Raw genomic sequence first — 68781 nt, forward strand, 5'->3', positions numbered from 1 at the left:
TATGGGAATAGATTTTGTCAATGTGCTCTCCCTACGCTACCATAATGGAAGGGAGTGCGGCCAAATCAAGCTGTCTGCAGTTCTCATTTTTCAGTTGGTTCTGTGGAAAGTTGCAAATCACCCTCTGATCCACAATACCCAACTGGAATTTAAATTTCAGAACTGGATCTGGTTGGAATCAAAGAGAATTAATTCCATAATAATTAGGTGGGTGTTGGTATTGCTTCTCAGTAAGCCACACTGGGGCTTGGCACAGAGCCAGGAGGCCTGGGGATGATGCATCTCTAGGGGAGGCAATATTTTCCAGTGGATGGGCCTTTCATTCCCAAGCTCTGCCTCACCTCTAGTGGGTCAACCACAGGGCTTCCATGAACTCAGGAAAGTGCTCTGTGCTCTAAAAAGGGCTGGAATCCAAGATTTCCCCTTTGGCTAAAACTGAAACAATAACAGGAACTTCCCCACCCACCTCTGTCTGCCTCAGGTAGTTGAGGTTTTAGAAATGAGTTGAATGTTTTTCAGTCTTTGGAAGATCCTGATCTCACTCTTATCCAGCCCCCTCCAAAACAAACACACCTGGGTGTGCTGCCGGTCCTCAGAGGCACAGCCCTGGATGTCGGCTTTGGCTGGTCTCTGACTGCCTGAGGGAAGATTTGGATGCCTCTGCCCTCAAATAGCACAGACTTCCAGCAGCAGGCTCCCCTAAGAGCCCTTCGCTAGGCAGAAGGGGATGGAGGCAAAGAATTCTCATAGGAGCTGAATCCTCAGCACCTGGAACAGAGCCTGGCAAGTGGAGGGAATTCAAGAGGCTCACATGTTTGTGGAATAAATGAGCACGTGTCACACGACCCAGTCTGCGGGCCAGGTGTCACTATCCTCTCTCCCAGCCTTGTACTTCAGCCTGGACTTCAGGACGCCTTCCTTTCTGAGATTTTTCAGTTCAATCCCACCAATATTTTTTGGACTGGGAGGTTATAAAGGTAAAGAAGACATGACCTACTAACTATTAAATACCGAGTAGTTAAAATGAGTGTAGACCTGAGTTCAAATCCAGACTTCTCCATTTATCTTTTTGATATTAGGGAAGTCACTTAGCCTCTCTGAGTCTCAGCTCCTCATCATAAATGGGTAATAGCATCCTCTCTCAAAAGACTGTGATGAAAATTAAACAACACATAGTACTTAGCACAAATTTCAGCACCTAGTAAGCACTCAGTACATAATATTAATAATAATAACCACTATCATTTATTGAATTCATGCCAGGCACTACTCTAGGTGTTGGGGATAGAAGAATAAATAGGAAAAGGACAATTCTACAATATATGTAAACCTTACAACATACATGTAAACCTTAAAGAGGACAATTCAAGCAGTGACACATATTATGAAAATACAATATAATGATATGCTAGATGACTGGATGTGGGGGGGGCAGTGTACTTTAGCTGTGGTGTCAAGGAATGCTCCCCCCTCCAAGAGGTGATATTTGAACTGAGGCTGGGAAAACAAGGAGGAGCCAACCAGTGAAAAGTCAAAGTGTTCTAGACAGAGAGGGAAGAGCTAATCCAAAGATATGGAGGCGGGAATGAGCTCAGCACGATCCAGGGGTGGCACGACCAAGCCAGCATGGCTGGAGCGAATCAAGGAGGACAGCAATGGCAGGAAATGTGGCTGGAGAGACAGGTAGGGTCTAGGTCATGTAGGACCATGCAGGTCATAAGGATGAGTTTAGCTTTTATTATAAGAGTGACGGGAAGCCCCTGGAGTTTAAGCCAGGGAATGACATTTTTAGGCAATCACTCTGGCTGCCCTATGGTGAGGGAAAGAGTGAAGGGACATTGGTCAGGAGGCTATTGTAGTGATTCAGGCACAGATGATGGTGTCTTGGACTAGAGTGATAGTGTGAACAGGGAGAAAAGAGCAGATGTGGGTATATTTTTGAATTAGAGCAAATGGAGGTGGGGAAGTGCATACAGAAAAAGAGGACATATAAGAATGATCCTAGGATTTTGGCCTGAGTGGATTTTCTGAGATGAAGGAGAGGAATGGGTTTTGTTTTGGGGGGGAAACATCAAAAGAGAACTCTTTATACAAGGCAGGCTGGAACATGGCAGTGATATGACCAAGTGCAGAGAAAGACTAGCAAGAGGGTGGCTAACTCTGAAGCTTGGGGGGACTTGGGAGGTTTAGGTGGAGGATGAGATTGGAACTGATCCTTGTAGGATTGGAGATGGGAGGGCTTCTCCCTCTCTTCCAGAACAAAGGAGTGGTTTGAGCATAACTCTACATATGAGCAGGTGCAATAGCTCATTTTCAAATTACATATTTGTTTCTGACAGCTAAGAAAACTGAGACTCAGGTCTCTAAATAACCTGCCCAAGGTCACACAGTTAGAAAGTGATCCTCACTCCAAAGCAGAGGTGCTGCATGGTGGAATTGAGCAGTACAGAGTGAAAGACAGACCAGGGCTGTAAGACATGAGACTGGAAAGATGAGGGTGGGGCAGACTGTGAAGGGAATGGAGGTCCAGGATGAAGAGAGTGGGCCTTACTTTGCAGTTGTGGGTGAAGAGCACCATTGCAGGCGGTGCAATGGGCAAATAGCATGACCAGCACTGTGATTCTGGAAAGTGCTTGGCTAGATGGTTGGATGGGCTGGAGTGGATAACACCTCACAACACTAATTTATTCATTCATTTATTTAAAAAATACAGTGTCAGGCACTGTACTAGGTACTGGGATTATATAATGACAAGCAAAGCAGATACAGTCCTTGCCCACATGGAAGAGCTTAACATTTAATCAAATAAGCACACGAACAAGTGCAGAAACTGAACCACCGAGTGGCATGTACGTGGTGCTGAGGTCACTTAGAAACCAGGATTTGATCTACTATGGGGATCAATCTAGACTTCCCTGCTGTGAACTGGGCATCCATTGACCCTGGTTCTAGGCCATCCTCTGCCATTAACCCACCGTGAACTAGGGCAAGTCACTGCCCCCCAATTTCCCCACATATGAAGAGTTACTAGATAATCTAATTTTCCTCCGGCGCTAACGTTCGGGATTTTCATCTTTAAAAACCACAGATCTGTATCTCACCCCAAGGCTACCAAGTTGTACCCAGCGTCTTGACGTCAGAAAGCAGTAATTCTGCCATCGTCTCCATCCTTTCCAGGAGGCCTTTGTAGGTTCCCCGTTGTCATGGCAACCGCCTAGGCCCTCACCGGGCGGAAATTCGAAGTGACAACAACAGTTACGCCACTATCATGCGTCCCATTTGCCAGGTTATAATATGGCCGCCGCAGCAACACCCGACCTAGGCTTCTCACTAAATATCCCGGCCTGACCAGCCCTGGGGCTTACTCCAGGTCAGGAAAGGGAGAAACAGGAGCGCCAGTACGGCCACCAAGATTTCCGGAAGGCTCCACCAGGTCTTTAGCACCTCTGGTCTGTCTGGTAGGCACCCGCCCGCTGCTCTGTACCGTCACTTCCGTCGTCCTACTGCGCCCAAGATTGAGAGCATGGCTGTCCAATCAGGTGCGGGCCCGCCCCCAGGCCCTGGCGAGGGCCGGGTCTGAGTGGGAGGCCCCGCCCCTCGCAGGCGTGTGACGTCAGAGCCGCCATGGCCAGCTATCCGTACGGGCAGGTGAGTGTGTGAGGGGCCCGCGAGTCCAGCTAGGGCCCGTTCCAAGCCCAGGCCCGGCGCCCCCCGACTCTTCTTTCCCTCGCCTTTCTCCGTGTCCTTCCCACGCTGGGTTCGCTTCAGCGAGACCTCGCATGGGAGAGAACGCAAAAGGGACCATCGGTCGCGCCCGGCTTACGTCACGCAGGACCGCGCGTCCGGGAGGTCGTGTCGCGCCCCCTCTGACGTCGCGCAGGCGAGGCTTTGGGGACCTAGGACCCCACAGGTCCGTGCTGGTCCCGGCCTGGGCTCCACACCCTCTCAAGGCTCCCGCGGGTTCCCTGGCCGGTATCATCTGCTGACAGGATGTGGAGAGCTCAGGTTCCATCAGTATCATTTTGGGCAATACAGGCTTCCCGACCCACCGCCCACCTACTGCGTCAGAGTAATCAGGAGAATCTGTGGTTGTAGCAGGCGCCACAAGTAAGCTGGTTTGACCACTGACTTAATCCAGCAGCTCTATTTCACATAGAGGAAAAAAATGAAACCCTAAGAAGACATAGAATTTATCTGAAGTCACCAGGCAGTTAGGCAGCAGCAAAGCCGAGGTCAGAACCGGGGTTTTCTGCAGATGCCTTTCCCCCACTGGCCGGCCTGTCTTGATTTAGCCAGGAACACCACAGCAATGTGATGCTGTGGCCAGAATACTTTATCAGGTGACAGAATAGTAGGATGGTCAAGTGCAGTTTGGAGTCAGAGGTAGGTTCACATCTTGCCTCCATCACCTAAATAGTTTTGATCCCTTGAGCAAGATGTTTTGCTTTTCTGAGTCAAAAGTTTCCTCCTCTAAAATGGGGCCTAATGGAGTTTACCTCAGAGCTATTATGAAGAGTGATGAGGTGATGCTTGTTAAGTATTTGGTGCATAATAAGGTGTAACACACAGTTGCCTTTTAGTGTTTTGATTTTTACTAGACTCCTAGAAGGTTAGTGCTGAGTGGACCCTCAAAATAACCCGCTCATATTGCAGAGGAGAAAACTGAAGCCCAGAGAGGGGTCACGAGTTGCCCAAGATCACACAGTGATTTAGGAGTTAAAGCCCATGTAGAAAAATTGGAAAACAAGATCAAATGGGATATTACAAAATGCTTGACTGAGTATAGTTACATGCCAAAGATGAGGTAAGATGGCGTATAGCCTTGTACAGTTTACACGGTATTTGGACCTTTTTATCCCTATCATGAAGGCCCTGTAGGCATACAGGGATTATTACAGCCAGTTTACAGCTGAGGAACAAACCCAAAGAGGTTAAGTGGCTTGCCAAAGGTCACACATAGCAAGTGAGGGTGAGGCCATGAGTAGGACTCCTTTTGTTGCATACTTAGCAGAGATAGGAAGAAGAGAGGCCAGGGTGGGCTGGGATTAGAAGGATGCATAATGTAACAGTGTTTCCCAAATTCCATTTGCTGAGTCTTGTAAGATATTAAAAGGTATTATTAATAGAGGACGAGTCTGTGGTTAATTACATTTGGGAAATACTCTTAAATACAGCTGAGTAAGTATTTTCACAGGGCATTTCAGAATTCTTAATTTGCTATTGGACATTGTAAATCTTCCAGGAAGAAATAGAACGTGCAGTATTTCTTAAATTTACTTAACTATGGAACTTCTGTCCCCCTCTTTTTTTTTTTTTTTTTTTAATGCCTGTTCATTTTTTGTGACACTGGTATTTCTGAGGAACACAGTAACCCAGTTTAGGAAAATATTGCCATAGTTTATTGTTTCTCAGTGATTGGTCTTCTGCCTTAGAATCACCTGAGGGCATGTTAAAAAAGCACACTTTTGGGTACTACTCAGACCTGTTCTGTGCCCAGGAATCTACATTTTAATAAGCTTTGGGGATAATTTGTATGCATCCTAGAAACAGTGACAGGTTAGACAACGAGGCTAGAATCCTAACTATTACTTAACACATTAACTGCCATGTGAGTTGTATTTAACTTGAGCTAATTTTGAGCCTGGGATCTCGTGAAGCAAAACCCTGCAGTTGGTTTGTGAAAATCTTACTTGTTGATGTTCTTATTGTTACAGTTAATATTGACAATTCTGAAAACGTGGATTGTGTTGCCTATAACTCATGCACAGAAAACAATAAAAAATAACAAACTAGAAAGGATCATTTTGTTTTAATAAAACACCATGGTCCCAAGGAAAAAAAAATTTTTTTCTAGTGTGGCATTCAATGTGTTAATAGTTGTATGCCCTTGGACAAACCATCTAAGGGCTCTGAGCCTCAGTTTCCTCACCTGTAAAAAAGAAAAAGTAATACCTGTAAGGGCTGAAAGGAGAATGAAATGCAGGAAGCCCTGCAGGGAGCTTGGCACATTGTTAGTACATAGCACATGCCGGTGCTTAAGGGCAGCTCTGGCTGCTGTGATTGCTCTTACTATGCTGTGCTGCCTGGGCTATGCTAGGAGTGAAATACTGAAAAGTAGTGCAGAGAGAAAGTGTCTGGAATAGAAGAAGAAATGGTGCTGTTTTCCCCCACCATACCCTTGTCCACCTCCTAGTCCCAGGTGTTCTAAAAAGGAAATGGGTTGTTTTAAAGCATCTCAGTCAGAGCTGCATCCCCTCCCCTCACTACGTAGCCCTGGAGGATTCCAGCCTATTGTTAAGAGTCAAAATTCCTGTAATTTCCCACTGCCTCCAGCCCAGGGTACTCAAGCATGGACTGGGTGTTGGAATAGTAAAACTCAAGCACCCTTTGGTCCTATGAGGGAACCCTCTTGATGGATTTCAGTATTTAAGAGCTTGGTCTGTGAGGCCAGAGAGATTTGGCTTCAGATCCCTGCTCTGCCACTTCCTTGAAGGAGTTTGTTGCAAATATGAGTCTCAGTTTCCCCTTTAGAATGGGGTCATAACAGTACCTACCTCAGAGTTACTGCAAAGATTAAATGAGATAATCCACATAAAGTGTTTGGCATGTAGTAAATAATCCAAGTGGAAGAGTAATGCAGATATGTAAATGAAAGAATCAGTGTGCTAAGTATTAAATGGGAGTAAGTGTAAGGTATTAGCACAGCACAGGAGAGATACCTAACTCGGTCTAAGGGTGCATGAAGACTTCTTAAAGGAGGTGATGTTTAAGCCAAAAGCTGAATCACCAGTAGGAGTTAACTGGGTAAAGAAAGGAATGGTGTTGCAGTAGAGGAAATAGCTGCACAAAGACCAGGAAGCAAGTAGGGACAGCTCAGTATTTTGGAGGAATACTGATCCTATTTAGGATCAGTCTAGTTGTAGTGATGAGGGAAAAAGGGATAGGAAATGAAACCAGGAAGTTAGGCAAGGGCCAGATCCCAAAGGGCCTTGTATGCCTTTTTGGGGAGTGTGACTTCATCCTAAGACTAGCGAGGGAACCAGTGAAGAGTTTTGTCCCATCTGTGCTTTGGAGCGATTACTGTGGGCACTGTGAGAATGGATTGAGGCAGGGAGATTAGTTTCAAAGCTATTGAACTAATCTAGGCTAAAGAGAACAGTGACCTGGCGAAGGTGGATTTGAGAAGCATTTGGGAGATAGAGTTGAGAAAATTTGGTGCCTAACTGAAGTGACGGAGGGGAAGAAAGAGGAGGTGCCCAGGAGGGCACTAAGGCTTTAGGTTTGGGTGACTGGGCGGAAGGGGTTCCATTCACTGAGAAGGGAAGGCAGCGGGAGGAATGGGTTTGGAAGGCATGTCCAGAGGCTGTTGGCTATGTGGGTCTGTAGCTCAGGAGAGATGAAACTGGAGAGAAAAGTTTTGGAGGGTCAGCACAGAGGTAGTGATTGAAGTCTTGGGACAGTTTTTGGCTCACTGTTTATTGGTTGCCTGTTTCTGTCCTTTAAATGTTTTAGGAGGCTCTGCTGGTGAATGCTTGAACCATTCCTTCTGTCATCTTGTGATTGTTTAACCCCTTCGCCTGGGCTGCCACCTCCTCAGCAGGCATTTGAGGGGTAGCTCTGGGGTTTGTCTTTGCAATGCAACCCCCTCACTTCCTCTTCCGGGCTCAGCTTGGAACAGTCTTTGATACCTCTGAGCCTCACAAGGGTTTTAGGGGTAGAAGAATGAGCCCTCAGAACTGAAAGAAAATACAGAACTTTCTGAGTGGGTTATTTGAGAGGAAGTAAGCTCCTCACCCTTTGTGGGAATGCAAATAGAGATTCCATTATTGACTCAGAGGTTGGATTGAAGAATCTTTGGGGTTTCTTCCAATACGTGGCTCTCGAACTAAGTCTAGGTGCTGGGGTGAAAAAAAGAAAAAGATTCTTCTGAGACTCTTATTTCTGGCCTTGAAGGCTCTGAAAAATCACCTCCTTCTCCCTCGGCCCCCGTCTACTGTAGAAATTCGTCATATGTGACAGGAACATTAAGCACAATCCCTGGCACAGACACAAGCTAGGCACTCACTTACTGAGTGAACAAACAGAAGGAGGCAGTGCAGAGTCATACAGACCCTGTTTGGATCCCAGCTTACCTATTCTAGCTGTGTGATCCCAGGCACATTATTAAACTCTCTGCACCTTCATTTTCTTATCTGTAAAATGGGATAATAGCACTAACCTCAAAAGGACTGAGGATCAGTGAGAGCCGACTGAACTGGAAGCACCTTGCAGAGCCTCAATAAATGTTAATTACCCCTCTCCCTAGGTATCAAATGTAGCTTGTTTGCAATCAGCCAGAGACCTAGAGATAATTTTCTGTGCTGCTTTGGAAGCCATGGTTACTGTACACTTCCTGTCTTTTTCCCCCCTCTCTTCACAATCTTGTTTTTATCGGTATTAAATACTCCTGGGAAAACTCTCAAAAGGGTTGGCAGCATAGAGTTAGTATAAAATAACAGGGAACTGGGGATTCTGGTTTCATTTCTGGTCAGACCCTTGCTAACAGCTCAGTGACCCTGGGAACATCTCATCGTCTTCCCCAAACTTCCTCTGCAGCCTGGATTGCGCCTCAGTTAGTAGCACCACCTCCTTCGTCTTATGCAAACTAGAAACCTGAGTCATTCTAAACACTCCCTCTCCTCACTCCCCCTCCATCTCTCTCCTAATCTAATTAGTCACCAAGTCATGTCTAGTCTATCTCTGAAATAGCTTCAGAATCCATTCCGTTTTCTCCATCCCAAAGTCTGCTGTCTGGTTCATGCCCTGCCTGCCCAGCACCTGGGCTGCTGCCTCCCCCGCTAGCTCATCCTTCACGCTGCTGCTGCCAATTACTTCTCTAAACAAGGCTCTGATCACGTTTCTCCCCTGTTGGAAACCCTTCTATGGCGCTCTGTTTTCTCTAGCATAAAGCCCAAACTCTTTAGAGTGGTGTTCACTTGTTCAAATATTTATAGAGGCTTGCAGGTGCCTGGCACTGTGCTGGGCCCTAGGGTGCCATGATGAATGAGGCCCAGCAGATGCACCTGGGGAGTGTACTGTTGGTGGGGGAAGATACCAGACAGACAGAAACTACTCTGAGACACCAGTGACTCACCAGTAACTGAAATGCCGCAGGAGAGGTGCTTGGTCCAGGATTGTGTAAAAGGCCTGCCTTTGCGTAGCCCATCCCCTGACCACACCACGCTTGCTCACGTAAGCCTTTGTCTTTCTTCTCCCTCTGTCTGGAGTGTCCTTCCCTGTCTTCCTTTTGGGGAATCCTGTGCATCCTTCAAAGAGTAACTCCAGTATCACTGCTGCTTCCTCCAGGAAGCATCCTTGACCCACTTCATGCATTGTTCATTTGATTATGCATTTATTCATTCAGCAAACAACAAATTCCTCTGTCCATGCTTCTTCATAGCGTGTAAGTAGTTTTTCTGATGGCACTGATCATATTGTTTCATAATTACCTATGGGCTCCTCAAGGGCAAGGCCTCATCTAGTTCTGTGTCCCTGGACCCAGCACAGAGCCCAGCACAATATCATCATTCTGCAAGTGCTTGCTGAATGAAGTCACTGAACAGCACCGAACCTCAGTCTCTTCATCTGAAAAATAGACCTACTAAACACCTTCCTTTTTTCCTATTAGGCAAGATTCTGCCAGTTGTGTTTGTGTATGTGAAAATGCATTGGGCTTTAACGCAGAAGGGCTTTAATGCAGGGCAGAAAGGAGAGGTTTAGTTGTTGCCAGACTGCCCAGTACCCGGAATGTGATAGGAAGGGCAGAAGACCTGCGGGGCATTACCTGCTTTGTTGGCCTGGGGACATTTCCCAGGTGGAAGCACTTTGCCTCAGGTACCCCTCCTAGGTACAGTTTATGGCTTTGCTCACAGGGCTTATAGTGGAACAGCTACTTCCTGGCCTGGTGTCCAGCCTGTTCTTTGGGTGTGCCCAGAATCTGCATAGTCCCCACGTCCTTTCCACCCCACACTGGAATCCTGTGCCCTGTTGCTTAAGGAAAGAGCACTGTAGCAGGAGGCAGTGGGAGTCATTGGGTGCAGGGGTGGAGTTGGGAAGTGGTCCAGGCCCACCTCTGCCTCCAGCTCGCAGTATGACTTGGACAAGTCCCTTCTCCTCTCCTGGCCCTAGTTTCCCCATCTGTAAAATGAGCGGGTTAGATTAAGTGACTGGCCTTCTGGGCACCTCTCCTATCACACCACTACAGCCCCATTGGGAATCTTGTTCGTTCTTTAAGTCCCAGCTCAAATGCCACTTTCTCGTGGAAACCCTCCCTGATTTTACCCTCTTTCCTTTACAGCCATCATGGCACACAGCTTATGTGTCCATTTTAAATACCTGTTTCCTTGTGCTGTTTTGTTAGATGTTACGGAGAGTGTCTCCATGCTTCTGTTAGCTGTGAGCGCCTTCAGATTGTTCCACTCTCCTTTTTACGCCCGCCCCCCAGAGTTTAGCTGGCCCAGGACTTTGCCGACAGTAATATAATAATAGCAATAGCAGCTATGTTTCATGTATGATTTATCGATTGTTTGCTTTATGCCAGGCACTGTTGTAAAAACAAGTTGTCTTATGTTAGTGGTTTTCAGGCTGTCTTTTGAGTCACCGTGAGGGTTCTTTAGAGCCCCCCAGAATGTGTCAAGGGAGGGGGCCGCTCATGATTAGGTCTGTGGAACCCCCACCTTGCTTCAACCAGAGCAACTTTCTTTTATGAATTTTGTTTATTTTTTTAAATCAAAAGATTTTATAGCTAAAATTGAAACTAACAGAATTTTACAAGATTATTTCTCGTAATCTGCAGAACAGTCTAGTGAGGATGAGATGATTACATTTTAGTCGTGAGGAAGCAGGCTCAGATTGAGCCACTGGCCCCGTCATGAACTCAGCTGGTGAGAGCAGAGTTTTGAATCGAAATCTGTCTGTGACTTTAGCTCCTATAATAGCTATGGCAGCTTCTAGGCAGGAAGAGCTCCCACAGTGCTGAGTAGGGGAGGTAGCAGGGTCTGCTCTTGCCCTCCCGCAAAAGGCCTCTCTTCCTTGGACATGCAGGCCCCTTTTAGACGATCAGTTTGGTCTTAGCATTGAGGGTGATGGTCCCAGAAGCCATCAAACACAATAAAAAGAGAAAGCCCAGACTCAGTGGCTAGGCCACTGCTGTGCCTCCAGGTTGAGCTAGGACATGTCTACATGGGACCTTCCTCATAGCTGGGCCCAGCTGCTCTCTGTGCCCTTGAGCTCTGCTTGTTGCAGATGTGTTAGGGCTGTGCTCTGCCAGACCCTGTGCTGGCCATTTAGGGAGATGGAGCAGAACGCTCTTAGCCTCAGGGATCCCTGGCTGGTGGTGTGGGGAGGTAGATAAGAAAGGGATGCTCCCATGTTAGCTCTAGTGTGCAAATGCCCTGGACTTAGAGGAGACGTGGGTTCTGGTCCCAGCCCCTCCACACGGTCTGTGTGTGACTTTTGTGGACTTCGGTTTTGTCCTCTGTGGGAGGCTGCTATTAATAGTTAATGTGTATTGAGTGCTTACTCTGTGCCAGGCCCTGAGTCAAAATGCTTCACATTTCATTCACATACCAACCTGAGAGGGAGGCACTATTATTATTCTCATCTTACAGCAGAAGATACTGAGGCTTAGAGAGGGTAAGTCGTTAGTCCAGTTAAGTTGGAAGAACCTGAATTTGAACTGGTCTTTTTAACCATTGTACAATATTGCCTTAAGAATAGGGTCTCCTCTCCCTGCCTCATGAGTCATGAGTGAGGACAGGGAAATGTTTTTGCTTCGTGAGCTGCAGTAGGGCATGGAAGACATGCTGTGGATGAATCCATCCTGTGGATACATCATTTGTGACTGATGAGGGTTGGAGATGTTGGGTGGAGACCACATATGTGCTGTGAATTCTGCAGATAGAGATGGGGGTACCTCAGGGTGGGCATTTGGAATTCTATTTGATTCACTTGCCTATTCATTCATCCAATAAATATGTATATACTGAGCATCCATCCTGCACTGGGAGCTGGGGATAAAGTGGCAAACCAGACATGATCCCAGCCCTTGTGGAGCCCCGTGGTGTACAGAAAAGGGGAGTCAGGAGGGCAGGATTCCAGCCCTGATTCTGTAGGCCTTGATTTTGAGTAACTCGTAGCTCCTCTAGAAGCTTCAGTTTGCCCATCTGAGCAATGGGACCGTAATTCCAATCCTACCATAGGATGAGTTGAAAGAATGGCAGTGGAAGTGCTTTATAGCTGTAAAGTGCCATGCTGTGGCTAGTTTCTGGCCTCGTCATTCTGATTGATATCTTGCTCTTCTTGCAGGGCTGCCCAGGAGCTTCAGGACAAGCCCCAGGAGCCCCTCCGGGTAGCTACTACCCTGGACCCCCCCATGGCGGAGGGCAGTATGGCAGTGGGCTACCCCCCGGTGGTGGTTATGGCGGTCCTGCCCCTGGAGGGCCTTATGGACCACCAGCCGGTGGAGGGCCCTATGGACACCCCGGTCCTGGAGGACCATATGGCGGTGCGGCCCCAGGGGGCCCCTATGGTCAACCACCTCCAAATTCCTACGGTGCCCAGCAGCCCGGGCCTTATGGACAGGGTAAGTAGGGATTCTCAGATTCCATGTGCCTCTTCTACAGCCCATCCTTGTCCTTCCTATGGGTGAGCAGGCACCCTGGTCTCTAGCTCCTTAACGTCTTGCTTCCAGCTTCAGCTTGCATCTGCAGAGTGAGAAGTCTGTCAGGTAGCTTGGCTGTGGTAACGACAACTCCAAAATCTCCTTGGCTTACAGCAGCAAGCGTTTATTTCCATTGCTTGCTCAAGCTTATTTACTCTTGCTTACATGTCAGTAGCTATGGGCTGGCTGCTGAGTTTCTGTTCCACTTGTCTTCTCATTCTAGAATCTAGGCAGAAGGAGCAGCCCATATTTGGGGTATGTTATATTTGTGGCAGAGAAAAAGCAGGAGAGCTAGCAGGAATGCACAATGTCTCTTAAAGTTTGTACTCTGAAGTTCTGTATGCCTCGTGCATTCACATTCTTTTGGCCAGGGCACGTCCCCTGGACAAACCTGACATCAGTAGGATGGAAAGGGGTGCTCCTCTTATGGTGCTCTGCAAGCCACCAGGCCGTGGGAGAGGATGCACAGTGCTCTCAGAGGGAAGGGAAATTAGCGAATAATTGGAAGTAATAATGTAGTCTACCATGGGGAGAAACCCAGTTTAAATACCCCTTACTCTGTAAAATGTCTCAGACTACACATGTTCCCAGGCTCTCTGCTAAGAACTTTATTTTGCTCTTATCTTGTTGAATCATCACAACCCTGGGAAATAGGTTCAGTTTAGAAATTGGGATATCAGTACTCAGGAAATTATACATGTTGCCTAAAGTCACGCAAGCTAGTAAGTATCAGAGCCAGGATTTGAATCCAGGTCTGCTTTGACTGCAAAGCCTGAGTTCTTCTGTACAAGCCACACAGACCACACGTTACAGAAACTCTCCTGCTGGGGGAGGACACTGCTGTTTAGGAAGGTAGGTGGAACCTGCCTGGATTTCCCATCCAAAGAGGTCAGACTAGTCCCTCAGTCAGGCAGTCCTTTTTCCCCCGAGCCTCACTGGGCTTTGGGACTGGGCAGTGTGGTTTCTGTCCTCCACAACTGCTTGTGGCTGTCTCTGATACTTTCTAGTGTGAAGGAGCCCCTTTGTGGCCAGTGAACTCAGCAACCATCTTAGGATGGTTGATGCTACTTCTCTGTTTGCATCAACCACCCATTCCCAGCTCGCTTTTTCCAGAGAATTGTTGATATACTGGAGGGGTACAGGCCCTTCCCTGTTCTTTAGAAACATAAAATCAAACAGAGAAGTGACTGAAGCACTATATGAAAAGCCCAAAGAGGTCATGGAGTAGAAATCCACTGCAGGTACTCGTGAGTCTATACGAGTGGCCCTCTTGCATCAGAGTGAGATGTCAGCTTGCTGGAAGGCAGGTGGTGGGTGAATTTGTGAGGCTTTGTGTGTAGGGAAAACCGATGGCCAGGGAGGCGCCAAGGCCAGCCCATCCCAGCATTTTTGCCAGTTGGCCTTGAGACCTGGGCCTGACTCCTGTGGTTCACACCTTTCCTCCAGGTGGCGTCCCCCCCAACGTGGATCCCGAGGCCTACTCCTGGTTCCAGTCAGTGGACTCCGACCACAGTGGCTACATCTCCATCAAGGAGCTGAAGCAGGCTCTGGTCAACTCCAACTGGTCCTCGTTCAATGACGAGACATGCCTCATGATGATAAGTGAGTTCCTTCCCTGTGGGCCTGAGCTGGGGCAGAGCCACCTGTTGGTTGACAGGAGGTGGGGGAGCAGCCATTCTGAGGAGAAATCCTTTGGCTAGGGAGCATTTCCGGGAGGAAGCTGGGTGCAAGGTGAGATCCCTTAGACTGAGAGCTCTTTCCTTTAGATCTTTCTCAAGTTCTAGACCCTGCTGTGTTACAGGCTAACTCAGTTTCCCATTCTGCAGAATGGGACTCCCTCCCTGGTAGGAAACAGCAGGGAGGGGTCAGCTGCGAAGCCTGCAGAGAAAATGCAGTTCTGGCTGAAGGCGGCCAGGGCAGGAGGCTGGGGCAACACTGATGCAGGTGTCTTGGGTACGGGCTTCTGGGCCTCAGGCCTGTGGTTCTGTAGAATCTCCTACTGCAGCCTGGAGAGGAGGGCTGCCTCAGTGGTGCCCAGGACCCTTGGCCCTCAGTTTGAAGCCTTCCTCCTCTCCTTTCCCTCCTCCCCCTCAGACATGTTTGATAAGACTAAATCAGGCCGCATCGATGTCTATGGTTTCTCGGCCCTGTGGAAATTCATCCAGCAGTGGAAGAACCTCTTCCAGCAGTATGACCGGGACCGCTCGGGCTCCATTAGCTACACGGAGCTGCAGCAAGGTGAGGGTCATGGCAGGGGCTCATGGGCAGGGTAGTGCCAGACTCTTCTCTTTACTTCCTAACACAGAAAAAGGGGTTTTCCTCTCACCACCACAGGTCCACCTGCACTGCCAAATGCTGTCCTTCCTGCAGGCCTACTCCCCCACCCCTTCTGTGACCTTCATGATCCTGGGTCCAGAATCAGGGCTGGACTCCCTGATGACAGGACTCCTGGCAGTGCTGGGTGAGACAGCCCCAGCCGGCAAGGACCCTTATGGGTGGACACTCAGCACCTTTGGGCACTTTGAGACCAGTGTGTGTGGCTTGGGTGGCTCTTTCCCCTCTAGTTTCTAGCATGTAGAATGGAAAGAGCCCCATACAAGGGCTCAGAAAGATGAGTTCTCTTGCCACCTCTGCTGGAAGGCAGTTTCATTCCCAGCTCTGGGACCTCAAGGACTAAAAGTTGCAGCTATGGAAGATGACCTGAGGCCACAGCCCCAGGTCTGGTTCCAGTCTGACTCTGTGGGGCTGGAGCCTGCAGCCTGGGCTCAGGTTGGGCAGTGAAAGGACAGGTGGCTAATGAGGTTGTAAGAACCTGGGGGGAAGTTTGCTACCCAGTGGGGGAGAGGACTCCTTACCCAGAGAGTCCAGTCCCTTGCCTTGTCTGTGGATTTCAGACTAAGGAAGGTCTGCGGATGCGGTGAGTGCACCACACCTGCCCCCTGGCAGAAGGGAGAGTTGACCTGTACTGATCACCTTCTCTTCTGCTGGCTTCTGTCATGGATATTGGTCAGGGTGATACTTACAACAACAAAGCTGATTTTTATTGAATGCTCACTATGTCTTAGGCACTGTAATAAGTGTTTTTCATCGGTTTATATAGTTCATTCTTCCCATGTACCAGCTACTGTTTATTAATCCACACCCTTTGATGAAGAATCCCTTATTATCTACCTTTTATAGATGCAAAAACTGAGGTTTAGTGTAGTGAACCTGCCCAAGGGCCCACATAGCCGATGGAGAGCTGAGATTTTAGCCTGGGCTGGTAAGTTATGCAGAGAAGGAAGGAAGCGTCCCAGTGGGGGACGGGAGCAGCATGTAAGCTGTGACGTTGGAACTGCCCAGCAGCTTTGTCTGGGGAAGTGATGGTGACTTTATTAAAATAACCTTTACTGAGTGCTTTATGTACCAGGCACTGTGCTAAGTGCTTTACATGATCACCTCCTTTAATCCTTACTAGAACCTGCAAGTTAAGTATCATCCACATTTTAGAGGTGCTAAGACAGAGGGCTAGTGAGGCTCGGTGACTTGCCCAGGGTCTGACTCCAGAGCAGGTCCTCATAACCTCTGTGCTGTGCTGCCTCTGATGCCTGCTCTAGGCAAGGTGGTCCTAGGGGGCTCAGACTTCCTTTTGAAATGCAGATGAGTCAGAGATGATCACGAGTAGACTGTTGTCATCTCTGGCATCCCATGAGCCCTAGTTGAACAGATAGTAATGGAGATTTGGAAAAAGAAGGTTGGAGGCCTTCCAGCTATGAGGAGCATCCAGACAGAGCCCCTGTTGTGCTTCTGACATCTTGGAGAGACCCTTGGGACTTGTCTGACTTCTTTATGCTCCTGGGCACATCCCCTCGAAGTCCCCCGAACTGCTGTGCTCTGGTATTGCTGGCCAATGGAGGTGCTCATGGCAGGTTTCTGTGTGTCTGCTCTGTATGCCCCTCCTCTCCAGCTCTGTCCCAAATGGGCTACAACCTGAGCCCCCAGTTCACCCAGCTCCTGGTTTCCCGCTACTGCCCGCGCTCTGCCAATCCTGCCATGCAGCTCGACCGCTTCATCCAGGTGTGCACCCAGCTGCAGGTGCTGACAGAGGCCTTCCGGGAGAAGGACACAGCTGTGCAGGGCAACATTCGCCTCAGCTTTGAGGACTTCGTCACCATGACAGCTTCCCGGATGCTATGACCCAGCCCATCTGCAGAGAGTGGAGTGCACAAGGGACCTTTCATGGCTCCTCACAGTGGGAGGAGCATGTGGACCTCTCTTCTTTTCCTCCCCCTTCTAAAAAAAGATTCTCCGTTGCTTGATGCAGCACTGTTCCCAAAGAGGGTTGGTAATCCTGTATCAAAGCCACCAGATAGTGAGGGGCCTGACCTGGGAGAGGACTGGAAGTTCAGTGGCACAGCCTTGCACCAGGAGCAGGAGATATCAGTCCTTGTAATGGAGTTAGTGTCTGGTCAGCTGGGCTCCCGCCTCTAGTTTCCCCTCTCTGTCCTGACACCAGTGGTGAGAGTTCATTGGCCTATTACCATTGGCACCTGTGTTCCCTCACCCAGGCTGTCCTGTCAGGTGAGCCCATTTTCTCCAAAGTGGAGTCTGACCAAGCATGAGAGATTTGCCCATGGGACCAGTGGCCTGGATTCTGCCACACCCACAAGTCCTTGCGTGTTAACTTCTAGTTGCCTGGGGTCTCTCCCTGCTTGGGGACCTCAGACAGTCTGCTCCCTGGGCATCTGGGGCCAGGCTACTGCCCTTTGCAGCTCGGACCCCTCACTTGCCTGCCTTGCTCTGCTCTGCTTCAGTCCCCAGGGGACAGTTGTCACCTCCCCCTGCCAATGCTTTTTTTTTTTTTTTTAATTGTGGTTTTTTTCATTTGGGGCCAAAAGTCCATTGAAATTGTAAGCTTCAATAAAAGGATAAAACTCTGGAGGTCCATGTTTTCCTCCATGACTTCCCAGCTACAGCTTTATCCATTCATTCACTCATTTATTTTTTCATTCAGTGAATGTTAAATACATACTGTATACCAGCCTATGCAGAGAGCAGCAGCTCGGGGGGGGGGATGTGGCCTATATCGGGTTTCTCTCATTTGCCAGGGTGAGGCTGAAGTGTAGGGCAGCTGGTGTGAGTCCTGCTGGTTCAGTTCAGTGTGGCCTGGAGTCAGCTCAGTGAGCTGACTGTTCCATAGCAGTCTTAGGGCTGGCATTCTGGGCTGGAAGCAGCCACCCCAAACTTTTCACAGCATGGCCTTTTTATTGTCTCAGGACCTAGTTTTATCTTCCAGACAAACCCCATTTATCAAGTCATAACTTTTCCCCCATTTTTATTAAGCACAGACATCTGTACTTGCCAGTCGGATCTTTAGATCAGCATGATATCCAGTCTACACTGAGTGTCTATAATGAGCTGACAAAATTTCAATCAAAAGCCAAAGACACCAGACATTCTGGTTTTCCAGGGAGCTTTATCATGGGTAATGTGTGATTATCCTTTGGCTTTTTGAGATGAAGATAAGAGCTCTGCAGCCCTAAGCAGGACTCTCCTCCCTGCAGTGGGTGGTTGAGGAAGTAGCTATGACTGTTTTGCAGGTCAGTGAGGCCCAGCAGGCGTGTTGGGCTCAGCCAGTTCAGCCCCATTCTCCTCTGGGCTGCTGTAGTGCTAGAATCCCAGAGTCTGATGGAGTCCAGTTCCCAGGGGCCAGCCCCCATCCAGAGCTAGAATCCACTGCATGGCCCACCTGTGAGTCTGGCCTCTGCTTGCCAGCCTCCAGTGACAAAGAATGCAGCCTGTTTCCTCCTTGGCTCATAGAAACTTCTGATGTGAATTCTAAATCCTGCCATCTTGGAAACACTGCCCATTGGCTCTGGTTTTCTCTCTTGGGCCACCCAGGACTTACATCACCCTTACTGCTTGCCAGCGCTCTAAGGCCTGCCACCACATTCCCCAAGTCCTCCCCTCCCTAGGCAGATAGCCCTGGGCTCTTCAGCAACCCCTCACTGAGCGTCACTCCCCTTGGCATCCCAGTCACCTCCCCTGAAGTGGAAGTTGAAGGCCTACCGTGGTGCTGGGTCCAGCCAGCAGGAAGTAGAGTAGAACTGCAGCCATTAGAAGTGCAGGTCGTTCTTTGTTCCTATTGAGCCAAGTGTCTGCTGAAACCCAGTGGTGCCAGTCAGAGCCGCTCACCCTTGTGTTCAGCTGGGGCTGAGGGGCCCAAGACCTGGGTTGACCTGGTGGGCACGGTTGGTTCTGAGCTTGGGGGCCAGCCCTCAACACCTCATTCTGCACACTGCACCTCCAAGGCCTGTCTATGACTGTGCCAGCAACTTTGGATCTACAGCCAGGGGGAGTGTGGAATGGGCAGGACAGCCCATCCCTCCTGGCAGCAGCCACACCATCCACAGAGAGCTGGGCTGGTGAGTCATCCAGAGAGCGGGTGACACACTGAGACCACACCTTCCACCTGCTCTGGGCAAAGCAGGGTGCCCGAGAGGAGCGGTGCTGAAGCACTCCTGGGCTGGGCCCTGGCGGCACCGTGGCTCTGCCCCCCTTCTTGACGGGTGAGGTCAGAGGGGCCTGCAGCTCCATTAATCAAGTTAAGCAGGACTGGTGGTGCGCACAGCTGTCTCCGTTCCTCTCAGCAGAGTAGCACTTCAGCCTGCGCTCCACATCCTGCTCTGGCAACGAGGATCAGGGCCTTTGGCAGCCCCATAGTCATCTCGGTGGCAGATGGAGCACGTCTGGCCAAGTCTGTGGCTTTTTCTTTTTATCCTCTGAATTCATAGAAAATAGATGCAAGCCCTGATTTCCAAGAAGGTGAAGATAATAGTAAATCAGTCTGTCAACCTGCTGTCAGCCCACCCTACCCCCCACCTCCCACCTTCCACAGGCCACTGGGCCGGTGAGCAGACAGATGTGTCAAGGATCGAGTTCCTGGGCATCCCGTGATTGGCAATGCCTGAGGAGGCAGCACAGTGCGTGCTCTGAGGCCTGGCTATGAGTCCATCTGGGACCCGGTGGGGTGGGGGTGCGGGTGGAAGGTCAGCAAATAATAGCATTCCAGTGCCTTCTTGTCTTCTCCCCTCCCCCCAGCTTCCCCACCTTCCTCTGCTCCTAACCTAAGCAGCACAGACTTTGTGCAATGACAAGGAAAGGGAACATTCAGTGCCAGGCTTTTAATTACAATTGCTTTGGGCTGCTGGCCTCTGTGCCAAATGGCCATGGAGAGTGTTTTATCACACCACAAAGCCAACAAGGTCCAGTCTATGGTGTGTGCACTCGGCACCTGGCGAGGGTGGGGCTGTGCTGGTGGCTCTCTGGAGAAGGGCTGGGCCCGAATTAGTTCACACAAGCATCTGAGCAGCTGGCCAAGTGCAGCCCTGGGCTTTAGGGAGCCACTGGACCAGATGGAAATGCCTGTTGGGATTTTTAGAGGGGACCCCGAGGAAGGCCTGTAATGGGGTAGGAGAGGGGTCTCTGGGAGGAAGGCCAAGTTCCAGAAGGATGATGGGGATGGATGATACCATGGGGTATGGCCAAGTGAGAGAAGTACAATAATCATGTTCACAACACTTCACAGTTTACAGAGAACTTTCCACTTTCTTGAGCATGCTTAATCCTCACATCAACCCTGCTTAGGGGACACGAGCTCAGAGAGGGGAAGTGACTTGCCCAGAGTCACACAGGCAGAAAACCAGCACTGGAGCCCCAGCCTCTCACCGCAGTCTTTCCTGGAGGGGTATGAGTGGATCCCCCAGGAGCCAGAGAGCAGCCCAAGCAGGGAATAGGTTGCACCCCCAGAGCTGGAGCCTCCAAGGCAGCCCTCACTCAGGGCAGCACCGTGGTGACGCTGGTGAGTACCACGTGCTCAGAGACTTTGGAGACGGAGCACCGGCTCTGCAAGGACAGGGACTTGTGGCAGGCAGAGGCTCTCGGGGCCTTCAGAGAGCCGCAGGGACCCAGGCCAGGCAGGCAGCAGGAGAAGCCAGCCTTAAACTGCTCCCGGAATTTGCCTTGGTTGGGAGACAAAAGACACAGCCATAAGGAGACAAATGCAGCAGGAAAGGGCCTTGAGCCCAGGGCCACCCACGCAGCTCCAGCCGAGCTGCCTGAGAGAGGGCAGAGAGGGAGGGTAGAGCTGGGATGGAGAGCCCCGAGGCAACCTCTGCCAGGGAGAGTGAGGACAGAGGTTCCCGAGGAGAAATGCAATTGTCATCTGATTCCTTGACTGCACTCTGGCTCAGAGCCTGGCTCAAAACGTGGTGTCTGGCTCAGGGGCCTCAGGTCACCTCTGCCCTCCTTGGTGTATTATGTGGAGAGGGATCAGGGTCCGCTGGCTGTTGCTAGGCTTTTCCCATCTCTGCCCCATGATGATGAAAATGACAGCAGCCACCACCCTTGCATATGGCAGTCATGCTGTGCCAGGCACTGTGCCGGGTGCCTCAGCCTCTGTCCCCTAGAGCATTCCCAGCACCCTGACAGGTTCAAGTCTTTTATCTTCACTTCACAGATGAGACCACATAGAGTTACAGTAGCTTGCCCAAGGCCACCCAGCCAGGAGCCAAACCTGGTTCTAATTCCAAAGCCCTTTTAAAGGAGAGGACCGAGTGGGGAAGGAGGGACCACTACACCACCTGTTCAGCCCACGTATCCCAGGGAAACAGATTTTGTCTGGAACTGAAACCTCCTTGATTGTGTGTCATCAGCCTGCCAGCCTCTCCTTGGCCAGCACAGGCAAGCACACAGTAGGTCCTCAGTAAACGTAGGCCAGACAAGCGCACGTGCATCAGGGCATCTACTGCCCTCCCCTCCCCTCTCTCTGAGCTGGAAACCAGCAGGCAGCCTTTGCTGAGTAATTCTTGAGTCTCAGTGAGGGTTATACTGTTGACCCCAATCCCTTCTTTAGCTTTTTAACAATTTCTCAAAGATTAGTTGTGTCCAGGCTTGAACAGTGATCTGGACCAGTCCTTTAGAAGCCTAGCCCGAAAGTCAGAGCCTGGTGAGTCACGCTCCTGCTGAGCTGCGCCGCGCTGGGGGGCGGGGTGTGTGTTGGGGGAGTGCTGGGCCATTACCACCCTGAGACTGGGAGGGCGCAGGAAGGGATGGGACCTGTGGCACAGCCGAGAGAGGAGGCCCGGAGTGGCAGTGGGGGGCTAGGGGACCAGGACTTACAGAGGGGAGAGTGGGAGGGCTGGTGCTGGAGGCAGGTGGTTCCAGGGACAGCCCCCAAGATTCTGGCCACTCTGCCAGTGTGTGTCTGGCTGGGCAGGGGCAGCCCTTTCCCAGGCCTGGGCTCTCTCTGCCGGTGACCCTCCCTCACCTGGGTTGTGCAATCATCCCCTCAGGCAGGGGCTCCTGGGCCCTCTTCCCACAGGCCTGGCTCCTTCTGGGGAAGATGGACTCCGCCTGTGCCAGCCAGAGAGGGGCTGATCAGAGGTCCCGCTGTGCCTGCACCAGAGTGCGAGTAGAGACAGCTGGCCTAGCCCCTGCCCTTCCACTCACTCACTGGTCTGCAGAATCTGCCAAACTGGATCCTGGGTGCCGGCCACTGCTGGGAGCGTGGCCTGTCTCCCACTTGTACCAGGGCTCCTCTGAGCAAACGCTCCCAGAGCAGAGTCACAATGCCAGGAGACAGCAGGTACACCTCACCCCCCCCCATCTTTTATTTGGGCCCTGGGTTGGGGAGGGGGAGACCCATCCTGGGGACTGTTGGCCACCCTCAGTCACTGCCTCGCCAGCCCACTCACCACTGAGGAAGTTGTAGATGATGGGGTTGGCGGCGCTGTTGGCATACACCAGCCAGTGGGAGAAGGTGAAGCAGGCATAGACGGCTTCCCGGTCGCTGGCTTGGCGGAACATCCCGAACACCCTAGGACCAGGTGGACAGCAGTCAGAATGGGGTAGGTGTGTGTGTGTGTGTGTGTGTGTGTGTGTGTGTGTGTGTGTGTGTGTGTGTGTGTGTGTGTGTGTATGTGTGTGTTGGGAGGGTGCTGCTCATAGAACCCAAGCTGGAAAGCGCAAGAGCTCCCACTGCACACATCTGTCCACCACGTAGCCCTTTCCTGGGCCTCTGGGTCTGAGATCACCAGTTTTGGGGTCTTGAGCACAGAGCGTGTGACCACAGCAGGCCTAGGGACAGGCACCAGGGTATATCTGCTCAGTCACTGGCTATCTGATCCCCTGGGGCTCCCCAGCCACTTCTCATCCATCCTTGCAGCAACATGAGTCACAGACATCCTCCATTTTTCAGTTGGGGAAACTGAGGCTCAGAGAAGTAAAGTGACATGCCCCAAATCACACAGCCAGGAACTAGCTGAGCACAAACTCCAAGTGAGACTGTCCCCTGTCCAATAGGCCATGTTCCTTCCCTGGCACCCCGTGACACTCATTTGCTGTGTCCCAGTGTCTCTCCACCTAGAGTCCCTGCAGACACCTGCATGGCTCTTTCTCCCACTTCCTTCAAGTCTCTGCTCAAATGTCATTTCCTCGGAGTGGGCTTTTGTTAAAAAAATCATTATATCTAAAACAAAACTCCAAACCCTAGCAGCCTCTGTCACTGTCACTCTCCACCCTCTTTCCCTGTTTTATTTTTCTTCATACCAATTATTACTGCCTGACATCGTCACGTACACCGATTTTTCTGTTGACTTCCCTTCTCTGCCACTAGATTGTAGCCTCCATGAGGCAGGGACTTGTCTGTCTTGTGCACTTGTTCACTGCATTTCCAGCCCCCTAAAATCTGATGAATGTGTGAATTTCCATTGATTTTATGAATGAAGAGGTTGAGGCTCAGAGAAGAGAAACGACCTGCCCCAAGGTCACACAGTGAAGGTGTGAAGGTCACACAGTAAAAGTGTGATAGAGCCAGGTCTTTCCCCAAAGCAAGGAGAGCCCCTTCCTCTGACCCCTAAACTTCTCCCCACCCCCGACCCCTCCCCAGCGCTCTCACCTCTTGAGGACGTTGAGGACACTGATGGGCAGGTAGCACAGGGCGAAGACCAGCAGCACCACCATCAGCATCTTGGCCGTCTTCCTCCGTGCTCGCATCTGCTTCACCTCGGCCAGGAAGGCGCGGGCCCGGGGCTGGGGCTCTGCGCTCGGGTCTTGCCCCTGGTCCTCCAGCTCTGAGGGCCGCTTCCAGTTCCGCACCAGCGCCGAGGTGGTGCCGGGGATCTGTCCAGCACACACGACAGCGGTGGGTGTTGCCCTTGGGAGGGTTGCTCTCTTTGGCTGACCCACTCTGGGCTGGACACCGGGGCAGGGTGGAGCTGGGCACAGGGAACAGACCCTTGCAATAGCAAGGGACCTAATATTTATGATAAAGACTAACACTCCGGACTCCAGAGTGAACAATGCACTTTCATTTTCCATGAGCTCATGGTGAAACCTCCTACAACATGCCTTTGGAAAGGAATGTTGGCCCTTAGTTATAGATGAGGCAACTGAGACTCAGAGAGGTGGGGGACTCTTGATAAGGCCCCAGGCCACAACCCAGGGTCTCAACATCCTCACAGCTGCCCATCCATCCCTTTTAAATCTCCAGGTAGGGTTGGGGATGGGGGTGAGTTGGGCCTCCCTGGCTCATACCACACTGGGGGAGGCCTGGGCAAGGAGGGGTGGGCAGGTGGGCAACATGGAATGGCCTGGGCCTCAGAGCACAGGTCCCTGCCTGGGTCAGTGCCCATAAGCCTGGGGTGGTTCTGGGCTCCTGGAGCAGCTGCAGACATCCTCAAAGCCTCTCCCACCACTGGACCCCCACATCACCCCAAAACAGAGGGGTATGGGGCTAGAATTCAGGAAACTCGGGGTCCAGGGCCAGCTCAGACATTCACCAGCCAACTCTCTTTCCTTTCTAAGCCTCGGTTTCCTGTCTGGATAGTGCCCGTGCCCCTCTTGTCGGGGGTCTGTGAGGAGCAGATGGCAAGTATTGGTGGACTGCAAGGCTGGCCGGCCAGGAAGGGCCCCGCTGGACTGGGCATTCGTCCAAGGCAGGGCCTGGGTCTGAGCCAGTGCTCTCCCCACCCACTGCCCTGCATGGCCCGGGTGCGAGGCAGAACCGTCTGCGGGGTGTAGGTGATGGGGAATGCATGTGAACGTTCCTTCCCCGGCCTGCCCGTGTTCTGGCCTGCATCCTCCTCTTGCCCAGGCACCGACCCAGGTCTCACTTCGGCTAGTGCCAAGGGCCCCTGAGCACCCTGCCCCCACAAAACCCCTCAAAACGCACCGTGGGGCAGTGCGTAGCAGAGGAAAGGAGACAGGCCCGGAACTTGAAGTTGATAAAACTGCTTCTTTTGTTAGATAGCTGTTAAGACATCAATGCAAAGCGCCTAATTTGGCAAGTAACACGGAGTTGCTATTATTGTGTAAACTGAGCATTGGAATCTCACAGATCTGGGTTTTAGTCCCTGAAATGCTACCCACTGAGTGATTTGAGGGAAGTTTCTGGGTCTCGGTTTTGTCATATGTAAGTGGGGGATGACATTAATATACGGCGGTAAGAAGATGCAAGACCAGCTGGGTGTGAATGGCGCAGTAAATGGGAGCTACTAATCGTAGCAGGACGTGAGTTACTCTGCCGTTCCAGGTGGCCACTAGCACTGTCGGCCTTGAGTTCAACGTGTCTCTGGGGTCTGTCTCTCTGGTTGCAGCCAGGATGGCAGGTTCTGAAGGCAGAACACTCCCTTAGACCAGCGGCCCCACCCCCTCCTAGCCCAGACAGTGACACCAGAGTGGGCCTCACTCACCTGGCGGCCCCAGAGCTTACGGAAGATCTGGAAATAGGCCACCGCCATGAGGCCAAGCGGGGCAAGGTATGTGACAATGAAGAAGCAGCTGTGGTAGATCTTGGGGTAGAGGTCATCTGCAGGGCCAAGAGAAGCAAGCATCAGGCCCCTCTGCAAGGGGCTGCCCGGGTTAGCATTGTCACCCTGTCCCAAGTAGGGCCAAAGCAAGGCCTATGGGCAGTTGGACCCCATACAGGCATCAAGGTAGACAGAGACCCTGGAGTTGCCCAACCTGGGGGTGTCCATCCTGGAAGGACCCCTAGCAGATATCTACACTAGAGGAGACACCCATGCTGGGAGTATCCCTGGTAGATGCCCAGTGTCCTCTAGGGACATACCCCCCGGAAGTGCCCCTGATAGACACCTGCCCTAGGGGTATGCGTCCCAGAGTTGCCCACCTTAGGGATGCCTGCCCAAGGCTCCACCGTTACCTGCCCAGCGCTCATCGCAGACAGAGAAGAGCCGTGTGCGGTTGGCTAGCTCAGGCAGCACACTGCTGCATTCCATGACAGCAGCCTGGGGCACCATGACAGCCAGTGACACAGCCCAGATGCCCAGGATGGAGCCACGGGCGCGCCGGGCCGTGCTCTTGAACAACAGCGGGTGGCAGATGGCATACCAGCGGTCCAGGGCGATGAAGCTGAGAGTCAGCACTGCCACGGACACGGACACGGCCTGCCCCGTGGGGACACAACATCAGGGCCACTCAGACGTGGGGGTGGGTGAGTGACAGGGCTCATAGCCCAGAGATACCGGGGAGCCAGGTGCGGTGCAAATCCTGACTCCGCCACTTACTGGCAAATCACTCACCCTCTCTGAGCCTCATCTGCAGAGCAGGAATGTACCATCTACCCGGCAGGATTCTTATGAGAGTAAGTGAAATCATGTATGGAAAATACCCAGCTCCAGGCCTGGCACATAGTAGGTGCCCTGTACTATGAATAATAACATACACTTATGGAACTTACTGTGTGCCAGGCTCTGTTCTCATTGTCCTTACAACAACCCCACAAGGTGGGGGCTATTACCCCCATGTAGGTGAGGCGCAGACCTCACCTGTCTGTAACCCCCATGCTCAGGGTCACCAGAGTTAATCAGGTGAGTAGAAAACCTCAAAATAGTGGGAAGTCCAGGAGCCATTTCTCTCTGCCCTGGGGTGCCATCCCTTCCCCAGGCTGTTAGGAAAAGCTGCTGGGAAAAGGAGTCCTCACTCTGGGAGGCAGAAGTGAGTGTGGGCATTGTCTCCAGTGGTGCCCCTGCTCTCTGGGGCGCAGGGGGAGGGCCGAAGGGTACAACGGAGAGTAAATACTGGCCTCTGGCCAGCCCTCCTTCCAGCCCACCAACCCCATCTGGACATCCTGGTTCCTACCCCTGGGGGAGGGAGGACCCTGGCCAGTGGTGGAGGGAGGGGAGCAGACTGTTTCTGCCAGGCTCCCCCAAATCTGCCCCCCTTGGGATCAGGGAGCAGGCCCCACATGTGTACGTGTCAGTGTGGGCTTGTGCCCCTCTCTTCTATTGTGTGCCCAGGTACCTAGAGGTGACCGTATGTGTCCACATGTGTCCCTGTATATGTCTGTGGGTGTGACCAGGAGGGGATCTCTGTATGCGTATGTGGGGCTGTGTCTGTGTCCTGAGTGTCTGACCTGGTGGCCCACCCTTGCTGGCAGTAGACAATGACACTGAAGGGGTTCTGAGCCACTGTGACCTGTCTGGAAGGCAAGTCTGAGGGTCACTGAGACCTATGTAAGGCCATAAGGTTTGTACAGGTGTGACAGGGAGTGGGGAAGGGTGGTGGGGCAGAGCTCACCTGTAGGTAGGGGATGACCTTGCAGAGGGCATGGCCAAAGAGCCAGGACTCAGTGATGTCCACTAGCAGGCTGGCTGGCAGGCAGATGGCTGTCACCAGCACGTCAGCCAGGGACAGGTTGACGATGAAGTAGTTGGTGACTGTCCTCATGTGGTGGTTCCGCCACACAGCCAGGCAGACTGCAGGGTGGGGTCGGGGTGAGGTCAAGTGGGAGGCAGAGCCACGTCCACCCTAGCTCCGCCCCATCAGCGAGCCCCCTCCCCTCCCAGCACCCCTGGAGTTGGAGGTAAGGGCTGGCGGGGGTGGGCGCAGGCAAGGCCCAGGACCCCCTCCAGTCCCCAGGGGAAGTCTGCAGCTCCACAGGGCAAGACCTAGACCTACCCAGAGTGTTGCCCACCAGGGCCACGAGGAACACAGCCACGTAGGCTGCGATGAGGACCCACTCGTACGGCTTTGGGTACAGATAATCACGCCACAGATAGCGAAGAAACTCGTCTTCATAGTCTGGAGGCACCGGGGACGGTTCCCCGCTGGCAGTGGGGACCCCCATCTGGGTCCCTGCGGTGGCCAAGGGCTCCATGAGCTCAGGAGCCCGGGCAGCTGAGGGGCATCCCGGGCCAGCCCTCAGCCCACTACCTTCGGGGGCCCAGAGTCTTGCACCCAGGTCTGTGGGGTCCTAGACCCAAACTTCCTGAAGGAAGGAAGGGAGGGAGGGAAGGGTGGGGAAAGGAAGGACACATTAGGGAGTGTGCCAGGCATTTGCATATAAGCTCCCTCTTAATCCTCACGGTCGTGACATCATTGGAGCAAGACCTGGGTTGCATCCGGGCTCCACACAGGTTGCCCTTGGGTACGTCCCTGCCTCTTTCAGCCTTGGTTCTCCCATCTGTCCCCGGAGCAGTAACCATACCTACCTCGCAGGCCCGTGGCGAGGAGTCCCGCGCTCGAATGCGCGTCACCAGGACCCTGGCACGGGAAGGCGGCTTCGCGGACTGCTGGTTACCATGATTAGGGAGCCCTGCTTCGCGGATGAGACGGAAGCTCAGAGAGGTTGTGCCCCTTGCTCAGGGTCACAAAGCTGCTAAGCCAGGTCTGTCTGAACCCACCAAACGCCACAGATATGGGAGGGGAAGCCATTCCGATTGCAAATACTCTCTCGTGAGCCAGTTCACAGGCCTTAATTTTTGGTTGGAAAAAAGGGGTCAAGGGAGGCATTAGAGACCCAGGCCCCTCCCACCAGACCCGCCAGACCTTCCCGGGGGGCGCGCGCACACACATACAAACACACGCACACAGCCGGGGTAGGGGGGCGGCGCGGGTGGGAAGGAGCTGACGACCTCCTCGAGAACGAGGGCACAGCCCAGGCCCAGCAGCCCGGCCCTCAGGCCCCCTGCCAGGCCCCCCTGGAGTCCCCTGGGCCGCGACGCTCCCGGCGGCCGCCAGGAGTCGCTGGGCCGGCGCGCAGGCGGCGCTCCATTCATAAATCCGGCCTCGCTCCCCGCCCCTCCCTCCTCCCGCCCGCAGACCCCTCCCTCCCTCGCTCTGCTGCGACGACCCCAGACGTGTGCGGGAGGGTTGCCGGTCCCTGGAGACCCCTGGGGGAGGGACAGGGGACTCCTTGTACCCCACCGAGCGCCAGCGGACCCGCTCCCTCGGCGGGACCTCTCTGCACCTCGGGGACTGCTGGGGGCTCCGGGGGCGAGAGGAAGAGGATGCTAGGGGTTCCGCAGGAGCCTGCCCGGAGGAGGGCAGAACCGGCTGGGGACCCAGTCTCACAGCACCCAGCTTACCCCCGAGACTCTTGGCTCCCCCCATCCCTCGCGGCACGTCCTTTGGAACCCCCATCCTGGGCCTGGGGGTCCCCCACGCCCCGCACCTGTTGGCTTCGGGAACCAGGCGTTCTCGGCTGCTGGTCCCCTGACCTTGCACCCGGGACTCCGCCTTCCTGCAGGGGGCCGGGGCTGGGGGAGGGGGCTGGGGCAGCCCCCTCCCAAGGCTGCGCCGCCTCGGCTCGCGGGGCTGGGCGCCGGCCCTGCTCCAGCGCGGGCTGTGCCGTGCGCGGGCTCCGCCGGACTGCGCGCCGCGGGGAGGGGGCAGGCGGGAGGGGCCGCGCGGGGAGGAAGCCCCCGGAGGTCTCCGCGCCGTGTGTCCCAGCCCCGAGACCCAGAGGGAGGAGGGAGACTCCGGTTCCTCCTGGCCGCCCACTTCACGCGTCCATCCATTCATGCGCCCTTGCGCTCATTCATACCGTCCGCATCCATTCAACATTCGTGCCCCTGGCCACTCCGCGCTCAGGGCGCACCTGGTGTGTGCCCGCGGGCCCGGGGCGGCTTCGGGGGGCCACAGGGCAGAGATGGAGCCCAGCCCCACCCCCCTGGCTGCCTCACCTCGCTGATGAGGACGATGGCACAGGTGGGTCACAGCGGTGAGAGGGAGGACGCTTGCACCGCCTCCAGCCAAGCTCCGGATGCTGCTGGAACAGCCAGCTCCCGGCGATGCCAGAAAGCCCTGCTCGCCCATCTCCCAGCCCTCGATTCTATTTGCCTCGAATCCTTCTTTTTGTTCATTCTGCTTTCCCCCTCCAAAGACAAGGACGCGAGGTGGAAGGGGGGGTCATTAATTCAACAAATACTATTCATTAAGCTGCGTTATAGCCAGGCAATGCTCTATAATAATACAGGTGCCATTTTTTGTACAGTGCACGTGATGCGTGGTCTCATTTAATCTCCACATCAACCTGGTGAGGTAGTTATTGTCCCCACTTTACAGATGAGGACACTGGGCTCACATGGGGCAGTGATTTGCCCAAGGTCACACCGCAGAGGCAGAGCTGGGATTCAAGCCCAGGCTCCTCTCAGATCTACCGGCCTCCCTTGCCCTCGCTGCCCACGCTGCCCTCCCGAGGCTCTCTGGCGGCTGCAGGGAGGCAGGTGCACAGCAGACAGTTGACCTATGGTGTAAGGGGAGCGCCGGGGGCGGGGGGGCGGTAGGGGGCCGTGGAGCACAGAAGGGCAGATCAACTCAGCCAGAGCATCAGGACAGGCTTCCTGGAGCAGGAGCATCTCCATGGAGACCTGATGAGCAGGAAGGTGACCCTGCCACAGGATTGTGGTATTCAAGGTAGAAGAAACAGCAAGTGTGAAGGTTTGGAGGGAGGGCTCTCTGGGAATCACAGTAGGCGAAGGGTGGCCTCCTGGGCATCAGGCAGTCACCTCGGTTGTCCCGTGCCTCAGGACAGGACCTCCTAACACGTCAAACCCCACCCTCCTCTCCCACCCTCTGAGACTCACACTCCTTCCCTCCTGGGAGGTGATTCTTGAGATTAACCATCATCTTCCCTGTCACAGACAAAGCCCTTTTCAAAGGTTCTGGAGAAGCACTCTTAGGCACAGAACATGTGGGAGGGGAGCCGGGGCGGCACAAGGGATGAGGCCAGGGACCTTCACCTCTGCAGAACAGGAGGGAGGACTGAAGCTCAACCTGAGGCAGAGCTTTGTCCTTGGGGGCAGATACGGCATCCTCTGTGATGGGTCATAGCATCCCTGTGGTTCCAGAACTCTGTCCTGCCTGCCCTAGGGGCTGGCCGAGGTAGGGCGATGGATGGCGGACTCAGAAGAGGGGCTGGCATGTGTGTGTGTGCATGTGTGTGTACACAACTGCATGCCTGTGCATATGTGTGTGTTTGTGTTTGAGTCTTGTACTCCAGTGAGGGCTGTGTGTGTCTAGGGAATCCATTAATAATGTGTGAATGTGTGTGTGTGTGTGTTTGTGTCTCTGTGCATATGGGTAGGGGACAGGCTCTGGGTTGATGACTGGGAGTCACCTGGGTGGGATGTGTCTGGGTCTTGATTTGTCCCTGTGTTTTGGTGTTTGCATCTATGAGGAATGTGTGTGTGTGCTGGGGGTGGGGGGTGGATCTGCACGTGCAACTGTGGTGACTAGCACTGGTCTCCCAGCGGGTTTCCCTGGGAGTGTGGGCACGCCTTTGTGTCCGTGGCTCTGCAAATGTGCGTACATGGAACTTGGTACATCTGTTCCCATGGCAATGACTCATCAGATCACCCCAGATTAACGTCCCCCCTGAATCTGGAACGGTGACTGTTTGCCATGGAGGGGCTGGGGAGGGGGCTGCTGTATGTGGGGGGGATCGGAGGCAGATCGTGCAGGGACACTCAAATGACAGCTGCAGCAAACAAGGTGCAGCCAGTGATGCGGAAGGTATGGATCTGTGTTTGTCTGCGTGGGCAGTGGGCGCCCGCTGAGCCCGGCGCAGCCCAGGCTCAGAACCCAGCCCAGAGCTCAGAACTCCATCATTCAGGGCCTCCCAGACCCCCTGGGTTGGAGTGAGCAAGGGGCTCCCCGGCTTCCTGCAGTCATTATACATGGTGGGGGGCACGTGTCTGTGTGGGGAGAGACCCACAGCTGAGAATCCTCCCACTGGTAACATATGATTTCACAGAGCCAGGCTCATCTTCCCTTAAGAGAGATCTCCATTGCCAACCCCCCCATCCCTTGGTACCCCAAAGATGGCTGCTCCCCAGGACAAGGGAGCATGAGTGGCCCACTTAGCCACAGGCTGCAGATGGGGGAGGCTGGCTATTTGGCCTGCATGAACATGAGGGAGAGTAGATGTGTGTTCGCAGAAAATCCCGGGGGCCCCAGGGGGGCCAGAGCTGCTCTGGAAGTCCCACAGGGAGCCGTGGGGTTTTGATCCTTGGGTACAACAGCACTGGCCTCTGGGAACTTCTGGCAAAATGCCCATGCCCAGGGGAGGAACCCAGGGACCTCAGGCCCTCCCTCTCCAGGCTAGACCCTCAGCCCTGGCGCCTCCTCTGCCCAGGGAGGCCTGGCCCGAAGCCCTTGCCTTGCCTGAGCTGCCTGTCAGCCAGGGCCTACAAGACCTCTTTCCCGGAACCAGCCAGCCTTAGCCTTGTTGATCTAATCCTGAGCCTCTGAGCCACAGGTCCCTGTCACATTCATCTTCAAGTGTCAGCTGGGCCCTGGCCCCAGGTGCTACCTCCTCCTCCCTCCCCCTTCCAATGTGACTTACAGTAACCTCTGTCTGGCTAGGACTGGAGTAATTGAAGGGCAATTGGATTTTCAACTTGCTAATGCTGCTTCAGACCTCGGACCATGGATGGAAAACTCTGGGCAGGGTAGAGGCGCTTTACAGAGGAACGGAGACCACACGCCAAGCCGAGTGTGGGTGGGGGAGGGCCAGCAGGCTGTGGGGCGGGACAGGGGGCTTCTGCGGGCTGAGTCTAGGGAAGCCCCGGGCAGCTGTGGCTTTGTGGTCCTTGGGTCCACCAGCACTGGCCTCTGGGAGCTCATGCCCAGGGTAGGGACTCAGAGACCTCGTGTCCCCATGTCAGGCTGGGCCCTCAGCCTGCGTGCCTCTTCTCCTCAGGGAGGCCCCTTCTTCAGTGTCTGGGCAGCTTGAAGGGACCAGCATCCTCTAGGAGAGCAGGAGACCAGGACTCAGAGCCAGGCATCCCTGGTGACTCCAAAAACTACACAGCACCTGCAAGCCAGTGGCGGGAGCAAGGGAGAAGGAGCCAGCAGCCTTCTGTCTGTCCATTTACTCACATGCACACTCAACAAACACTGACGGCCAGGTCAGCTGCAGAGATGGGGCCTCTTGGTTAGGCTGGGGAGGCCCTCAGGTAGCAGACGAATAGGGTGGTATCACATGCAGGAGGATGGAGCCTGCAGAGGCGGGAGGGGAAATGGAATGCACGAGAACCCACAGAACGAACCAACCAATCGCACACTGCGTTGGGTGTGGTGTTGAGGGGAGGTTATGAGCTCAGGACTTGGGCCAGAAAGGCTGGGTTAGACTGCCAGCTGTGCCACGTGTACCAGGTGATCTTGGGCTCGTCACTTCCGCCACCTCTATGGTAGGCTGAATAATGGCCCCAAAGATATCCACATCCTGATGCCCAGAACCTGCGGATATGTTAAATGGCAAAAGGGACTTTGCAGAAGTGATTGAGAATTTTGAGATGGGGAGAGTAGCCTGGATTACCCAGGTGGGCCTGGTGTGATTGATTACACAGTCCTCACACGAGGGAGGCCGGAAATCAGAGTCGGAATAGGACATGAGATGATGGAAGCAAGAGAGTACAGTGACATGAGGAAAGGATCACAAGCCAATGGGTGGCCAGGCAGGTGGCCACTAGAAGCTGAAAAAGGCAAGAAATGGCCTTTCTCCTGAGTCTCTGAAGGAAGCAGCCCCAGCCAACACATTGATTGTAGACATCTGACCTCCAGAACTGTGAGAGAACAGTTTCGTGTTGTTTAAGCCACCAAGTTGGGTGGTCAATTTGTTACAGCAGCAATAGGAAACAAATACACGTCTTCATTAGGTGAAATGAGTTAATATATGCAAAGCACTTAGAAAAGTGTCTGACACATAGTTAGCATATATAACATGTTAGCTATTATTATTTCTGGAAAAACTCTTGGCCTGGTCAGAGACGGCTGGTCACAGCCATAATCCCACTAGTGGAAAGGCACCTCACTTCTACTAACATCAAGTTGACCTGAATTTGGTCACCTGGGCACATGTAGCTGCAAGGGAGGCTGGAAAATATAACTCAGCTGGTGCCCAGCTGAGATGTAAGGGTTCTATGACTAAAGGACGAAGGGGAGGTGGTTATTGAAGAACTAGCTGTGTCTGGCACAAATCCTACTATGAAAGATGAGAATTTTATAGCAAAGGGACCTTCGCCCCAGGGTTTGGTTAGATGCGCATATTTCCAGCTCTGCATTCTCGTGCCATTAATTTTACGGGGCACCTCTTGACTCCCCACTGTGTAAAATGAGCCGTCCTTTATCACTTTTGCTCTCTCCTCCTAACTCCTCTTGCTAAACCACTCCATTTGCATCTAGTTCTGTATTCATAATTAAAATATTCTAGTTTTGTGTGTTATCCATCTCTGAATTTCAAATATTTAAAATCAATAAAAATGTTTTCAAAAATATTATGATTCTATAAACATTATTCTCTGCAGAGCCAAGTAGTATCCTGGGACACATAAACAAGGAACTATATAATCCTATGATTTAAATGCTGCTTGAAGAAAAGTGCTCCAGGCTTCAAGTTCAAGTGCATTCTCCTACACTCCCTCACCTACTCAAAGTCATGTGACATTTTAATTCACTTGATATTTGGACCATGACCTTCTTATACAACTTTCTGTTCTCCTAGAGTTTCTGATTTCTTTTCTCTTTCCTTCTGGAGAGAAGAAACATATGCCTTCTAAATCAAGTCATTAAAATATTCCAGCTTCTTAATTACATTATTTGTTGAATGAAGCCCATTTTCTCCAAACCCTCTGACTTCCTGTTCTAATTTCGACTGATGGCTTTATGGTCCTCTAGTATTTCTACTCATTGTACTCCTGGGTTAATTCCACTGTTTTGTGAATCTGTTATCTTTCTCTTTCTTGGATTATGTCTCTGTTTTGCTGGAGTGTACCTTCAAATAACATTTTTTAAAGGAGTGCATGGAAGGAAATCTTTCCAAACCTTTGCATGTCTGAAAATGTCTTTAGTTTGTTCTTTCATTTACTGAGTCTGAAGGATCAACCAGCAGGCTTCAGTTTAGAGTACGTGAAGGGGGCGGATAGGCAAGGAGACACCTCAGGGCCCACCCGGGCCCAGTTAAAGAGGGATTTACTCTAGATACCGATACTCGCTGTAGAGCCTCTGGTCCTTAAGAGAAGAGCACTCAATTTCTTTAGAAAGTAATTCGCTGCCATTTTTAAATCTTTCTCCCTCCATGTTCCAGATGTGTGCGTTTGTGTGTTCATAAGGGGAAGGCTTATGGCTGATACTGGCTTGTTATTCACTAAATAGGCTTTTATTTGAGTATTTTCTAAACTTTTGTTATTCTCATACTGCAGCTCACTTTTTGCCATATCTTTTTGCTACTTTATTATTATTTGCTTATGGTATTATTTTTGTTTAAATTGACTATGCTAGTCCTACAAGTATAATCTGTAAATTTGCAAAGCCTCTGTCATCAGAAGGGAGTGGGTTTGGGGGAACTGCACATAGATATGCAATCAAGTTCCTTGGGCTCAGGGAACAGACAGGGCATCTCTTGTGCAAATTGACTCAAATAACAGAAAAAGAGGGAAACTACCCACTGCGTTTTCTGTGGCTAATGTAACCTTGATACCCAAACTAGACGAGGCCAATTTGAGACAGGAAGATTTTAGGTCAATTTTTTTTTTTTTTTTTGAGACAGAATCTTGCTCTGTTGCCCAGGCTAGAGTGCCGTGGCATCAGCCTAGCTCACAGCAACCTCACACTCCTGGGCTCAAGCAATCCTTCTGCCTCAGCCTCCTGAGTAGCTGGGACTATAGACATGTGCCACCATGTCTGGCTAATTTTTTTTAATATATATTATTAGTTGTTTGGCTAATTTCTTTCTATTTTTAGTATAGATGGGGTCTCGCTCTTGCTCAGGCTGGTCTCGAACTCCTGAGCTCAAACGATCCTCCCACCTTGGCCTCCCAGAGTGGTAGGATTACAGGTGTGAGTCACCATGCCCGGCCAGGTCAATTTTTATTATGGACATAGATGCAAATCTCCTAAATATATTATTATCAAACTAAATACAATATAGTAAATATACAATATAATAAATATAGCAATGTATTAAGAAATACATAATGACCAAGTTGGGTTTATTCCAGGAATGCAAGAGTGTTTCAACATTAGAAAATTGTCATTTTAAGTCACAACAGGCACAGATTAAAAGACAAAAAGCAGATGGAAAAAAAGCATTTGACAAAATTAAGCAGTTTATAAAAATTCTTAAACAGGAACAGGAGGAACTTTTTTAACTTGATAAAAGGGTATCTTTCTACAACCTACAGTAATGGTAAAATCTTTTTTTTAGAGACAGGGTCTCACTGTGTTGCCCAGGCTGGAGTGCAGTGGCATGATCACAGCTCACTGCAACCTCGAATGATTCTCCCCTGCCTCAGCCTCCCGAGTAACTGGAACTATAAGTGCACACCACCATGCCCTGCTAATTTTTAAATTTTTCATAGTGGTGGGTTCTTACCATGTTGCCCAGGCTGGATGGTCAAATCTTAAAAGCATCCCTTTAAAGTCAGGGATCCAAAAAGGGTGTTCACTGTCACTGTTCTGCTCAAAGCTGTGCTGGATCTCCTAGCCTGTGCAGTAAGAAAAAGAAAGCAAACAAATGGTGTAAACCACCGGAAAGGAAGAAACAAAATGGTCATTAGATATTTATAGATGATGTGATTGTCTACATAGAGAATCCGAGAGATCCTACAAACTATTAAAACTATTGAGAGGGTTTATGTTGAGAGACAATTTTCCATGGGTCTGTTGCATTTCTGGATGTCTTGCACACAGAGACACTAATTGCCCTTTTGTTCTGGACTATCTTTTTGGATTATCTTTTCAAGGATGTTTGTGTATCAACCATCTTTGGAACACAGAGTTAGCGTCTCCCTCTGGAGCTGAAGGCAGGTTTGCTCACTGTCCAGGATAATAAAGATAATGTCCCCCTCTGTAGCGTCAACCTAAATAACAGAGACAGAGACTCCCTAAAAGAAAATGATATTTACTCGGGCACAGGCATTGCAATGGGAACACATGTGTCATAGTGAATTATGTGTGTGTTTAGGGAGATAAAGGAAGACAAAGGTTTTTAAAGGAAAAATGATGAGGATTATATAACTGTTTTGAGATAATTTTCCTTGGCTGCAAGGATCAATAACAAGAGTGGTGCCAGTACGAAGTTGGACAGGCAGTTGCTGGGCACATGTCCTTGCAGAAGTATTTTTTTGCGTAAGGTTGTGATAGATTTTGCAGAGTCTTGTGATAGTTCTTGTTATCAGGCAATTTGGCATGAGAGCCCTCCCTTCCTGGCCCTCCCCGGTTCTATTTGTCAGGGTTTTTAATACAAGTGACTCTGTTTTGACTCTGACAACTTTCACAGTAGCAAAGGTCGGACATTTGAGTTCCCTAAACTCAAGCTTCCTCAGCTAATATGCAAAGTCACTGCATGTGCATCATCCATCTGTCCCCCTTGCTGCCCACAATGTCACTTTGGGATGTGGGTGGGGGGTGGCAAGTGAACTGCTGACTCAGTCATGAAACTCATGCTCCTTGCTGGACCATGAGTAAAAAAGTCTTTTGTCTCTGACCGAGGACTCTCAAGTCTTCTGCCAGCATCCACAATGCCATGGTAACCAAGGGTCTGAGTTTGGTAAAGTCTCAGACCCTTCACAGTCTTGGCAGTTCAGCCATCTCATTTCTAAATACAGTCATGAGCTGCATAACAACATTTTGGTCAGTGACAGACCACATATACAACAGTGGTCCCATAAGATTATAATGAAGCTGAAAAATTCCTATTGCCTAGTGATGGTGTAGTCATCATAATATCATATAGCAACACATTACTCACATGTTTGTGGTGATGCTGGTGTAAACAAACCTACTGCCCTACTGGTCATAGAAAAGTCTAGCACATACAATTATGTACAGTGCATAATAGTGATAATAAATGACTATGTTACTGGCTTATATATTTACTATACTTCTTATTGTTGTTTTAGAGTGTAGTCTTTCTATTTATAAAACAAGTTAACTGTAAGATAGCCTTAGGCAGGTCCATTTAGGAGGTCTTCCAGAACAAGGCACTGTTATCATAGGAGATGACAATTCCATGCATGTTATTGCCCCGAAGACCTTCCAGTGGGACAAGATGTGGAGGTAGAAGACAGTGATATTGATAATCCTGACACTGTGTAGGCCTAGGCCAATGTGTTTGTGTCTTACCTTTTAACAAAAAAGTTTAAAAAGTAAAAATAATTTTTCAAATGGAAATAGCTTGTAGAATACGAATATAAAGAAAGAATATTTTTGTATAGCTGTACAATGTGTTTGTGTTTTAAGCTAAATATTATTACAAAAGAGTCAAAAAGTTTTAAAAAATTAAAAATTTATATAGTCAAAAAGTTATAGTAAGCTAAGGTTATTATTGAAGCAAAAATTTTTAAACAAATTTAGTGAAGCTACTGTACAGTGTTTATAAGGTCTACATTAGTGTAATGTCCTAGGCCTTCACATTCACTCAACACTCACTCACCCAGAGCAACTGCCAGTCCTGCAAGCATCATTCATGCTAAGTGCCCTAGACAGGTGTACAATTTTTTATCTTTTATGCTGTATTTTTACTGTACCTTTTCTATGGTTAGATACAGAAATACTTACCATTGTGTTACAATTGCCTACAGCATTCAGTACAGTAACATGCTGTACAGGCTTGTAGCCCAGGGGCCATCGGCTGTACCGTTTAGCCTAGGTGTGCAGCAAGCTGTACCATCTAGCTTTGTATAAGTACATGATACGTTGTTCACACAAAGACACAATCTCCTAATGATGCATTTCTCAGAATGTGTCCCTATCGTTAAATGGTGTATGACTATACTAAAAACAAGCAGAAAATGCTATTTATAAAAGATACCATTTATAAAAGCATAAAAAACTATGAGGTGCCTAGGAATAAATCTAAGAGCTATGCAAGATTTTTATGGAAAAAATTACAAAACTTTATTGATGGTCATTCAAGAAACCCAGATAGGCCGGGCGCGGTGGCTCACGCCTGTAATCCTAGCACTCTGGGAGACCAAGGTGGGAGGATCGCTCGAGGTCAGGAGTTCGAGACCAGCCTGAGCAAGAGCAAGACCGCTTCTCTACTAAAAATAGAAAGAAATGATCTGGACAGCTAAAAATATATATAGAAAAAATTAGCCAGGCATGGTGGTGCATGCCTGTAGTCCCAGCTACTCGGGAGGCTGAGGCAGGAGGATTGCTTGAGCCCTGGAATGTGTGGTTGCAGTGAGCTATGATGATGCCACTGCACTGCACTCTAGCCTGGGCAACAGAGTAAGACCCTGTAACTCTCAAAAAGTTATTTCTACCACCTGATCTTGTGTTTTTCATTTACCATGTGTATTACCAATCGTTATCTACTGCTGGCTAACAAATTACCCCCAAACTGAACAGCTCAAAACAACAAACATTTATTATCTCACACAGTTTCTTAGGGTGGGAATCTGGGAACCATGTTTCTAGACGATTCTGGCTCAGACTCTCTGAAGTTGTAGCCAAGCTGTTGGCCAGGGCTGCAGCCAATGTGTTCACTCACATGGCTGGGGGCAGGAGGCTTCAGTTCCTGGTCACATGGGCCCCTCCTTGGGGCTGCTGACCACATAGCTTTCCCAGCATGAGTGATCCATGACAGTGAGCGCAGAGCGATCACAACCAAAAACGAAGCCACAGGTCTTTTCTAATAGGGTCACCAGATTTAGCAAGTAACAATACAGGATGCCCCGTTAAGTTTAAATTTTAGAGATTATTGCAATATTTGCATGGGACACACTTATACTAAAAAATTATTCATCGCCTATTTGAAATTTAAATTTGGCTGGGCTTCCTGTACATTATCCGGTAACCCTACTTATAACCTAATCTCGGGCGTGACTAGCAACACAATCTGTGGGGCCCATTGTTAAAATAGTATTGAGAATTTCAAGTCAGCAAGAGCAAAACATGAAACCAAGCATGGAACCCTTCCAAGGATGGCGCCCATAGAGCCGGCCCTGCTCCGAAGTGACATAACACCAGTTCTGCCATATTCTATCGGACAGAAACAAGTCACTAAGTCCAGGCAGCACATTATGGGAGGGGACCACACAGGGGCACGGGTCCCAAGAGGTGGGGATCATCGGTGCCATTGGATACTAGCAACTGCACCAAGTTTTTCTTTGCTTCTTTTATTGGTCATTTCCTGCATGGTGGCGGATCGATTGGATTTTCCTCATTGCCTTTGTTTTCTCTCTATTGGTTTAGAATACATTCTGTTTCTGTTCTTTTGTCAGTCATCCTTAAATTTTTAACACGTACACTTCAGTTAACAAAGTCTGAAGTTAATCAATATCCATCTCTAGAGCAATCTTAGGATGCTTCTGAACTCTCATCATAGTTTCCTGCCTGACATTTTATTGTTTTCCAGTTTTTTAAGTCCTGCTTTGTTTTTCTTTTTATTAATCATCAGCCTTTACAAATTTTTTCTTTTAAAGTCTGTGCTTGCTTGAATGTTCTGCATTTAATAATTTTTTTGCTCTTTTCGTCTTGAGCCTCTTCTTCCTTCGGAGGTTTATTCCCTAGGTTTTCGGCATTGTCTTCGTCTGATGTCTTGCCAGAACCATGGGTCCCCAGGATGTTTTCTAGTGATTTTTTAGAACCTTGATTGCATCTCTAGTCATATCCTTTTTGTTCCCAGTAGTGTGTATTGTGTGCTAATGATTTGTTTATTTGATGAAGGCTTTTAAAAGAATTAACTCAACTTTGTGTTTTTCATATCATTACATTCTGCTCTATTTTCATTATTTCCTTTCTTTTACTCTCTTTGGGTCTTCTGATTGTCTCATCCTGGTGTCTTGAGTGGGTGCTTAATTCATTTGTTACCAATTCTTCCTGCTTTTAATAAATGCACTCAAGGCTATAATTTTTCCTCCAAGTTCCACTTTAGCTTATTGTTATTCAGTTTTAAATATCTTGTAATTTCCATTATGATTTTCTTCTTACCTCAATAATTATTTAGAAATGAGTTTTTAAGTTTTATTGGATTTCCTTGGCCAACTTTTATTGTTGAATTTTAATTTTATTACATTAGGATGAGAGAATGTGACTTCATGATATTGATTCTTTGAACAAATTTTAGACTTCCTTTATTGCCATGTTTGCAGTATTTCTTAAAAATGTTCCACATGGCCTGGAAAAACAATGGGTATTCTGACGGGCGGCGGGGTGTAAAGTTTATTTTTATTTAGTCGATCAAGCTCCTTAATTATGGTGTTTGAATTTCTGTATCTTACTAATGTTTTGCTGCTTGATCCGTTGGTTTTAAGAAAGTGCATTTAAAATTTCCCACTTTGTGTATAGATTCGTGACTTTCTCTTGCAATTCTGCCAGATTTGCTTTATATGTTTCACCAAAATAAATATACACTGTCAGATAATATAAGTTCATGATCATTACATGCCAGATATATGTAAGTCCACCTTTCTGGCAGATGTTTCCTGTTGTGCGTGTATTGGTTAGGTTATGGGTTTGGCTGCTGTTACAAAAGACCCTAAAAAATATTGGTTTAAATAAGCTGGAAGTTTATTCATTATTCATGTAAAAATCCACAGCCGTGCTTCCCTGCCTTCAAGCTGCCTGTGGGTTTTGGTAAATGGAGAGCTAGAGGGAGATGAGAGGGAGGAGGGGGAGCGAGGGTGAGGTATTTGTTCTCCAGCTCCTTCCCTGGCAGGTCACCTCTGCTGTAAATGACTCTCTCCTTCTGGTGACCTCTCCCTCCCTCCCCTTAGCCCTGCAGGCCTAAAGGAAGTGACCCACATATTGCTGCTAACCCCAGAGTCCTGCACTCTCTCTTGTGACCCTCCTACACTCTGCTTTGTCATTAGTCCTTTTGAAAATAAACTCTGTCCAAATTCTCCGAATTAGAGTTCACCATCTGTTTCCTGTTGAGACCCTCAGTGATGCAGGCTTGCTTGTGTTTTCAGAAGTCATTGATTCTGAGTGCCTTTAGGCACATGTGCACTCTCCGGTCCACGCTGGACACACCCCACTACTCTATAATTCTCCGCCACTCCTGGCTCACTCCTGCATCTGCCTAGTCCCAAAGGCATTAAGGCTGAGACCCTGTGTTTATGGCCCCAGGCTAAGAGAGCCCATCACACCCAGGTCTGCAGATCACCATCCTGCCACGGAGAAAGGAGCTACTCAAAGTCCATCAGGAACACCCCCCCCACATCCATCTCAACACAAGGCTCAGGTTGGCCACTGGTCTGATGGCCAAAGCTGCCTTTCTCTGGACAATACGTAGCATCTCAGGATCACAGGGACTCACCTTTGTGGATACTTCACTACTTTAGTTGGGTCAGTACTTTCACTGTGGTGCCTGTCAACTTCTGCAAGACCGTTAAAGGAAAAATTATTCAGTGATGCTTGTTAAAGCACTATAAGAAGGACTTTATTCAGGACCACTGAGATAGGTACGGGGTCCACCGCAACAGGGTCTTGCAGGGGGAGGAGAGATTGGGCCCAGCTCTGAACACAGCTCGGGCAAGTGTGGATTTATAGCCAAGGAGCAGCGTGGGGGGAAGTGGGTGGGAAATTACTACGAGGAAACATCCGGGGTAAGGGGAGTTCTGCTAAAATAACCTAACAGGATTCTTGCTGAAGACAGACCAGGGTGACCGGGCATCACCTGAGGGCTGGCAGAGGATGGGAAACCTGATCAGATGTCGACGATGAGGGGTTCTGGCCAAACTGACTAAGCAGGTTCTTTTGCTAAAACTGGAGTTCACAAGGAAGTGCACAGGTGGGCCTAGGAGAAGGTTCAGGACCCTGGATGAAGTTTGGTCAAGCAGAGAGTCTTTGTCAGGACTCAGAGTTAGCCTGGCCCTTTAAGGTGACTTTGTACCTCTCTGCGCTTCATTAAGACCAGTTTCTTCAGTCTAACTCTCAGTGGGCAAACTCGTTTCTCCCATTTCCTCGTTCTTAGGCAATTCCTCAGTCTAGTGCAGCTCCCACACAGAAATAGCAGAAACCACTGTTCCCGTCTTACAGACTGGGAAACTGAAGTTCAGCATGGAAAGTGAGCTTCAGGGCACCCAGGGGAGCTTGAACTTGACCCTGGGTCTGTCTGGCTCCGAGTGGGAGGCTTTCTGAGGGAGGTGTGTGTGTGCTGGGAGGAGCCGGGGCGCCTGAATGGAGGCCCAGGTGGAGGACGGTGCCATGAAGTGAGGGGAACCCCAAAGGCAGACCTGGACCCTCTCCCGGCCAGGCTGGGGCAGGACATCTGGGTGAGAGGCAAGCAGTGGGGCCACCGTTGGCCTCTGGAGTCAGACAGACTGAGATCCATGGCCCGCTCGGCCCCTTCCTGCTCTGTCCCCTGTGCCAGGCCTCGCAGAGCAGTTATGACGCACTCAGGGAAGGTATGGAAGACACGCAGTCACGGCAGCCACCACAGGGCTCAGGTGGAGAAGCCGCGCAGGTGGCTTGTGTTGGCTGCCTCTCCGCTGCGGCAGGGTGCGCTGTGGATCCAGCCACCAGGGGGCACCGCCTCCGAGGCGGACGCTGCCCCTGGGCCCTGCACCGGGACATCCGGTTCACTCCCCCGTCCTCCCTGCAGACAGCCCCCAGGCAATACGGGGAGCAGAGCGGGTGAGGCACAGCCCCGTTCTGGAGAAGCCTGCGTCAGGAAGGAGTGCCAACAGCTGCCATGCTGGACTGTGATGGAGGAAGTGAGCTGAGAACGGGGCTCAGAGGATGGATGAGGACTGTCCCGGGAAGCCAGAAGGGCTTCTCAGAGGAGGAGGCTTTTGAACTTGACTTGACAGGGTGAGCAGTGATTCCCCTGACAGTCCCCTGCAGCCCCAGCCCAAGCCCACCTGAGTTTTATATAACGCCCCTCCCCCTCCTGCCAGGTGCACCTTGATCACCAGCTTCCATGAACCCCAAACTTCAGGCCCGGCCATCTGTGCACAGAGCTGGAGGCCAAAGAGCCTGCTTGGGTACCAGGTGAAGAGTGGCCATGTGGGTGCCTGGACACAGCTTAGCGAAAGCTCAGGTTTTGGATGACAAATGAGATTCCCCACCACTTCCTAGCAGTGGGCAAGTCACTTCGCCTTCCCCCAGCCCCAGCCTCAGTTTCCTCTCGGTAAAAAGCGGGTAATGGGAGCCCTTGCTCGTAGCATATCTTCAGGATGGCTCACCTGGCACCCACCTCTCTGATCTATAAACTGGCACATTCTGTTGGCCATCCCATCCCATCCCATGGTGGGAGCCCTGCTGCAGCCCCAGGAGCAGGAAGCAGGGTGCCCCCCGGAAGGCCTGCTCGACTGGCCTTGCTTTCCTTTGGGAAGAGGCTGCCTCGGGTGCTGGTGTCAGAGCCACAGAGTTTTATGAAGTGGGGTCTGCATCTAGCGCCAGCACTTATTAGCTGTGTGACCTGACAAGTCACGCCCCTTCCCTGAGCTTCCATCTCCTTATCTGTCAAATGCAGGTGAGAGTAGCCCCTAGCTGTTGTGGACCCGTTTCTGTCATCTGTGCCTTCTTTCCCCTGGAACAGCAACCCTCTCTTCTTCGGGGCTCTCCTCCTCCCCCAAATGCCAGTTCAGCAAGGGCTGCCATGGCTCCCATGTCCCTGCTCCTTGGCCACAGGTGATTGTCCCCAGGCACACACCTGACAGGAGCCAGGCCCATCAGAAAACTTCCCTGTTTTGAATCAGAACTGAGAAAATGGCTATGGGCTGGGAGGCTCAGGCATCGTCATTGGCCCCATGTCCTTCCTCATGCAGAGTTAATCCAGAAAGGCAGGAAAAAGAGAGAGACAGAGACAGAGACAGAGAAACAAAGAGTGTGCGTCCTGGCAGTTTTGGGTTCCAGCTGTGCCTGGGCCCACTAGCCCTGCTCACAACTGGGAAGTCCACCCCTCCCTTGGATTCTCAGAGTTGCCTAGATGGTTGACATTGGGTTTCTAGAGACACACTTCCTCCCAGGGATGTGGGTGGGATCAAATGAGCTAACGTGTGTGGAGCACTCAGCCCAAGGCCTGGCCCACTGCGGGCTCAGTAGGCAAGAATTCCTTTCCCTTAATGGGCACCAGGCAGGGTTGGGGGTTTGGCAAGAGACCAGGAAGATGTGAGGCATCAGCACTTGTGAAGCAATATAACTTAGCAGCCCCTGTGAGATTAGAGTCAGGTGCCTTGGGACCCTGCAGAGCCCCACAGGAGAGCAGAACGAATGCCCAAGTGGAACATTTGGTGGCTGGGAAAGGATGGACCTAAGAAAAAGAAAAATGACTGCCTCGCCCCTTTGTGGGAGAAGTTGTCAACAGGCACTTCCTCTGTGCCAGGGACGTATGCAGGGGTCGCTGGAGATCCAGGAGATGGGTGTTGGGAAAGGCTTTCCAGAGGAGGAAGACTTGAGCTGGGTTTTGAAGAATGAGTAAGAGTTTGCCAAGCAGGGCACTTAGGGAGGGACCTTGAACTACCACTATCCATCCTAACCACTCCCATCAGTTAGTTCAGAGCCAACAAGTGTGATGGGGATTTAGACACCTGGGTTTGAATCCTGTCTGTTATTAACAGACCTTCAGGAACTTTCTTGCTACTCTGTGATTCTGGCAATAGTTTTTGTTGTTTGTTTGTGGCTTTAATGAGATGATGTATCATTGAGAACAATGTGCTGGCTGAAACCTGTGGTTAAGCACTCAGTAAATGTTTAGCTCATTATGAACAGCCTTCGCGGTATCAAGTCCAGTTCCTTAAAATGACCATAGCTGTTGCCATTTATTAAGCCCTTAATAAGTTCCAAGCACTGAGCTAAAAGCTCAGCATGTTTTGTCTCATTTAATCCTCCCACCAGCCCCAGGAGGCAGGTGAGTACTCTTATCCCGCATTACAGATGGAGAAACGTCCAGCATTGCTCAGAGCCAAACGGAGCAGGGCTTGAGACCCAGCCAGGTCTGTCTAAGGAACGACCCCCGGCCTCGGCCTGGTAAAGGACTAGCCCCGGGACACACAGCCCGGGCCTGGGTGCCAGGATTTCCGTCAGCTGAGTCAACTCAAGGGCATGGGAGGTTGGGCCTCGCTCTTGACAGGGGCACATCCATCACCGACGGCCAGCGGAGAAGCAGGGGTGGCCGACGAGGCACTGGGGCTCCCGCTAAGGCCTCCCCCGCCCCCACCCGCACCCTCTCCCGTGCCAGGGCGGCCTGGGGCTCTCGGGCCAGGCCCACCTCTCGGTCCGCAGGGCTGGGCCTCCCACGGGGCGCGCCCTGTTCCCCTCCCTGCCCCGCCCCCCATAGTTTCCTCCAAAGGTCCTTGTAGAAAATTCCAGCCTCGCCAGAGCGGCTCCAGAAGGAGGTTTTTGCAGCGGGGCCCGTCCTGGGGCGGAAGCCGCCCCCCTCGGGGCTCCCCGCGCGGCCTTGTCCCAGGGCCGCAAACAGGAAGCGAGACAAAGGCGGCAGCCATCCGGCGCCCCGCATTCCTTTCAGGTGATGCCCGCGACCGGGGGACACGGGGGACGCGGCGGCCCCACGGGGCTGCCAGGGCCCCGGGAGGAGGACATCCCCGCCGCCGCCCCCTCCGTGACTCCGGCCACCCCTGACCTCCCTGTGTGCTGCAGGCGGCGGGAGGATTCCCGCTCCGGATGCCCCTCCCCAGGCAAACCCCACCCCCACCCCGGGGCTCCTGGAAAGGAAGGAGCAGCAGGCCGGCCGCTGTGCCTGGAGGGACGGGGTGGGGCAGAGCCCCGTGAGGGAAGTGGAGGTGAAAAATTGGGCCATAGTCATTCCATAAACTGGAATGCCACCTATACCAGGGTGGCAGTGCGGTCCCAGGACCCACCACTGAACCAGACCCGGTCCCTGCCCTCGAGGAACTTCCAGCCTGATGGGGGAGGTAGGTAGACACCCAGACCCGGGACACAGTGGGTGGCAGGGTAGAGTGCACATGAGTTGAGGGAGGGGGTGTCTAACCCATGCTGGGTGGGGCTGAGTGCTTTGGGGGATCATGAGTCCCTTGCACAGCACCTGGCACATCAGCCACCCTCCACGGGTACTGTCTGGATGACGGAAGCCCTGGAGTTGTCTTTGAAGTAGGAGTGGGACAGGGGGGTTGGCACAGAAGGGCATCTGGAGTGGGGAACAGCATGTGCAAATGCCTGGTGGCCCGCGTGTGTACTGGGCGTTTGAAGGGCAGTGCAGACTCTGGAGTTGCCCGAGCACAGGCTGAAGAAGCTGGGGAGGGACTGGCAGGGCAGGTCCTGGTGGCCTTGGAAGCCAGGCCAAGGCCTGGGCTTATTTTGCTGATACAGGGAGCCAGGGGAGGTGGGTGGGAAGCAGGCTTGGGAGGCATGCTCAGCTTGGCCCGGGGGAAGGAGAGGGCCCGCCCCCCCCACCCCCGCCTGGGTGGCTTGGAGAGGCTGATCTGCAGAAACAGAGGCTGCAGCTTCTGTGGGCCGGCCCCCCTTGCCCGCTGGGCCCTGGCGCCAGTGCAGCTGGTTGGTGGGCAGGGCTTCCCCTGCAGGTAGCGCTGACTCAGCATCTGAAAGCTGATTCCCATGGCCCACGTTTTGGGGGCCAAAGGCCACGCCATCCGTGCTCCTCCTCCAAGTGGGTCAGTGCCCAGGGCACTGACAATTAGGGCTGACTGGAGGCTAGGATTTCTAGTCCGCCCACCCCTGCCAGCTGTCAGTGGCTCAGGCAGTCCTTTCTGCTGTCTGACCACCTGCCACCTTGCTTTGGCTTGGCTTTCTATTCCCAGAGGTTCCAAGGCACTGCAATTATCAATACTTTGGTTTTATTTGAAAACAGTGAAAATAAAAATAAATATCTTTGAAGAATAAGAATACAGGAGTGTGGGGATGGAGACCTGGGGGTGTCCTGGCTTGAGTGATCTTGGGTGGGGGTGCCAGGGTCCCGGGATCGGCAGGCTCTGCTCCTCCCAGGCCAGGCCCTGCCCCGTCCCCGCTGGGAGGTCTAGGGGCTCCACCAGCCTCGCCTGCCCGCGGCTCCCAGGCTGGGCGCTGTGTCAGCGGAACCCACGCTCGGATTAGAGCCCTGGCGCCCGCCTGTGCCCCGGGCTCTGTCAGGCGGGGCTGGGGGCACAGCCACACAGGGGGCTCTTCCGCCAGCTGCCCTCGGCCTCAGTGATGAGCCATGTCCTCCATGCCCACGCGGCCCCAGACGCCCAGCACAAAGCTCTCGATGTCGCACTCGTTGGCGCCGCGCACGATGCGGAAGTGGCCCCTCTCACCCCAGGCTGGGCCCCACGAGTTGGCCGCCGTCTGGGCATAAGGACAGAGGGTGAGCAGGGGAATGCCAGTGGGGCAAGAGGAAGGGGGGCGGGGGAAGGGGACAGCAGCCTCACCCAGTATTTCAGCGTCCTTCCATCGGGCAGCGTCTCCTCGCCCCACCTGTGGGCAGAGCGGGCGAGAGGGAGGCGCTGAGTCCACCTGCTCTCAGGGGCTCCAACCCAGGGCCTTCCCCATCCCAGGCCCTTGGGAAGGTTGGGTGCATCTTTGGGACTGGAGCCCGTCTCTGTCCCTCTCTGTCCCTCCCTCATTCTCCGCATCTGTGAGTCCGTGTTCCCAAGCCCAGCATGGGGGGACAGGCACCAAGGGGACACGGGAGGGGGTGAGCAGGAGAGGAGAGAACTTGGGCCTGGGTCCTCCAGGGACCCACAGCCTAGGCACCAGCTCTGTGGGACCTCACATCCGCCTGCCCCACCTCACTCAGGAAGCCAGGGAGGGGTGGGTGCCAAGGACCAGAAGGAGGAGACTCAGAGAACGTGGGTACCTTAGAGGCCCCAAAATCCCACTGCAAAGCACATGTCATTGACTTCATTGGAATCAATGACTGACATCTCCTGTTAGATCAGACGGGGAAACGGAGGCCTGGGGGAGTGACCTGGCCAGGTCACTCAGTGAGTCAGGCAGAGCTGGGACAGGTGCTGAGGTGGGAGAAGGTTGAGCAACTCTTGAATCTTTATCTGTCTTTCACTGGGGTTACTGAACCGTTCCTAGAAAACCTTCAAAGGCTCCCAACCCTCGGTGTGACCCAGGATGAGTCCCTCCTCTTTCTGAGTCTCAGCCCCCTCCTTTTGGAAATGGGGAGAGCAATCCTGGCTTTCCAGAGAGATTGTCAGGATTCCAGGCAGGCCCCAGACCCCCCCAGTGTGAGTCCTGCTGTCCCCAACCCCGTCTGCCCACAAGCCCCTCACCCTGTGATCTTGACCGAGTGCGTCCCATGCCGGCGGTATCGCTCCGGCCTCTCACGGCTCACTGGTGTGTGGCTGTAGATGCCGCCCTGGTACAGGAAGAAGTCCTCGTGCACCTCCATGAGGGCTGTGGGCAGATTTCAAAGTAGGGCCCGCTCGGCCTGTTAGCGCTGATGCCTGAGTCTGTCGATATGCACCCAGACACCAAGGCCTCTCTGTACCCAGACTCTAAGTGCCTCCCAGGTGTTGCCTGCAGGGGGGGAACATGGTTCCCCCACTCCCAGCCCATTGGACTTGCTGCTCAATGCTCTGCAGACCACTCGTGCCCCTGTGCCCGGTCTCAAGCAGGCACAAGCTTCTGGAATCAGGGTGCAGGCAGAGGGGCACTGACCTTGGACAGGGCCATTCTCCATCAGCTCCTTCATGATCTCCTTCTCCTGAAGGGTGGAGGGTGGAGGGAGAGCATCTTTCGGGGTGAGGCTCCAGCCTTTCGCTAACCTCCCAACCCTCCTGCCTCTGCCCCCTCACCAAAGGGCTGACTTACGCTGGAGCCCAGTCTGTAGGCAGGAGTGACCTGGTAGATGTCATTGGAATGGACGTGGCCATTGGGGCAGCGGGCAGTGGCCTGGCGCTTGCCCCGACCCATGGCCCGGCTGTGCATCATACATCGGGGCGCGGGGCCAGCCTCATCTCGCTCACGGCCCGAGAATGGGTAGCAGTGATCAGACACCACCCTGGAGAGGCAGCAAGAGGGGGGCAGGGTGACTCAGTGCAGCACGGCCTGGGCGCTGCTCACGGGATATCTTGCCCTCCTCCCTGCCCACACCCCTGCCGCATACCCTCGACGACGCAGGAACCACCAGGCACCATCGAGACGCCCGCCGCGACAGCCCTGCTGGTGGTGGGTGTCACAAGACAGCAGGTTCTGGGGCGACAGGACAGGTGTCATGTGTCCCAGCGAATGGATTGACACCCGATCGGATGCCACAGCTGATGGGGGAGGCAGAGGGGCCGTCAGGGGCCTCAGGCCTTGGCCGTCTTTCCACCCTGCCAGCCCCCAGCCTGGGACATACCTGCCGTGGAGAAGGCCCAGGAGCCTGCACAGTTGCCCTGGTCAAGAGGCTCGTGGATCAGGTTGGGCCACTTCTGAGAGGCCTCGAAGGCCGTGGGAAGCACCTCCCCGGGGGCCAGCACTGTCTGCAACAAAGATTGTCCTGTCTGCCTCCTGCCTGCCCTGGTCTGCCCCTCAGGGGCCCATTGGCATTGGAGGGCCACCGAGAGTCCAGGGCCTTGTGCAGTTTGATCTTGAGCCCACCTGCTGCTGTGGGATTCCAGTTACCTCCAACTTCCACTTGAGTGTTAGAACCAGGCACCATGTGGTGCCTCCCAAGTATCAGGTGGAGGTGGCCGGTCCCGCTTTACAGATGAGGCAGCCAGGCCAGGAACAGGGAAGTGGCCAGGCCACGGTCACTCTGCTTTCCATTCTCAACCCCTGCCTCTTTCCTCTGCACCTTCTGGTCCGCCACACCCTTCTTTCCACGGGGCCTTGAGCTTCAGGCCCCAAAGGGAGGGGCAGGAATAAGCCGCGGGTCGCGTGACCAGGCAGGCTGCCAAGGCAAGCAGCGGGAGGCAGAAAATAGCCAGAGGCCCAGGGGAGTAAGGACAGGGCAGGGTCTGGTCACCCCAACCCTGGGCTGAAGTCTCCCTGCAGGGAGGGCCCCTCGGCCAGCCCCTGCCTCCCCCTGCCTGCCACTGATGGACAGAGCCACCAGCACGTGCCCCAGCCCAGCTTGCTGAAGCTCCCCCTCCCCACACTTTGTTTGGGTCTGGTTCCAATTTGTCCCCCAGAGGGTCCCACTGGGGGAAGGGAGAAGCCCTCTCCTCCCTCCGGCTTTCATTTCCCAGAATTGCTGCCCTCTGGCCAGAGTTGGAGGAGTGTCTGTCCCTCCCTTCCCAAAATACCAAGGTGACCTCCTGGCCCCTTGGGCCCTAACCCAGCTGTACTAGGACCAACAGCATTTTTCCCAGGCTGGGGAGGCCAGGGGGGCTGATGCTGGAACCTCAAAACTCAGAATCTGAGCATCAGTTCTTCCAGTGCAGCATGTCTTGTTATAGGGGGGAAACAAAGGCCCAGAGAAGGGGAGAAACTTGCCCAGGGACACACAGCTTATTGGTAGGGGGTAGGTCTAGGCCCTTCGAGGAGCCAGGCACAGGGTGCCAGCATCCCTGAGGTCCTAAGTCATGGGGAGATGGTGGGATTGTGGGCAAGGATGGACTTACATAGATCTCATTCATGTTCATGACAGAGGAAGACGGGCGGATGGTGCCCAGGCGGTAGCGAATGCCCTCATCCAGGGTCATGCCCCAGAAGGCGCTGTGGTTCCCAGCCCGCCACCTGAAGGAGAGGGGATGCAAGGAAGTCACAGACCTGCCCAGTCTGGGGTCCTGGGGGCATGTGACGGGGGTGGGAGAGATGCATGGTGGCTGAGTGCACACAGAGATAACACCTGAGCGTGGGTGTGCCTGGCGGACACGCACCTCTGGCAGAGCGTATGTGTGCGTGTGCGTGCGCATGCGTGTGTGCCCGCTGGAAGCATTTCCAGCGCCTCTCACCCGTAGTTGCCCTGGTTGATGGCGTTGATCATGTCTGGGTCCACCAGGCATGGCTCCTGGTCACACTCCCACTGCCCTTTCTCGTGGCAGGTGCTGGCGATAAAGGAGGGAAGGAAAGGGTGAGTGGGGGCCCGGGGCCCTCTGAAGGGATGTGGCCCCAGAGGTAAACATGGGCCTGGGATTCTGTACCAGCCACTATGGGAGAACCCCAAGGTGATCCCGTCCAGCCTGGTGGCTTTAAATGTCAACTTCAAGTTCACGATTCTCAAGTTTATATCTACCGCCCAGATCACTGCCTGAACTCTGGAGTCGAGTATCTCACTGCTACTCAACATCACCACTGGGGTGTCTGACTACAAGTCAGACCCCAAACCAAATTCCTGGTCTCCCATGACTGCTCCCCCCAGAGTTCTCAGAAAATGGCAACTCCATCCTTCCTGGAGCTCAGGCCAAAAACTTGGGGGTCACCCTTGACTTTCTCTCACATGCTGATCCAATTCATCGGCAAATCCAGTGGGATTTGCCTTAAAAACACACCCAGGATCCAAACCACTCTCATTCTCTTCTGCAGCCACCAGAGTCCGGGCTGATCACCTCCCCTCTCGCCTGGGTTTCTGCTGCGGCCTCTTCACTGTCCTCCTAGCATGTGCCCTGCGCCAGCTCCCTCCCGCTCCCCCCAGTATATTTTTAACGCAGCTGCAAGAGTGACCCTGCTAAACCTAAGTCATATCATGTCATTCCTCTGCCCAAAACCCTCCACTGGCTTCACATCACAGAGTAAGAGCCAAAGTTCTTACAGTGACAACAAGGCCCTGCCTGGCTGTCCTCCCGTCCTCTCTCTGACCCCTTCCTCCTCCTAATCCTGGTTTCTAAGGCCCGGCTGGGCCTGCCCCTGATGCTCCACCAGTATCCTCCTGCCCCAGGGCCTTTGAGCTGCTCTTCCTCCCACATCCCCTGGGCTCACTCTCCTCTCTTCCAAGTCTGTACTCAAATGTCACCTTCTCAGGGAGGCCTCCTATGGCCACCCCATCTTAAAATGCAACATCCTTTACACATCCTATCCCACTTCCCTGCTTTATTTTTCCCCTTAGCATGTCATCACTACCTGACATGCTATATATATTTAGTTGTTTATGGCGCTTATGCCTGTTTCCTCATAGACTCTAAGTTCCTTGAGGGCAGGTATTGTCTGGTATCTTCAGTGCCTGGGAAAACCAAACCTAGCACAGAGTAGGCACCCAATAAACAGCTATGGGATGAATGAATGACTGGGCAGTATAGTGACATGACTAAACATGGGTTCTGGAATGCAAATTCTGGGTTCCAGTCCTAGCCTACTAGTCATGTGATCTTGGGAAAATTATTTAAGCTCTCTCTCCTTCAATGTCCTTGTCTGTAAAATGAGGATAATAATAGGCCCGGGCGCAGTGGCTCATGCCTGTAAACCTAGCACTCTCCGAGGCCGAGGCGGGAGGATCACTTGAGGTCAGGAGTTCTAGACCAGCCTGAACAAGAGTGAGACCTTGTCTCTACAAAAAATAGAAAAATTAGCCAGATGTGGTGGCGCACACCTGTAGTCCTAGCTACTTGGGAGGCTGAGGCAGGAGGATCCCTTGAGCTCAGGAGTTGGAGGTTGCAGTGAGCTGTGATGACGACACTGAACTCAAGCCCTGGGCAACAGAGTGAGACTCAGTCTCAAAAAAGAAAAAAAAAGAGGATAGTAATAGTCCCACTTTCCAGGGATTCAATGACAGCCTTGTGAAGCATTTAGCACAGGGCCTGGCCCATCGCGAGTGCTCAGAATTGATATCTACTGTTATCGTTCTCATTATGGGAAACCCAGCGCCCCTCCCCTTGAGCTCCAGACTCATCTCCAACTGCCCCCCGACATCGCTGGATGTATCAGAGGCACCTCAAACTCACAGTAGCCTAACTGCTCCTCCCCTGACATCCTCAACCCAGACATGGCACCCAGTTGAAATCAGAGTACCACATGGTCTGCAGTGTCCCCTCCCATGTCCCCCACCAGCAGGGCCTGGGGATGGCACATCAGGAATCCACCTGCCCTCACCCGCCCCTCCACTGCTGCCCTGGGCCCCCGCCTCGTCACCTCTCACCTGGACCAGGCAATGGCTTCCTAATCAAGTCTCCTGCCCCTGACCAAAAATCCACTCCCTACTGACTCCACAGTCAGAGAGATCTTTGGACAATGCAAAGCAGATGCTGTGCTCCCTAAGTGGCTTCCATGACACTTGGAACAAAATACAAAATCCTCAGTACAGCTTATGATTCCCCCTCTCCCCAGCTGCAGCTGCAATGAGCTGGTGCCACCTCCCTTTGCCTAGGCCCGGGCCTCTGGGCCTCTCTTCTGGCCATCTCCCTGGTCCCAGCATAAACGTCCCTTCCTCAGAGTGGCCTTCCCTCCCCTGCCCCACTCTCAACTAAGACCCCGTTGTCCTCTCTTTTCCCCTGTAACACCTAAAACAGCACGTCATGATCTATTTCTTTATTGTCTTTCTATGTCCTCCGACATTAGCCTAGAAGCTCCAGGGGCCCCAGGACTGAGTCTGCTGTGTTCTGGCTGCATCTCCCGGCCCAGCACGGTGCCCGTCCCGCAGTAGGTCTTTAATAAATAGGTGTCCACCGAAGGGTTGAATTCTATGAATTCTATGATGCTTTTACAAGCTCATAACTGCTATTACAAGATGCTAAACTGCCTCCTTCCAAGCCGCCGAGGCTCCCGCCTCCAATGTTGCCTTTTAAGGAGCCCCAGGGGGAACCAGGACCCAGTAAGGCTGGGCTCTGCCGCCCTGGGAGCCGGCGGGGGAGGGGAGGTTCTCCAGTCCTTCCTTTCCCCTCGGCACACTGGGCAGCAGCGACTGGACTCTGTTCACGCATCCCTGAGGGCTCGCACACCCTGGAAGGCACACAGACATGCCCCCACCCCCACTCAGGCGACAAGAGGGAACACAGCCACCCAGAGCTGTCCTGAGGGGAGGGCAGTGGGCTGGTCAGCCCTCTCCTGCCACCTCCTCCTTTGCCCCCAGGGCTGCCCGCACAGGTCTAGACAGGGCTGGTGGCAGCAGGTCCCAGCATTCCAGAGGGGGCCTGGAGTGGGAAAGAGTGTTAACCCCTCAGCAGCCAGAGGGCCCCGTGGCATGGGGCAGGCAGGCTCCATCCTTCTGAACACACACAGCCCGCACACACCCACACTGCACGCGCAGTCTCTCACCCAGACACACGCTGACAGCTGGCACACAGCGTCGTCCCCTCACTGTGACTCAGGCACCCCTCACCCCAGTGAGGCAATGGAAACAGCTTATGTGCAATGCATTCCTGAAAGTTTCCTTCTCCCTGGGGCCTCTGGGTCCCAGGCGAAGAAGGAATAGGGGTGGAGGGGTGCAGGGCCACCTCCTCCAAACGCCTCCTCCAAGTGGCAGGGTCTCCACTATTCCCATTCAGGCATTCCAGCCCTCCTACCCAGCTTTCTTCCCCTTCCCATCCTAGATTGGGGGGCAGCACTCATGACCCCTTCCTCCTCCTGGCGAGAATGGTGGGGAGGGGTGGGAACGGGAGCCAGGGCCACATTCCAGGGAAGGCCCCGAGAGGCTGGCCAGCTGCCAGCCCAGCCATCCCTGACCCTCGCTGGCCTAGGGCAGTGGATGCTGCAGTCAGAGGTTTCCTTCCTGGCGCCCCCTTCTCTCCCTAACTCTCCCGTGACAGCAGGAACAGTTGGAAGGGGCAGCCCAGCCCAAGCCAGGAGGGGCAGGGACAACTCCCAGTTCCAGGGTGGCACCTGGGCCAGGCATCCATGGCTGACCACTCCTGGGAATGCTGTTGGAATGTTGTTATGCAAATTCACACGGTCAGTGTTAAAATTCCCATGTTATTCCCATGAGGAAACTGAGGCTCAGAGAAGGGAAAGGACTTCTCCCCAGCAAACGAGTAGCAGGCACAGGGTTGGAGCCAAGTCTGTTGGCCACAAGGCCCACAAGGCAAGCCCCCTCCAGGCCCCAAACACTCACCAACGGTTACAGTTGTTCCAATAGGTTCCCAGGACTGGATAGACTCGACCTCCATGCATACATCCTGGTGGGAGGGAAGAGGAGAAGAGAAGTGGAACCGGGGCCACAGAGGATGGGTTGGGATGGCTGTGTCCTCAGAGTCTGGTACCCTGAACCCTCCCCAGGTCATCTCGGTCTTTCTCTCTGTCTCTCTCTCTCTCACACACACAGCTCCTCCCAACTGTTCTGCCCTCACTGAAACTAGAGCCAAACTATAAATTAAGGCTTCTCCTATGGGGTCACACACCAATTGCTACTTAGGAAGTTCTTCAATGACTCTAATTTGGATTCCTCTTGCTTCACTTGGATACCAGCCACAACATTCCTGGGATCCTTTGCCATTTAAATGAGTTAGAGCTTGGAGATGGGGAGTGGGAGGAGTATGGGAAAACCAAGGCACAGATAAGGTAAGCAACTTCCCTAAGATAACACAGCACTCTGGGATGACAGCTCAGGTGTGCAGTCTCCTAGCCCAAGGCCCCAGAGAACTGTGGGAAGGAATTCAAATGACTCTCCTATTGGACAGGGGTAAGTGCGTGGAAAAGGATGGTGGTGAGGGCTGAAAGCAGGAACAGATTTGACCCAGGACCCAGGTATGTGCACCGTCCCAAGGGCACAGAATCCTGAGCAAAGGCAGGAGAACGGCTAAGATGCCCCTGACCAAGCTCCATGTGCCTTATCAGCAGAGGGTGAGTCAGCAGGTGGGGGCCACAGGACTGGGAGAAAGGGCGGGAGGCTGCCTTCCCTGGGCAGAGTTCCAACCAAGGGTCTTCTCTCCTTCGGTCTCGTTGGAGAGAGTCCAGTTAGACCACAGCAGGGACTTCGCAGAGGAGCAGGGAGTGAGGCAGGTTCTCTTTCCCAGATTCTGCAAAGCCACCCCTGAAACTTCACCGCATTAGCCTTGCTCCTGAGCCTTGCTGAGTCTGGGGTTGACAAAGTGACCCACCCTCCTGGCCATCTTGGTGCCCACCTTGGATGGGGGGGAAGGGGGGTGGCACGCCGAGGCAGAAGTCCCAGAAGTCAGGGCAGCAGTCGGAGACGGTGCGGTTGCAGAAGAGGTCACAGTAACAGGTGGCGCCCAGGTAGGGCAGGGCGCATTCGTCAGCACGGCCACGGCAGCACAGGTCCTGCTCCTGGCAGTACCGGCCGCCCGCGTCCCGGATGCCCCGCAGGTGCAGACCCGGTGCTAGCTCCCGGCGCCCACGACCCTGCCGGGTACCCGGGGCCACCTGGCCAGCCAGCAGCAGCAACAGCAGCAGCCCCGGTGGACATCTCCACATGGTGCCTCCTGGGCCCAGGAGGGCAGAGGTCGGGGGTCAGAGGGGGTGGGCAGCAGAGACCCCCGCCACACCGGAGACAGGTCTCCCAGCTTCCTGGAGCTGTGAGTCAGGGTGGGAGACCTCGATTCCTGAGTCCCCAGGCAGGACACCGGCAGGGGAGCCAGTGTGTGTGCCCCGGCTTACAGGGGGAAGGGGACTGAGCAGAGACGGAGCTCCTCCCTGACCTGCCTAGGGACCTTCAAGGACAAGGAAATGGGGGTTGTGGCATTCTCGGTGCCCCCGGCACCCGCCCGGCACCCATCCCTCAGACCCAAGGTCTTTTGTCCTGTCCTGGGTCCCTCTGCCCTCCACAGCCTCCATTCCCGACCTGGGTCCCTGACGGCGCGCTGGCGTCTCCCCGTCCCTCCTGTCCTCCTCTCTTCTGTTCCCCTGTGTCCCTCTGCCCGCTGCACTGCCCCGCTCTGCCATCTGTCTAGGTCCCTCTGCCTGCCCGTCCTCTTCTCTGCTCCTTCTCTGTCTACACCTCTGCCCTCTGAGCAGGGGAGCGTCCCTACCTGGTGAGGGTGTGGCCGGGCCCAGGCTGCCCCACGCGCCTCCCGCCTGCCGGCTGCGCGGCCGGACACTCAAAGTCAAGCGGGGAGCGCGGGGCGGGACGCTTTTTGTACCGCCCCGCCCGGCCCGCGGCGCCGCCCGCGCGGCCTGGCCCTCGGCGGGAGGGCGGGGCCGGCTGGTTCGCACCTGGAGCAGCTGCCCTTAACCCAGGGCGCGGCCTGCGGGGTGGGGGGCGGGTCTCCGGTGGTGGTGGAAGCCGTTCCCTTAGATGGAACCCAAACAGAAGGGATTGTGGTCTGACACCGGGAAGGACTTCCCAGTGGGCTTAACCGGGGGCTGAGAAGCTCTGGTAGAGATAAGGGGTAATCAAGCTCTGAATTCTAGACACTAGTTTAGGAAATGATGGGGTGGGGGGGATAAAACTGTCTAAGCTCCCTTCTGACCCCCCAGGAATAAAACAGCCATGCACACCCCTCTTCACAGTACTCCCCAGGCTTGGGCCCCCCACCCCCAGCCGCCTCAGCTCCCAGGAATGACTGGAATCTGGAGGAGGATAGTTCGGGACCCTGCACATGTCCCTGGCAGCTCATCCCAGGATGTGGCTGGGTGGGGTGTGGGGGCGGCCTCTGCACCCCGCCACCCCTGGTGGAGTCTGCCCGCCCCAGTCTGCCTGGGTGCCTCGCCGAGCACCGCCCCCTCTGTCGAACCCAAGGGCATCCTGCTTGGCACCTGTCCCCCTCCGTGGGTCCATAGGCAAGAGCCTGCCAGCTGGCGCCCCTGCAGGGCCCCTCCTTCCTGCCCCGGGCATAAACCCTTCCTTTGCCCAGGCTGGCCTGGGCCCCAAACAATGGGGTTTCTGTCTCGCCAGGCCCGCCATCACCTTTTACCTCCCCATTGCACAATCCCCTCGCTTCCAAAAGTTGGGCCCAGGCCAGAGGACTCTACCAGCAGGAAGGATGAAAGAGCCTACACCTGGACAGTCCCCTTGTCCCTGGCCCTGAGCCTCACATGCCACCCAGTGCAGAGGCATCGGGGACTCCCTTTGCCCTCTCACTGACCTCTCCTTGCCCCTCCCCCAACCTGGGGCCATCCTCAGCAGCTCAGGCCTTGGGGAAGGAGAGAGAGACCAGGACAACAGACACCTGTGGTTGGGTTACCTCTGCCCTGGGGCACTGGGCAGCGAGTCACCAGGGGGGTCCTGCCCTGGTGGTGGGGCTGGAGGGTAACGTCCTGGGGCCCCAGCATTGGCACTAACACACCCAGGAGCTGCCCATCTGCTTCCTGCAGGGACCTGGGAGGACAAAGCCTAGATGGGAAACTGAGGCTCAGGAGAACACACTTGCCTGAGGTCACACAGCCAGAACAGGATTCCTGCTTACCACCAACCCACCCTTTGCCCCAGTCAACCTTAGTCACCCACTACAGGTCTCGACACTCTCCCGGTTGGGAAGTCCCTTTTCATATCTAACCACCATTCCTCTTACTGCAGGGTGGGCCCCTCAGTTTTGGTAAATGTCATATCCTCAGGGCCAGAGATGGTGGCTGCCTTCAGAAGAGTTTGTGCCAGGCAGCCTATGTTCATGGATCAGTTTCATGGTTCTGGGGTTGGGGGCTGGCCCGGGGCATCTGGTCTGTCTTTTGCCCAAAATCCCCCCCGGAGGCTACCTGCGTGAGTGTGTGTGCGCTGTGTGTGTGCATGTGCATATCTGAGTGGCTGTGTTTGTGGGGTGTTCCTGCTTGAGTGTCTGTCGGTCTGTCTGTCTATCCGTTTACCCGCCTGCCTGCTGCGTGCCTGGCTGTCTGTGTGCACATCTGACTGGACATTGTCTCTGTGGGCCAGGGGTCGCTCTGTCAGTGCATGGCGTGCCGGGTCTGTGCTCCTATTGGCGTGCACGTCTGTGTGTAGCCGTGCGGCTGTCCCTGTCCCTGTCTGCCTGTCTGGAGAGGCATCTGTGCATCTGCATGGGTGTCTGCTTGTGTCTGTTTGGGGCAGTCGGGCCCCCTGCCTGTCCTTGTCTGTCTGTCGGTCTGTGCACAGGAGGCAGGGACACGGCATCCTCCGTCATCACTGAGCTTGGCGCCGAGCCCGCCCCAGTGGAATCTCGTGACTCACTGGGCTCCTTGGCCCAGGAGGAGAGGAAAAGGGCAGGGCCATGGGTGCGGGACACCCTCACTTTCCTTTTCTGTGACCCTTTCCCTCCCGGTGACTCACTCTCTGTCTCATTCTCTGCCAGAGCGAGGCCTTGTCCAAGGGCTGGGGACAGAGGAGCAGGTGAGGGAACCCAGCAGGACTTCCTGAGAGGCAGGGGGTGGCCCGGGCCTCTGTGGTGACTCTGTCCTCCCTTGCTTGGGACCCTCAGCAGTGCTGCCCTCTTGGGCCTTGGTTGCCCGTCTGTACCCAGGTGCTCCTAGAGGCCCCCCCGCCCCCCGCCCCGTGCTCTCTTCTTTCCACAGGGTGAGGCGAAGCCGGAAAGGGGCAGTGACAAGCCTCAGGACACAGCAGAGCAGGGGCCAGGCCTCCCCTCCGCTCCCTAGAGGCCCAGAGCTCTCGCCACCCCAGACCCTCCCAGCTGCTCTGGCTGCTCGGAAAGGGCCGTTCTCCTCTGGGGCTGAGCAGGGCCTGCTGGGAAGACCAAGACACACTGTGTGCTCGACCCAGGTCCCTGGCCGAGAACCCGCTGCTTGCGGCCTGGGGATTCAGATGCTTGGGTCCCAAACAGCACTGCGACCAAAGGGGGGGTGGTTCCTGTGGCTCCCTGTGGTTAGCTAGACATGTCCAGAGCTCAGGGCAGTGCTACTTGGGACTGAGTGTGAGATCCAGGCCAGACCTAATGTTGTAGCCTGCTGGCCATGCTGTGACATGTTGGGCTTCGGGAGCCTGTGGATTGTGTTGTAGAAGGTGCCCCATGGAGGAACCTTCTGTGTGACAGAGTGTGGCACTGCTGGAGCTTGTGGCAGATATGATTCTGGGCCACGTGAAGGTGTGTTGTGCCACGCCCTGGCATGCTTTACTGTTTGACTTTCTCATTCATTCAACAAACATTTGTTGAGCATTTACTATGTGCCTGGCTCTGTGCTAGGTGCTGAGCGTTCAGTGTGGAACTAAAGAGACATGGGTCCTGCCATTGTGAAGTTGCAAACTAAGGGGAAGACAGACAATAAATGAGCATGACACGGATCACGAAGTCATTCCCAAGGGTGAAGTGTGTGAAGATCTGCACACAGCGCAAGAACCTGGAGGAACGTGGAGGTCAAGGCAGCCTCAGAGAGGAGATGATGTTTGTGCTGGGACCTGCAGGAGGAGAAGGTAGCCATTCCCAGAGCCCAGGGGCAGGGGTCCTGGAAGCTGATCAGCATGAGCAAGAGCTCCGAGGCCTGGCACAAGCTGGTCTGTCTGAGAAGCAGGGGGGAGCCCAGAGCAGCCAGGCTGCGGTGAGCGAGGTGGGCAGAGGAGCAAGGTGAGGCTGGGAGAAGCTGGGGCCGGCTCGTGCAGGTGTCAGTGGGAGCTTGAATTGTCTTCTGACCACCGAGACCTAAACATGAGACTGAAGTCATCTGAAGTACACAAGCAAAAGCCCACGCTGGCTGCACCGGGGGGAAAAGACGATTACAGGGTGAAAGCAGATTCAGAGAGGCCAGATATAGGCAGTGCTGTGACCCGGGCTAGAGAGGCTGAGGCTTGAAGGAGGCCGGTGGCAATGGCCACGAGAAGAGCTGTTTGAGACATATTCTGCAGGTGGGATTGACAACACTGCTGAGGATCAGACGTGGTGGGTGAGAGAGGAGAAATCAAGGAAAGCTTCTGGGTTTCCAGCCTGGTGGGCGAAAGATGGCTGCAAATCCTCTGCTGCTCCGCCCAGGGAGAGGCAGGGATGCTTCTCCTCCCCTTGAGTCTGGGTGGGCTTGGGGACTGCTCTGACCAGTAGAGCTCATGTGACCCATGCTCTAATAGTCTCCAGCTCGGACTGGGAAGGAGGAAGGAGGACTGAGGTGGGGAGGCTCCCACGGCAGAAGTCTGGAAGAGAGTAGGGAGCAACCAACCCAACCACGTGCGGGCAGGGAAGGTGGGGGGTGGGCCAGGGGAGGGCAGTGGCAGGAAGAGAGTATTTCAAGAAGGAAGGAAAGGTGACCTGCGTGGACCTCTGCTGAAAGGTTGAGTAAGACGGGGACAGAGAAACGTGTGCTAGATTTGGCAACAAGGAAGCTGGGGCAACCTCGCGGGGGGTTCCACCCTCAGCGGAAGAGTGAGGACGGAAGCTGGATTTGAACAGATGGATCAGCAAACAGGAGCCGATGACTCAAAGAGCACAGCTGAAGGCAACTGTTTAGAAAGCGTTAGTGCAAAGGGAAGCAGAGAAATAGGGCATTGGCTGGAAGTGGGTAGGGGGTCAAATATGGAAAATATAAACCCGTGTTTTTGTGCTGATGGGGACGGCCTGTGGAAGGGTAGGAGTTGATGACGCAGAGAGAGGGGATCCTTGACACAGGGAGAGGGGTAACGATCCAGCGCAGAGGAGGCCGAAGCTGGCCTCTGATAGGAGCAGGGACAGCTGTCCGAGAGACAGGAGAAAGAAGAGACGAGTTTGCAGAATGGCCATGCAAAGATGAGGGACCTTCCCAAGGAGCATGAGCAAGTGGCAGCCAAAGCAAGGTGAGAATGAGGCTCGAGGATGGGGGGTATGAAATAGTTGTCACTATCAAGCCTGCTAGAGAATCAGAGTAGGATTGCAGGATTTCTGGCAGTGCAGTGTGACCACTGGAAGTTGCTGACCATGAATATGTAATGACCTCAGCCAGACAGTCTGATAGTGTGTCATTTACCACACACGGCATGTGCCAAGCATGGGCCTTACCCCAAGTAACCTGCTGTCTCCACTTTACAGATGAGCAAGGCAAGACTCAGAAACACAGCTGTTAGGGACAGGGCAGGACCTCAAACCCAAGCCCTGAGGGCCCTGGCTCACTGCTTCAGCAGCAACCACAACTGTCCAAAGACCAAGTCGACTCTCACACCTGGTAGGGTCTGTGGTTGTTCGTTGTGGGTGGAAGTGGGGAAATGAAGAAAAGAGAAACACAGCTTTCCCTTTTCTGTCATATTTCTGGATCACTGTTTTTTGAGCCAGTTGAGCACAAAGAGCCCCTGAGTGCTGTTCCCTCGTGAAGTCTATTTTCTGAGCGAGGACGCTGTTTCTCTACCTCCTCTATGTCTAGATTGTAGCTTCTTTCAAACTCTGTGCTCGGAGTGCTGGGACATCGGGGCCAACAGCTTCCCCTCATCTCTTAATTATTTGCCCTCCTTCAATTCAGCCTCACTTTTCCTAAAGAAAGCTCTCCCAGGCATAATGAACTTGGCATCACCACCAGCAACATCTTAGAAAGCTGAGGCTACGGTTGAGTGCCTGTTTACAGAAACATCTCCACATCTCACTTGACACTTCCAGGAAGTCTTGATCTTTTCAGCCAGGAATACTAAATATACAGCACGTTTCACACTTTCTCCTTTTGATCCCTAAGCAGATAAAACCCCAATAGTTGGGTGAATACCAATGAAACAGGAAGAATCACTTTTAAGAGCTGGATCCTCAGGGGGCAAATACAGTGGTGTGACCTTAATAGTTGTACTGAGTTGAGTGGAAGCCCTGAAAAAGACATGTCCATGTCGTAATCCCCAGAACCTGTGAATGTTACCTTATTTGGAAAAAGAGTCCTTGCAGACGTAATTAAGTTAAGGATCTTGCGATGAGGAGATCATCCTGGATTATCCGGGTGGGCCCTAAATCCACAGACAAGGGTCCTTATAAAACATCCCAGAGGACACAGACAGAAGAGGGAGAGGTGCTGTGGCCGCGGAGGCAGAGATTGGAGTTCTGTGGCCGCAAGTCAAGGAACACCTGGAGCCACCAGGAGCCGGAAGAGGCAAGGCAGAGACTGGGAGAGCAGCCCCGCTGACACCTTGGTTTTGGACTTCTGGCCTCCAGACCTGTAAGAAAATAAATGTCTGTCGTGTTAAGCAGCCAAGTTTGCTGTGGTCTGTCACAGCAGCCCTGGGCAACTAACACCGTGGTTTCCATTCCAGGGAGGATTCACGAGGCCTGGGGACCATGTGTCAACTGGAACGTGCCCAAATCAAGGCTGTGTGTGGGTCAAGCCAGCGAAAGCAGAACAAACTGGCTCGGACGGTATCACGTCATGTTGAAGTGGTACAGTCACCCTGCAGAGACAGCGTGGTAGCGAGCTAGACGCCAGGTTCATAGCGGTTTATCACACAGGAGCCAGGGAAAGCAGGTTCACACCCTGGGTCCTCACCCAGCAACCGTGTAGACTGGGGCGAGTTTCTTAAACTCTCTGTGCCTCAGTTTCTCCATGTGCACAATGAGGGCACTAATATAGTAATGAGGATTATATGAACTCATATATGCAAAGCACTTGGATTCAATGGCACCGACATTTCACAAGCACAAAGTAAGTGCCCGCTATTATTAAACTAACCCAAGTCGAAACAGACACAGATGAGCCCAGGATAGTCAAGCAGACACAAATTCATGCAAACTGAGCACATCCGGTAAAGCTGAAGCGAGCCCACCAGTCAAAACGAGTTGAAACTAGTGTGAACCAGCTCAAACCTCTTGGGTCAATCGGTACTACAACCAGATTAAATCAGTCAAAACAGGATTAGAATAGCCAGTCTGGAATCAGTTACATGCACGCCTGCACATCTGAGGGGTCTCTGTCCTCTCTGCACGTCAGCTCGAATGGCCACCAACAGCCCCACATCTCCCCGGGAGTGAACAGCAATGTGCAGCACAGGGCGGCCGGGCCAGGCCTGAAACCAGCAGGCACATCGCCCTGCCGGAAACACAACTGCCACTAAAAGCAGCGCTCAAATTCCTTATGCCAGGTCAAGGCTCAAATGTCAGAGACCAACTTCACACTAATTAAACAAGAACTGGGATATGGGGTCCGGGACCCTGAGGAGCTCATGAAACCCAGGGGTGAGAAGTGCAGTAAGAGCCCACGCACCGCCCTGGAAGGAGGTGGGAGCCCCAGGCCTCCCTCTCTGGCAGGGGGAGAGAAGTGACTCCCCGAAGGCCAGGAGCTCCAAGCTGCAGGTGGGAAGGGAGGTGGGGCGCTGCAGGTGAGTGCTGGGAGTTGGGCTGGACGGCAGAGGCTCTTGGGGGGCAGCTCGCATCAGTGGACACAAGAGCCCCAACTCTGGGCACTTGGAAGTCCTAGCCCTTCACCGGCCCCACCCACCCCTGGGGTGCCTCTCCAGGGGGCACCAGGAGTGCATTCCTGTCACTCTGTGCCTCCTGGTGGGGGCAGACACTGTGAAGGGGCTGGGGAGACACCAGGCTGGGTGGGCAGCAAACCTTTCATAGTAACAATCAGAACGTGGGACGGTCAGGAGAGTTCCAGGGACAGAGTCTCCTGTCTCTCCACGTGGCTGCCTGGACACAAACGTACTTGGGCAGAGAGAGGCCTGCAGGGAAAGGGCCTGGCAGGGAGCCCGGGGCACTCAGGTCCTGGCTCTGCCTCTCTCTGCCATGCCCTGTGACCTTCAGCAAGTTGCCAGTATGTCTGGACTTCGCCAACCCGTATCTGAAAGAGAAGGTGTCCTCTGTGGTCACCGAGAGTTTGAAACGTGTAAATCAGAGAGAGCTCATTGAGTCCAACCTCTCATTTGCAACTGAGGGAACAGAGACACAGGGAGGAGGAGGATAGGGCCACAGTCCCACAGCAGGAGAGCAGCAGAGGGAGCTGTCATTATTATTTATCACCCCGTACATGTGCCTGGAAACTCCCTCTGCCTGGATGGAATGTTCTTTCCCACGTCCAGCCAGCACAAATGCCGTGAGCAACTCCTTAGGGCTGGCACTTCTGTGGGCTGGACACTGGGCATGGATTATCTCATTTAATCCCCCCACAACCCTATGAGATATTATCATCCCCATTTCACAGGTGGGAAAACTGAGTCTCAGGGGGAAGACTCCCTCAGACACAGCTATCTGAACCTTGTTTCTAGCTGCCCTAGGGCAGCAGGGGGATGGAGGCTGCCAGAGGTGAAGGGTTTCATGGAAGACGTACCCCAGAATCAACCCGTGGTGGCAAGACAAGGGAGTGGGCTCAGGCCAGAAGCTGGGAGGCCAGTACCCCACTGATTCATTTTAAATCAATGGTTTTTATTTGATTTTTTTATTCATTAGTATATTCTTAGGGTTCGAAAATATATATATAAAGCATACAGGAAAAAGCCTCACTCTGACCTCTGCCCCTCGTTTGCCCTGTTCTGACTCCTCGTCCCCACGTCCCATAGGTCACAAAACTATTAGCATCACGTGCATCCTTTCACTGCTTCTTTGCGAAAGTACAAAAATATTATATATTCTTAATGCTGATTTTCACATAAAAGGTAACAAACTGCCTATACCATGCAGTACCTTTGTTTTAACTAATCACACATTTTAGAGATCTTTATCAGTAATTAGAGAGCTTCGTGATTCTTTTATGTCACTGCATAATATTTTATTATATAGATTAAAATAATTCATTTAACCAGTTCCCTACTGGTGGACATATGAGTTGTTTCTAGTTCAGGGTTTGTTGGTTTTGGGGTTTTTTTTGGGGGGGGAGGTTGGTATCATAAACAGTGCTGCAATAAATACTCATGCACATACTCTGTCTCCTATGTGTGCAAGTATATTTACAAGATAAATTCCCAAACGTGGATTGCTGAGTTGAAGGTATTGCATTAGTTTTCTATTGCCGAATAGCAGATTACCACAAACTCAGCCGCTTCAAACAACACCCACCGATTAGCTCACCGTCTGCAGGTCAGAAGTCAACAGCTGGCTGGGTTCTCTGTTCAGGGTGAAACCAAGATGTCTGCAAGGCTTCACTGTCATTTGGAGGCTCTGGGGGGAAATTTGTTTCCAAGCTCATCGCTACTGTTGGAAGAACTTGGTTCCAGAACAGTCTCCGGTTTCCTGTGGGCCGTCAGCAGGGTGCCTCCCTGAGCTCCTAGAGGACATGCACAGTCCTTAGCATGTGTCTGCCTCCAACTTCAAGCCAGAAATGGCACAATGGATCCCTCCCATGCATTGAATCTTTGACTTCTACCAAAGAAAAGTTGCTGCTTTCAAAGCCTCACCTGATCAGGTTCAGACCACCCAGGGTAATCTTCTTACCGTTAGGTCAACTGACTTTGGACCTGACTTACATCTACAGAATCCCTTTTGCCACATAATGGAATATAATTATGGAGTTCGTGTTCTCATCATATTCACAGGGTCCATGTACACACAAGGACGGGATCACAGAAGGGCGAAGGCCAGTGAGAGTCACCTTAGAATTCTGCCTAACACAGGTGTTTCAAAAATTTTGGTAGCTATTGTCATCTTGTCCCCCATTGGGCTAGTGCTGAAGGAGCAACCCCTGCCCAGCAGTAATACACATGCCTGCTTCTCCACACGCTGCCTGAAGAACGTTATGAACCTTTTAGATTTCTGCCAATCTGATAGGTGAAAAATGGAATCTCAATTGTATTTTAAATTTGTGATCATCTTCTTTTGAATAAGGCTGAGCTTTTCTTCAAAAGCGTAAGAGCTATTTATGTATTTTTTCTGTATGGTTTCTGGTGTTGGGGCACAGAAAGGTCTAACTCTAAAGCTCATCATAAACTCTATGTTTTCTTCTGGTGCTTTTATAGTTTCATTTCTTTTTATCCACCGGTTCTTGGAGCTGGAAGCTTCTTCTATTATTTTCTCAGCAGTGAGGTGACAGAATCACCCTTCTGTGATCCCGTCCTTGCGTGTACGTGGACCCTGTGAATAGGATGGGAACAGGAACTCAATTATTATATCCCATTATGTGGAGAAAGGGGTTTTGCAGATGTGAGGCCAGTCCAAAGTCAGTTGACCTAAAGGTAGGGCAATTACCCTGAGTAATCAGTGAGTGCAGAGCTGGACCCCAAAAAGCCTGGGGTTTGGGGGGAGAAAGGAGCTGCCCTGGTGGGGCCCTCTGGGTGCTGGGTCCGACCTCCCTGCCCCCTGACAGAATCCCAGCCCGCAGACCCTCCATCCTCCCGCTCTCCGGCACTCATTGTACCCTGGAGGGGACCGTGCCTGCCTCAGGAGCCTCCGGTCCGGAGGGCGAGACAAGCACAGGCCAGACGTGACCTTGAGCCGGGAGAGGTCCAGAACCAGGGCTGGGCGCACAAGGGGTGGGGGTAGGGTTCTGACGGGGTGTTTGGGAGGCTCCGGGGAGGAGCTGGCATCTGAGCTGAGCCTTGAGAAGGAGGCAAAATGCGATGACAGGGATGGGGACGGGGAGGCACTTCCGTGTCGGGAACAGCAGGGGCAAAGAGGAGGAGTTGGGGAAATCTGCCAGAGACCTGCCAGGCCCCAAGAGGACTGAGCCGACCGCAGGTCCTCGAGGGTAGCGACATGGTGTCACTTATCTCTGCGCCCCGTCCCCTGTGCCAGAGGAGGCATCAGCCAGAGGCTGACAAATGAAATGGAGCGGAAGGGACACGGGACTTGGAATAATGGGCTAAACCATTTTCTCTTTACTCTGACAGTGAGAAGCAAAGACCTCCACGAGGAAAGCCGCCCCGGGCTGTGGCGCTCTCTGCGCACCACTGCCCCCTGGCGGCTGCTCTGGGCCTTCCCTGTGACCGGCCTCCCCGGTTCCTGAGACCCTGCGCGAGCGGCCTCACCTCTCGCAGCCAGTTTTCGTCCCTGTAAAACGGAGTCTGGCACCTGGCAGACCTCTCTCGTCCGGTAATGCCAGGCTAAGAGATCAATTCTCTCATTGAACACAACTCAAAATGCTGGTATACTGGTACAACCAGAGGGTGAGGAGTTACCACAACAAAACTAAACGAGAAACATAAATTTACAAAGATAAACCATGTAGGAAATTCACTTATTTTCCAAAGGCATTTCCTGATTTTGGCCACTTTGAACTGTTGTTTTGATGACTCTTGTAGACAAGGAACACTAACAAAGCCCAGAGCACATGGTAGGAGATCAAATAGAAGACTCTCCCCCAAATAAGCTGAGATCCCAAACAGCCGCACTCTCAAATGTAAGCCAGCTCCAGCACGGGCTTGCAGCCCTAGTGTGTATCTCCTGGGTGGTCTGTGA

At 53.0% G+C, this 68781-nt stretch overlaps 3 protein-coding genes across 4 annotated transcripts; 1 reads left to right on the top strand and 2 right to left on the bottom strand.

The window, feature by feature from the left end:
• The first annotated feature begins 3543 nt into the window (after positions 1–3543).
• Positions 3544–17620, top strand: PEF1 (penta-EF-hand domain containing 1). Its single transcript, XM_045548432.1, has 5 exons — positions 3544–3648; positions 12346–12622; positions 14147–14302; positions 14795–14938; positions 16647–17620. The coding sequence occupies exons 1-5, from the start codon at positions 3625–3627 to the stop codon at positions 16874–16876; spliced, it is 831 nt and encodes a 276-aa protein (XP_045404388.1). The 5' UTR covers positions 3544–3624; the 3' UTR covers positions 16877–17620.
• Positions 17621–20482: 2862 nt separating this feature from the next.
• Positions 20483–27889, bottom strand: HCRTR1 (hypocretin receptor 1). Its single transcript, XM_045548433.1, has 7 exons — positions 27659–27889; positions 27278–27456; positions 25902–26145; positions 25432–25547; positions 23637–23860; positions 22435–22556; positions 20483–20700 (listed from the first exon to the last, which is right to left on the bottom strand). The coding sequence occupies exons 1-7, from the start codon at positions 27855–27857 to the stop codon at positions 20516–20518; spliced, it is 1269 nt and encodes a 422-aa protein (XP_045404389.1). The 5' UTR covers positions 27858–27889; the 3' UTR covers positions 20483–20515.
• Positions 27890–47692: 19803 nt separating this feature from the next.
• Positions 47693–57714, bottom strand: TINAGL1 (tubulointerstitial nephritis antigen like 1). Of its 2 annotated transcripts, XM_045548434.1 has the most exons (12): positions 57640–57714; positions 56776–57093; positions 55767–55830; positions 51742–51834; positions 51409–51523; positions 50202–50325; positions 49968–50118; positions 49673–49862; positions 49520–49565; positions 49132–49255; positions 48280–48325; positions 47693–48196 (listed from the first exon to the last, which is right to left on the bottom strand). In XM_045548434.1, exons 2-12 carry the CDS (start codon positions 57083–57085, stop codon positions 48056–48058), a joined length of 1404 nt encoding a protein of 467 aa, XP_045404390.1. In that variant the 5' UTR covers positions 57086–57093; positions 57640–57714; the 3' UTR covers positions 47693–48055. The 2 variants fall into 2 exon arrangements, with proteins under 2 accessions (XP_045404390.1, XP_045404391.1); XM_045548435.1 differs by lacking the exon at positions 56776–57093 and having other exon boundaries at positions 57640–57711.
• Positions 57715–68781: the final 11067 nt, after the last annotated feature.

Source organism: Lemur catta, chromosome 3, assembly GCF_020740605.2.
Source record: "Lemur catta isolate mLemCat1 chromosome 3, mLemCat1.pri, whole genome shotgun sequence".
NCBI classification, from domain to species: domain Eukaryota; kingdom Metazoa; phylum Chordata; class Mammalia; order Primates; family Lemuridae; genus Lemur; species Lemur catta.

What these genes read in the sequence shown, in the direction of transcription:
- TINAGL1 (XM_045548434.1), bottom strand. Translation starts at nt 57,085, where the DNA reads ATGTGGAGATGTCCACCGGGGCTGCTGCTGTTGCTGCTGCTGGCTGGC. An exon ending in TGGTTCCTGCGTCGTCGAGG is followed by an intron (nt 49,863 to 49,967) that starts GTATGCGGCAGG and finishes CTGCCTCTCCAG; the next exon opens with GGTGGTGTCTGATCACTGCT. An exon ending in CCTACAGACTGGGCTCCAGC is followed by an intron (nt 49,566 to 49,672) that starts GTAAGTCAGCCC and finishes TCCACCCTTCAG; the next exon opens with GAGAAGGAGATCATGAAGGA.
- PEF1 (XM_045548432.1), top strand. Translation starts at nt 3,625, where the DNA reads ATGGCCAGCTATCCGTACGGGCAG. An exon ending in CCAGCTATCCGTACGGGCAG is followed by an intron (nt 3,649 to 12,345) that starts GTGAGTGTGTGA and finishes CTCTTCTTGCAG; the next exon opens with GGCTGCCCAGGAGCTTCAGG. An exon ending in GACATGCCTCATGATGATAA is followed by an intron (nt 14,303 to 14,794) that starts GTGAGTTCCTTC and finishes CCTCCCCCTCAG; the next exon opens with ACATGTTTGATAAGACTAAA.
- HCRTR1 (XM_045548433.1), bottom strand. Translation starts at nt 27,857, where the DNA reads ATGGAGCCCTTGGCCACCGCAGGGACCCAGATGGGGGTCCCCACTGCC. An exon ending in GTCCTCAACGTCCTCAAGAG is followed by an intron (nt 22,557 to 23,636) that starts GTGAGAGCGCTG and finishes ACCTGGTCCTAG; the next exon opens with GGTGTTCGGGATGTTCCGCC. An exon ending in CATCTACAACTTCCTCAGTG is followed by an intron (nt 20,701 to 22,434) that starts GTGAGTGGGCTG and finishes CTCCCAACCAAG; the next exon opens with GCAAATTCCGGGAGCAGTTT.